The 72,089-nt window shown below is 39.8% G+C and overlaps 1 pseudogene across 1 annotated transcript; it reads left to right on the top strand.

The window, feature by feature from the left end:
* Positions 1 to 25,663: 25,663 nt before the first annotated feature.
* LOC307111656 (neurofilament light polypeptide-like) lies at positions 25,664 to 65,104 on the top strand (annotated as a pseudogene). The gene is made up of 2 exons: positions 25,664 to 25,876; positions 63,965 to 65,104. The product of its transcript is annotated as a neurofilament light polypeptide-like (transcript).
* Positions 65,105 to 72,089: the final 6,985 nt, after the last annotated feature.

The raw sequence follows: 72,089 nt of genomic DNA, 5'->3' as shown, positions 1-72,089 counted from the left end.
CATTCTGTCCATTTTTAAAAAATCATTGGCTTAGAGTACGTCCTGGAACTAAAATTACGGAATTATTGATCACACCACTTTTAAGACTTTTGGCGCTATTTGTGGTTCTCTCCCAGACATGCAAGAAATCTAGTCCTCTCATCTGCCCTGAGGAGCAGAAATGCTGGAATGCATAAAGTTGGTCCTGGAAGGGAATCATTTGGGAAATCTTGGAACTGAACCTTGAAGGAAATGACTTCTTTTTTCTTGATAAAGTTGTTATTGGATTTCTTTTTTATCACTGCTAAACTTTTCTGAAATAGTTTTTACTTGTTCATTTAAAATCTACTTTTAATTTCCAAATGAAAATTTAAAATCACTTATAACTTCACCAACCACTGTAAATTGTAATACATTTTTTCTATATACTACTTGTGTATATACATACACACACACACATATATACAAATATCTGACATAAAATGTATTATTTATATTATTTTGTAAATGTAGGCTCATAAATTTTTCATAAACATAAAGTGATGTTTTAAAGGGAGTTTTATAGTTATATCATTGCATATAAAAGCAACTATCTTTAAGACAGATACCCAGAGTAGCATTGCCAGAGTAAGTATATTTTAAAAAAATAAATAGGGTTTACCAAATTGATTCTGCCAATTAACCCTCCCTTATAGGATATAAGAGAACCCTCTTCTTTCTGCTGAGTACCACAATGAGTATTACTTTCAAACACTATCAATTTCATAAGTAAATATGGTATGACATTTAAATTTGAGCTTCTCTGCATGGCTAACTAGGCTAAATATATTTTCATGTATTAACATACCTTATATATTCCCCCTTCTATTAACTAATCATTCATATAATTTGTCCATTTTTTCTAGGTGGGTTGTTAAATTTCCATTTTAAAAAATTACAGAATGGCCTTAGAAAGGGCCTTTAAGGTTTAAATTTGACTTTTAATTGCAATACTAGTTAATTTTGCTAGCAGAACAATTATACATTTTATGGATACATTTAATACTTTTTAAAAGTATTTTTTCTACTTTTGTTCTGGGAATCCAAGCATGATATTTTCAAGTTACGCTATTCTTTTCTAGAAGCCTGAGAACCCCTGTATACCATAGGTCCTCTCTGAAAAGATCCTTAAACCCAATTGACCATTCTCAGTAAAATATGACTGGCTACATAATCTGTGGTATTCAGTGCAAACTAAAAAATGAACTAAGTCTTTAGTCAAAAAGTATTAAGAATTTCCAGACAATCAAAGCAGAACATTAAACTAAGTAGGGACCTTAGAAGCATGGGGCCATGTGTGACAGCACAGGTTACATACCCATGGAGTCAGCCCAGCCCCAGCTACAACTAACTGATCAGAGATTTTAGACCCAAAGACCAAGGCTGGCATGCCCCTATAAAGGCTGGTGTGAACACCTAATGCCGGTGGTCTTGATCCGGCATCTAGAAGGGTTCAGCAATCTGGAGAAGGGCTGTGTGTAAATTAAATAAGAGTCCAGAGATGAAACATAATTTTGGAAGGCATTATAGGGAGTCAGAGAAGACTTAGCTAAAGAAACTAAGTTCTTCTTGTCTCAGGACCCCTTGCTTTTTATTAACACAATTTGTTCCAAGGCAAGGTGGAGATATACACATCAAAGGGTAGGGTTAAGTACAGAATCCATTGTCAGATTGGAGAAAATTGCCTTAGGCTGTTCAAGTAGGAGGCATGTAGATTAAGATGCCCTGAGCTGTCTGGCAGCAAGCAATCATTTAATGCATCATTTTCAGGTTTGGAGAAATGCCATCAGCCATCTCCAGATGACTCAGTCCTGCTGACATGCTGGAATTGGCTTCCAGCAAACACCCTACTCAATAAGGTGCCCTATACTGAGTAACAACTGGTGAAATCATTCAGATTCACAGTTTTGGAGAATTTAAACTTGGAAAGAGTAGGAGAGAAAGAAAGAGAGACACAGAGCTAGTATGTTTAGCTACTTGACATACCACCATCACTGCAAAATCATCTTTCCCTCTACCCTCTGACCTTTAACACACACTAACTTCTTGCATATAAAGTATATATTTGTTTTCCAGGGTTGTTTTTTTTTAATATATTTTATTGATTTTTTACAGAGAGGAAGAGAGAGGGATAGAGAGTTAGAAACATCGATGAGAGAGAAACATCGATCAGCTGCCTCTTGCACACCCCCTACTGGGGATGTGCCCGCAACCAAGGTACACGCCCTTGACCGGAATCGAACCTGGGACCCTTGAGTCCGCAGGCTGATGCTCTATCCACTGAGCCAAACTGGTTTCGGCTGTTTTCCAGGGTTTTAAATTCTAACTGGGATGATAACAATTCTGCACTGATTTAAATTACCTTCATGAATTTTTTTGAATTCTCATATTTTCAAGAAAAAAGCCTCAACGTTTGGAGTGAGACACTCAGTGCATGGTGATACATCCATTGGGAAACAGATGAGAAGGAACAAAGGTCAAAGGCTCTATTTCAGTGACGTTATGTCTGAGATGTCTACTGGACATTCTAGCAGAGCTGCCAAGTGGGGAGCCAGCCAGGGACAGGTAAGGATCAGGAGATAATAGACTTAGGGTCATTCACATGTAAACAGTGTTTACAGCTGGGACTGGATAGAACTACCAGAGAAAAGTGAGGTGAGAGGCCATTGAAGGACCCAGGGATGATTCCTGGACACTCAGGATTGTGACTGGTGATTGCTGGGGCAGTGCGATTCTTTATAATTTTTATTTTCTGATTTAGGTTATTCCTATTCCATTTTCTTTTATCAAACAGGTATAATGCTTACAGCCATAAAAAAAAAAAGTAATTAAAAATTGAAAGTTTGCCCTGGCCAGTATGGTTCAGTTGGTATGGCGTCATCCCATGCACCAAAAGGTTGTTGGTTTGATTCCTGGTCAGGGCACAGGCCCAGGTTGCAGGCTCAATCCCTGGAGAGGGAAATGCAGGAGGCAGCTGATCGATGTTCTGCTTTCATATCCATGATTTTCTCTCTCCCTCTCCTTTCTTCTTTCTCTGAAAATCAATAAAAATACCTTTCTTTTAATTGAAGGTCATCTATTTTGTTTATGGTTCTGACAAAGACCTAACTTTCAAGCATTAAGTTAGTTGTTAATAAAAATGTGAATGGTAAATACTTAATACTTACATATTTTATTGTATATTAAATATACTTCAATAAAAATGCAAATATAAAAATCTATAGTGATGAAGGATTGTTGTTATATTTCTATAGTTTCTATTTCTTTGAGAACAGGACAGACTGTATTCAATATGAAAGCACTTGATAATTAATTTATAAGCTGATAGGACTTTCCATTGGTGGGGAGAGGAGGTGTTTTTCTTGCCAGGAAAAAAGAATTCCTAATAATGCTTTCTCTTCCATCTATTCTGAAGGAAAACACACAGAAAAAAATGAGTAAGCTAACAAAAATTTTACTTCAAACATCATTATCATAAATTTAAGTTCCTTAAGGAAACCAAACTGTGCCCTTTTTTTGGCAAATGTGAAAATGCATCCTTACATCACCACTTCATTTATTCAATAGTAATAAACAAAGCAGACACACTCTCTAATCTCTTCTGAGTTAAGTCTGTTGAAGGAGGCAGGTGTTAAACCGAAAAGTAACTGACATGAAATAAAGCGAGAGAGAGTTTAATTAAAGACACAACCTGAGGGGCACAGGAAGAAGACTGAGCACCAGTCCACCCTCTCTGGGGAAAGAGATAGAAACCAAGACCTGGAAGAGAAATAGTGTCCTAAGCTGAATAATGTCCCCTGAGTGTGTTCACATCCTAATGTCCAGAACCTGTGAATGTTACCTTAGATGATGAAGGGACTTTGCCGGGGAAACAGAAATAATTTTTAACAGTTGAATGATTTTTTTGAAAATCACCCTGACTTGTACATGAAAATTATAAATTATATGTGGTCAAGAGGGAAGACCAGTTTGAGACCATGGTGGGAAGGGGCAGTTAATTAGATATATAGTTTCAGAGGAGGGTTAGATGAAGTGGTAAAAGCTGGGCTGCTTGGGGTGGTAATAATGTTAATCATCCATAGGATATAAGAGATTTATTCTAGTAACAACAAAGACCTGATTGCCTAATTTATCTCACTGTTTCATTTTTTTATAGATATTCCAGTGGTTTAGGATGGCATTCTGTGGTTTATAAGCATAGAGTGGAGAGAAATAACTTGGCTTGTTTTAGAATCAACTTGATCACCAATCTATGGCCCCTGGGTTAAATCAGTCCACTGCCTCTTTGATTTTAGATCTTCCTTCTAACATACGCACTCAATGCTATAAATTTTCCTGTAAAGTATTGCTTTTGCTGCATCTCACAAATTTTGATAATTTGTATTTTCATTTTATTTTAATTCAAAATATTTTTAAATTTATCTTGAGATTTTTTTCTTTGACCCATGTGTTATTTAGAATTTGTTGTTTAATCTCCAAATATTTTGGCACTTTTTAGCTACCCATCTGTTATTGATTTCTGGTGTAATTCCACTGTGGTCTGAGAACATACTTTGTAGGATATCTATTCTTTTAAAATATGTTAAAATGTGTTTCATGGCCCAGAATGTGGTATATCTTGGTGAATTTTCCATGTGAATTTGGATAAAATAATCTATAAATATCAATTAGATCCAGTTGATTGATGGTGCTGTTCAGTTTAACTATGACATTACTGAATTTCTGCCTGTTGAACCTGTCAATTGCTGACAGAAACAGCTATAAGAGTGGATTTGTCTATCTCACCTTACAGTTCTATCAATGTTTGCCATGTATATTTTTAGGCCCTGTTTTTGTTATGTCTTTTTGGAGAACTAAGCTCTTTATAATTAATCCCTGATATTTTTTTCCTCTTCTGAAGTTGGCTTTGTTTAAAATTAATGTAGCTACTTTCATTTATTTTGATGAAATCTTAACTCAATATATCTATCTCTAGGCCTTTCACTTTTTCTCTGTGTATTTATGTGTAATGTAGGTTTCTTATAGACAATATATACTTGTGCCTCTAGTAATCTCTGTCTTTCAATTGGTCTATTTCATTGCCTGTTTTTATAAGTAAAATTTTGCTAGACTTGAAATACAATTATTTAAAGTTTAAGTATTGTCTACGGCTGCTTTCATGCTGCAATGGCAGAGTTGAACAGCTGCTTTACAGATTATATAGGCCATAAAGGTGAAAATATTACTCTCTGGCCCTTTACAAAAAAAATGTTTGCTGACACCTGAAAGATCACAGCCCTTTGTTGCCCATTTCTTGTCTTTTAAATTATTCTTGATGGTTTGGGCTTATGAATGAATTCTTTTACCCCCCAAATTGGAACCATTCATAAATCAATGGATGCAAAAATTTAACTTATCACTTAAAAAAAAAAAAAGAACATCAGCAATTCACATGGCCTAAGCCATCTCTGGAGGATGATGCACAATTAACCTTGGGTTGGGGAGGGAAGGCAAGAGGGTGTTAATAGAATTCATTAAATATGTTTTTAAAGTATGTGAAAGGAAGTTTCCATATAAATATAATGCAATAATAAAAATGAGTAATGTAAAAAAAGTACTTCTGGGTTCTGCATTACATTTTCTTCCCTACCCTCTGCCTCCATAGGTCTCTATGTAGGATTAAACCAGCTGAGAAATTCTGATGTCGCATAAATCATATGCTGACAATTTAAATGTATGGACTTTTCAAATGAATTCATGTTACTTTAGCAAGCCAAATGAAGAAGATAATTCTTCTGTGGTAGGCAATGACATGCTGACATCAGCTTTCCTGAAAGAGCTTATCCGGGCATCCATGCTCCTCCTAACCACAGCTGCGATTTAGCAGAGACCTAACATTGCTGCTCGATAATGGACTGTTGACCCACGAATATTGATGGCGATGGGACCAGCCATTATGCCACAATTAAAAGCTTCTTTCTAACGAGAAAAGAAAAATCTCTCCAAATATAGATTTTAAAATGCAGCATTAAATATTTATGAGAAATGCCCCCAAGATGCTGAATTTAGCAATTGCATAATGAAAGTGCCACGTGTTTGGAGACGGATTACTCCCCAGTGTTGCACAATCGAAGAATTTTTAAGTGACCTATGAGTGAAAGAAAAGAAACGGGAGTGGGGAAGGGTAATTACAAATTAATAAAGCATGTAGCACCATTTGATTACCAGCCACCGCAGTGTGAAATGAGTTGGTTTTAGTCCAGCTGTGCCGACTGATGGTTATCATTGTCTTCCTTCCATGAGCACCTGATGAGTCGGCCCCAACAGAAGTCTTGGGAAGACACGGAGGAGTGAGTGAGGACAAAGCAGGGCAGAGATCTCTGTGGGTCGGATAGAGGAGTTTCCATTCAGGCTCTGGTCCCCCTCCTTTGTGGCCCTGAAATACCGGCTGACCGCTCCTGAGAATGGCTATCAAATTACAAACACTTTCTGAGAATAAAGTGCACATTGAAAAACTGAAACTTCATTACATAGAATCAAATGACGTGGAGTTGTCAGTGGCCTGGGAAAGCATCTAATCAAGTGGTTCTCTGTGATGACACATCATCAAACTCATTAAGCACCTACATATTTTTAAACTTAGCCATAAACCTGCTGTTTCAGAACCTCAGGCAATGGAGCCCAAAAGTGCGATTAAAAATAAACTCCCAGTTTGAATGATGGAATGACCCTCTATCCACACTGTGTGTGTTTTTGTGGTTTTTTTTTAAGCATCACCTGAGGATACGCTTCTGTTGATTTTCCAGAGAGAGGAAGGGAGATTGAAAGAGAAACATTTAGAGAAGCATGGATCGGTTGCCTCCCATATGTGCTCTGACCAGGGATCAAACCCATAACCTCTATATGTACCCTGACCTAGAATTGAACCCGCAACATTTTGGTGTATGGTACAACTCTCTGCCCAAATGAGCAATGAGGCTAGCGCTCTGTTCACACTCTTCTTGTGACCTCATTGTGGACAGAATACACTGAGTGGCCAGATTATTATGACCTCTGAACGCATAATAATCTGGCCACTCAGTATATATCCTATATAATAAAAGACTAATATGCAAATTGTCCCCTCAACCAGGAGTTCGACCACCAGGCAGTCCAGCCAACTGCCCATGTCCCCTCCCCCTGGCCAGGTTGGCCGGATCCCACCCATGCATGAATTCATGCACCGGGCCTCTAATATATATACACTGAGTGGACAGATTATTATGCGTTCAGAGATCATAATAATCTGGCCACTCAGTGTATACTACCCCATTTGACTTTGGGCCAGTTCATATAACTTGCTTTGGACCATGACATGAAGGCAGGAGTAATATTGCCATTGTGTCTATTTCAAATGGAGGCCTTTAAGATACCTCACATGTTTATGCTTACACACTTGTGTCTGTACCATTGACACAGAGAGAGCTTCTATGGTCTCCTCAGAGTACCTGCAGAATGCATATATGTGGAAGAGAACCATCCCAGTGGTTTCAACACATCTGCAACAGAAGGCAGAACTGCCCCTGCTACTGCAACCCAGATCAGTAACCCCAGCTGAGCTGGACACATGGGAGGGAGCCCAGCTGAGACCTGCTGGACCAACTCAGTGGAGTCACAGACACATGATAAATAAATGTTTGTTGTGGAATGCAACTGAGATGTTTGCTTGCGACTATAGTCACAATATATTGTGATGCAAGGAAATATACTTGATACTATAATAGCAGCACCAGCTCAAAGTCATCCTATCCTGTTTGAGGAGATACTAAGTTGCTTTTCAGAGCCAATAAACAAAACCCACAAGTCATGTAGTCAAAGCATGCCCAGAGAAAAGAACTTTGACCCCCAGCTCTACCCAGAACCAAAGTTCTTCCCCCACCACACACACACTCATAGAATCAAAGAACCAGGACATAACCAGAAGGTAAACACTGGAATCCTTTCAGAATCAAAAGAGTCTATTGTTCAGGAAATTGGTGTTGACACCTATCCTATATAATAAAGATGTAATATGCAAATGGTCATTACACCGTGAAGCATAACGACCAACTGTGTAACGACCAGATCACGGATCAGCAGGAGGGTGGGGCAGAGAGCTACAAGTGGGCAGTGGAGAGCTACAGAAGGGGGCAGGGCAGCAAGCTATGGGGGGGGGGGGGGACAGGGAGAGCTACAAGAGGGTGAGGCAGCAGGCGGAGAGCTCATGGAGGGTGGCAGTGAGCTACTGAATTTGCAGTTTACCTTATCTATATCCTAAATGGCATCTCATTTATACACACACACACAAGAAAACAAAACAGTGAGAATAATACATATATATATATATATATATATATATATATATATATGGAAACTAAGGCTCAGAAGTGTGAATTTATTTTGTCCTAGGTTATATAAATGCTAGATACTAGACAGTTAAGCTACAGAAAATAAGGGAAAATGCAATTTATGAAGATAAATTGAGGCCCAGTAATTACACTGGTGTTTTAAGATAAAGGTAGTTGTGGTGAATGGTGTGGCTCACATGCTTCATGACTGAGGTATTCAAACCCCCAGGGCCTGGAAGTATTGACAGCTGACAATTCACAGCTCTTGGACCAAAAGCATCACCTCCACTGAGTTCACGTCCCCTTCCTTGGAGTAGCCCATGATGAGGGGTCGGGGAGGAAATATAAACGTCAAGGACCTTGCTTCAGGACAGGACAATTCAGAGGGCCACACAAGCTCTAAGGTTCCTGGTGGATTGCATGAAGCCTCTACTATGAGTGTTTCTCAACTCAATTGCTTCCCTCCCCCCTCAGGACACTGTTACCACGAGCACTCTCCAACAAACGCTCTGTGTGCAAATTTCTCCTCAGAGTCTGGTTCTCTGGGAACCCAACTCACAACATTTATCTAGTTTAAGTCTCAGAAAAGCAGTGTCTATGGACACTAACAGTTAACTTGAGAAAACTATATAAGAATCACATGAGCTTTAAAATTCCTCTAGTTTATAGCATCAATGAATTTTAAAACTATAAGTGAGTCCAGAAATAAACAGGCCAGTGTTCCCCACAGAAAAAAAATTAGTGAATGTTTATAATCTATCCTTCTTGAATCATACAATGATGACCAGATATTATTAACATCTTAATTTATTAAATACTCACAATGGGAATTAATATTAGTATAAGTTTCACATTTATGAAAGACTTAAATTTATTTTATCTCTTCATCTTCACAACCATCCTGTTGGAGTCAGAAATGTTTAAACCTATAGAGAATTTTTATGACTTTATTTGAGCCACACTGACAATAACTGCTGGAAAGCAAAAATCTTGACAGATTTTTGCAAAAATGTTCTGGAGAATGGCAGTTTTGCAGTTTATTTTACTCATTATAATAAAAGATAAAGATGTAAGGAAGGTTACATGGAATCCGTTGGTGGTAGATTAAGGAGTCAGGAGAAAGCAAAGCAGTGAAATATCTGAGACAGAATAAAAAGCAAAATGGAGAGAAATACACTTCTTTTACATTGGTGGGTATAGGATAGTAAACAATTACAGATGTTATGCGGGCAACAAGATAACAATGAGGGGTTCCATGATCTCATGCTCCAGTTGTGCCTTAAAGGGTCTGGAGCCCTGGCCCGTTTGGCTCAGTGGTAAGAGCGTCGGCCTGGGGGCTGAAAGGTCAAGAGCATGTATCTCAGGTGCAGGTTCCCCAGCTCCAATGGGGGTGAGTGCAGAAGGCAACCAATCGATATCTCTCTCACATAGATATTTCTCACTCTCCTTCTCCTCTGTCCCTTGTCTCTTCCACCCTCTCTAGAAATCAATGGGAACAATATGTATCCTCAAGTAAGGATGAAAGAAAGAAAAAGACAGAGAGAGAGAGAGAGAGAGAGAGAGGGGGGGGGGAAGGAAAGAAAGAGGAAGGAAGGAAGGAAGGAAGGAAGGAAGGAAGGAAGGAAGGAAGGAAGGAAGGAAGGAAGGAAGGAAGGAAAGGAGGGTCTAGAAAAGAATATTATTCTGACATTTCAAAGATATCTTAAATGCACAAAGACAACAGATAGGCTCACTTAAGGTAAAGACTGACCTTTGTCAAGAAAGCTATAGGATGTGACTATTCGCCATGACCCATTTCCAGTTGGGAAATTCTTTGTTCAGACCATCCTATGTGCCTATGTGATTACTTTCAATCTCTGAGTTTGATCTCCCCTGAGCTTGTCAGGTTTAGTATTGTTCCTGACCCCCATGGGTCAGTGATCCAAACTAAGGTTCTTCTGTCCAGTGTTACTCAAACCAATTGAAGGAAACTGTGTTCAGCAAAACAGAACTGAAACTGTATTCTTTGCTCAAGGAATGGAGAAAGGTGAGCTCATGCTCAAAAGGCGCCTTCTCCCTGGGTTGGGGAAATCAGGAGCCTTAAAGTGTTGGTGGGAGAGAGGCAGGTTAAGGGGTGGGGGGTTCCCGAAAAAGGGTGGGGAGTTCTTAGAATTGCAGGGAAGCATATGTAGTTTCCAAACATGCTTGGAACATGCCTGACCATATAGGGAACGCTTCATTTTAATGTTAAGCCTCCATTCCTGGGAGTGATTGTTTTAGTATATTAATGAAGGGAAGTTCATCAAAAGTTCTCTTGGGAAGGGGCTTCTAGCACCATCTTGGATCCTTCGGGTGCAGGCCTGTTTTTCAGTCTGGCTGTCAGAAGATTCTGTGGTCATTTCTCAGCAGACTGTCACATCATTGCCTGTAAAGAAGCATAGTTTAGCAGCTTAAATTAGTATTTGAAAGCGGAAGGGTCTCCTCAGCTGAAAACCTGGTGATGGTATCTGGCTCATATATTTTTTCTTCACAATGCTGTGTGTAAAACAACCATTAAGTCATTTATATTTAAACAATCCGGGAGCCCCACAGTGCCGCTGACCAGGTAGCCTGGGCCTCCCTCTGCGGGGGCTCCAAAGAGGTAGGCCCTGTCCACCCAGCCAGGGCTCCGCAATGGATCACCCCAAAGAGGTATGCCTGCCCACCTGGCCAGGGCTCAGTGATGGATCACCCCAAAGAGGGAGGCCCCACCCACCCGCCGCAGCCCGCCAGTAGGTAGCCTGGGCCTCCCTCTGCAGGGCGATCATGGGACGATGGTGCCCCCCCCCCCCCCCCCCCCCGCCAGCCCCCGACCAATCGCATCGCACCTGCCTTGGCTAGCCTGGTGCCAGTGGGTGTCATAGCGTGGTCATCCGATGGTCGTTCTGCTGTTTGGCCATTCAGTATTGGCATATTACGCTTTTATTATTATAGATTCTTCTACATTTTCATAACAAGAAGTACAAAAAAAAAAAACAATACTAGGAGAGTTAAAGGTTAGATATAAGCAACCAATCCATAAAATACTGGGGGAAATGTTGGTAAACATACATGTAAGTCTTTCTAAATATAGATGGAACCCCTCAAGAAAATTATCTTATTTGATAACATAAAATAGAAAACATCCACATCAATATCTACTTATATTTATATAAATAGATATATACATAGTATATAGTTTCAGAAAATATTTAATGACATGAGAAATTGTTCATAATGTGTTACTGAAACAGGAATTTTAAGGGGTGAAAAAGACAGGGTTTAGAAAGTTTTAGAAATTAAGGGGACCATGGAAGAAACACAGGACTGCAGAGCAGCAGAAGGTATATCTCCATAGAATAGGGGAGCTGAAAAGCTGCAACAGGTACATTTCCATAGAATGAGAGAGCTGGGAACATCAGAAGGTCTATATTTACAAAATAAAGAGAAGGAAGCCCTTCATCCAGAAGAAGAAGAAAGTCCAAAGGGAATAGGAAAACAATAAGGAAGGACGGGACATGTGAGGTTTGACCTTTGAGCTCAGAAGTTACTATAGTAACAAGTCCAAGGAAATAGTGACCAATCAGAGGGGGTATTAAGGCACCAAGATCTGCAGCCTTTATAAACCATGGAAACAGGGACTCAGTGGGACTTTTTTCCCCTCCCCACGTGGGGCTCTGTACTTGTTCTTTAATAAATTTCCACCTTTGCTATACCACCTTCTGTCCGTGGATTCATTCTTCGACTCCGGTTGACAAAGAACCTGGGACATCCTGCCCAGTCCAAAAATTCTGCTTCATTACTTTTAAACATATTATAAAACTAATACAGTATCATGCAAAATTTTATATGCTTGTATTTATTTGTTCCTTTTATTTATTGCTGGGCTACCACAGCAAACAACTCAGACAGAATCTGTTCCTCAGGTAGAGATATGTAATAAATAATCCATTATATCTAAAATGTTTATCTGCTATGAATAAGAAGCACAGAGAATTATGATAACATCTAATAGGAGACATAATCCAGTTGGATTGAGAAAAGGCCATAAGGAGGAGGAACGACTTAATTTTTTAGCTAACAACTCTGAGGGGTAACTGGAAACTAACTACAAAGAGGAAATAAACCTTAAATAAGAGTAATTTTCTCTTTTATGAAATGGCAGGTAAATTTTTATTTTATTCAACATACTTATCCATAATTTCAAATAGTATATTGAATTACTTTTATAATCTGAAAGGAAACATTACAAAAATAAAATACAAGAATGAACAACTAGAAAATTATTTTTCTTTCATATTATAACTTCTTTGTCAGTAATACAAATGCATGTTGTTTGAAAGACCTTCAATCCTCAAAATGAAAAGGTGATTTTATTTTCTTTAGTTTATCTTGGAAGGCTCTGATGTAATTAGAAAATTGTCAAATGAATCAGGACTTTTTGAAAATTGAAAACATAACTGCCTTTTAGCGCCAAGGCCTGGCAAAGTGACTTAATATATATGCATCTTGAAAAGAGGTGAAGGTGGCTGGTGTGGCACAATACACATTGTATATAGGTGGGTATTGATTTCTAAGTGTTGAGTAAGAAAACTGGAAATATAATTGCAGGGCAGAGTAAAGACAGAGGGAAAGTAAATAAAAGGGAAATGGACAGACCAGAAGAGAGGGACGGGGACAGGGAGGGAGGGGCGGGGAGGAAAGAAGGAAAACAGGTATCTATAGGTATCCCAGTGCACACATATGTAGTAAGCACACATATGTCTGGTCATATATACAGCTAAGATTTACATATTGCCATTGCATCAAAATAATGGAACAATATACAATATAAAGAAAATAAATTAATAAAAACAAAATAATTAAGACCTTCCTACTTTACTTATTTGGTTTTGCTAGCATTGCTCTTATTCATCAAAACAGTAAGAAACCAATGAGCACTGGATTTGCCAATATAACTCAAAGCACAGAGAGTTTTTAAGCTTCCGAGTCCTTCTAAGAAATGCAATTTCCTCATCATAATCTCCTGTGCAAGAAATGGAAAATATTTCATGTGTCAAGAATCATCTTTGGTGAAAAGGAAAATACAGCAAAAACATTTTTGTTAGAAATTTAAAATTTTTAAATTTCCTGTCACTTTAACATAATAGGTTGAGATTTATGCCAATTTTTGGTTTTACCAAGGACCATCATTTCTTTACCTGATGTAATGGAAGTCATAATAAGTAGGAGGACAGAATAAAAGGATACTTAATTTTAGAGTTAGATTGGTGTGACTGTTTCTATATTAATGAAAGTTACTCAGTCTTCCAGAGCATCTGTTTACATCAATAAAATTAGCTGTGTCAAAATGACATAACATATGTATGCAAAGTAAGCTTTTGGTAAACAGCAAGTATATAAACTGTTAAAGATAACCCATTCATGAATTAATAAACACTCAGATCAGTGCAAACACTTTTTTAAAATATTTTTATTGTTTTTTTAGGAAGAGGGAGAGAGAGAAACATCAATGTGAGAGTGAAATATCAATCGGCTGCCTCCTGCATGCCCCCCACCCCTCCAGGGATTGAGCCCACAACCCAGGCATGTGCCCTGACTGAAAATTGAACTGGCCTCCTCTGTGTGACAGAGCAACAAAAATATTTTTCAACCAAACTATTTTTGCTGTTTTATTATTCTATTCTTTGATTAAAACTCAAGAAATGGCATTGTATTTTCTGTGTTCAAAGTCTTATCTTTGTATTCTAAGGAGGTTTTCCTTATACTTCCATCCTTTATATTTTGATTTAAGATGACAGTGTATCTATGCAGAATTATTTAAAAAAATGGTCTTCAAGTGAAAAATAAGCTTAAGCTATGTGTCTGTCAAGTAAGTAGTACCTAAAACAAACAAACAAACACCCCACCAATCTATCTAAAACCAGGAAAAACTGAGATTTTTTTTTTGGTAGGCAATTTCTTTGCAATGAAATACCCTATGGTTGAATTACAGAACAGCCTGGGTGGAGAAAGGCATTACTATAAACCAAGGAAACCCAGACTGCATTTTACTCACAAGATTTAGGTTTGAACTGATTAAAGAGCACTTAATAAATCCACTTGGCCAAAGTTATGGCACTTGCGGGAGATTTGAAATAGGGCTATAATTGTGAAAAGTTCATGGGATGCCAATTCATACAAGCGACTATAATAAATGTGGCCAGAAGTAACAGGTCTGGGACTGTGGTTCAGATAAATTTTCCAAGGTAAAACAGCACTAAAAAGGTGTTCTACACGGAGAGAATTTTCTTTCATGATTCACAGCAGCAGAGGCTTTCAAGAGACAAAGAACCTGGCAACTCACTGGATAATAGCGTGTTTGCTGCTGGACAGCAGAGGAAATAAGAAGCTGGAGATAGGAGACTTGCAATAAACTAGATAGGCCTGAAGAGCTATGTGCTTTGATAATCACCAAGCAAAACAAGTTTAGACTGTGGATGGAGACCTGAGAGCTACAAAGATATCTTTTCTCTACTTCACTTGTTGGATTATGTAGAGCAGAACAGCCTTCTGCTTAAATGGTTTCCTGCACATTCATCCATTTGAGGGAAGAATGTGAACATTCTAAACTGAACAAATCCATCCTGTCTCAATTATGTGTCTGATGTAATATTTATAATCTATGACATGAATGCAACTTCCGTATCATTTGCCCACAATTTTCAAGTATTAGGCAAATCCTACACCCATGAGTCTCTTGACTCTCCCATTAGAGTCTTTCTCTATATTTAGGAACCACCTGGGACACTGTTAAAAATGAAGATTCCCATTCCCCACCCCGACCCCCATTCTGATTCAGTAAATTTGAAGTGGGGCATACTTAGGAAATACCGGAAGTGGCTCCAAAAGCCTGTAGCCCACAAGGTAAAGCCATATCCTAGATAATAAATTTTCGCCCATCCATTTTCTAAAAAGAACAATAAGAAATTTATTTGGAACTTTATTGTTCAAATTTGTTTCCTATTCCCCATATTTCAATCATATAATAAATTAAAAAGAAGATTTATCAGTGGATGCTAAACCAGTGGGCAAAAGTTTGATAAGGAACAATAAATTGTCATAATCTGAAAGTACCTCTCCAAGAAATATGCATTAATAATGGTACTTATTTAATAAGTAAAATATAATTTAAATTGACCTCAGAGCGATGAAATCTGGCAGATGCTATTTTAGCCAAGTGGTAAAAGTGAATATCAACAGTAGTGGGACAAATGAATTTCACATTAAATAGCATATCAAGTCTGCAATATTTCTGCCAAAATTTCATAACCTGAATTGAATCATGAGGAAATATTTCACAAGTATGTAATTAAATTAACTGGCCTTTACACTTTAAAAGTATTAAGTCATGAAAGCTAAGGAAGGACTGAAAAATTGTCCCCAAGTTAAGGAAACTAAGGAGACTTGACAACTAAATCCCATACATGATCCCAGATTAAATGCCGGTCCAGAAAGAAAAGAGAAAAAAAGAGAGGTGGGTTGTGTATGTTTGTTTGATTTTTCCTATAAATGACATTATTGGAATTGTGAAAAAAATTTTGAGCGAAGTTTGAAGGTAAGATGGTTGTATTGTACCCATGTTAATGTACTGGTTTTGATGGATTTTCTTTGGTTATGTAGGAGAGGATCCTTATTTTAGAAAAATATGCATTTAACAATTTAAAAATAATATGGGACTTGTTCTTAAATGGTAAAGAAAATATAGAGAAAGCTAGACAGTCAGACAAAAACAGAGAGAGAATGATAAAGCAAATGTGGTCAAATGCTTACAACAGTGGAATCTGAGTGAAGGTATGCAGGTGTTGTACTATTCTTGCAACTTTCCTGTGATTTTAAAATCACTTCAAAATGAAAAGTAAAAAGAGAGAGAACAATCTGAAATTCATCATTGTAAAGTGGCAACATCAATTCCTGGTGCAAGCAATAAGCAACAGGTTTTATATTTATCCCACTATATACCATTTATGAGGCATACATCTAATATATAAAGTCACAGAAGTGTTGAAAGTCAAAGATATGGCAAATATCAGCCAAAACAAAACTGGTCTAAGCATATTAAAAGAAAGCATTAGATAAGAAGCATTACAAAAAATAACAAGGACTGTAAAGATGCTTGGTTCATAAGTTCTAAATTTATATGTCTGTACCTAATTGCATGGCATCAAAATATAAGATGTAAAGTGAAAATGGACAAAACCATAAGCAGAAATTAGAGATGTTAACATATTACTCTAACACCAATAGATGAAGCAGACAGAAGTCAGTAGGCACAGGGAAACTTGAACATTAGCAAACTTTATCTGTGAGTTTACATAGAATACTGCACTTCAAATCTGCAGAATACATATTATTTTTTATTTATCTTTATTGTTGAAAGTATTACAGATGTTCCCTTTTATTTCCCCATTGACCCTCTGCACCCTGCCCTTACCCCCCTCCCCCAACTCAGGCCTTCAGCACATTAGTCTGTGACCATGGGTTACATATATATCCATATACGTGTTTGGTTAATCTCTCTCCACACACACCCCCACATATAGAATACTTACAAAAATTCCCCAGATATTGCACCACACATATAACATATCTCATCACATTTTAGAGGATTGGTATCGTACAGACTTTAAAACCTTTTGCAGTTGGTGAGCTTATTAAAAAAAAAAAAAGTGTCTTCAGAATGCACCAGAAATTATGTGCATTAAGTAGAAATAATCAATTGCAAAAATACTGTAGTTCAATATATCGTAGACTTGACTAAGCACTTATGGGACAAAATGCATGAAAAAGTTAAATCTTTTGTGGCATATTCTATTGCAGCTGATGAAAGCACAGCTATAAATATCACCACACAGTGAGCTATATTTATTCATGCTGTCAAGAGGAATTTTGATGTGACCAAAGGACTTTTGGGCAGAATGCCCATTACAGAAATAACATCAGGAAATGACTTTTTGTGTATGTTAGGAAAATGTTCAAGTTGGACAAATTCAAAATTAGTACTGTAGTCAAGATGACAGACAGTGGTCCTATCACAAGTTTAATTCAAGTAGCAACGTGTTCCTAGGTGACAGAACATTGTATCATTTACCAGGGAGATCTTTACACTAAAAGTTAAAAATGAGACTCATTGTCAAAGTAGCCATTATCACACAGACTGTTTGAATCTCAGACAACCCAGTATTTGGACTGATGAATTAAATACTGTACAGCTTGAAAGGATCTGGCTTAGTGGTGACATGGAGCTGAGGACAATTTTTAAACTTTTCCAAAAAATTGACTTGCTTGTTTCATCCATGGAAAGCACCCAGACTAGTTTACTGGTCAAAACTGTAGCAGATTTGAACTTTGGGGTTGGCATTACAGTCAATTTAACCCCAACTATTTCTGTGAATGCGTGTTCATAGATCCTTACATAAAAATAGATGATTCCTTTCACTTATTCCTAGAAAAAGTGTAGCTTTGGGAAGCTCTTGGGCAAGGAATAATAACTATCTCACCTCCCTACCCTGAAATTGGTTTCTAGGAATGAAAGTATTGCTTCAATTACATTCTCAAAATTGTGTAGTTGAGAACTGAATTTCAAAAAAAATATTATCTGACTTTACATTTTATATTAACGACCTAATATTTTGCAATTAACCTTCCTCTGTGAATAAGGAACAAAAAAAAAAGTACAACAAAGAACTAAAAGCCAAAAATGATATTAAAATATCAGAATTCCACAAGTGTTTCAAATGGAATTATACTAGATTAAAAACAACTGTACCAAATTACTATCTGTATTCAGAAATACTTGTATTAGTTTTCCAGTTATAAAAATTAATAAAACTAAACATTTCCCCTACTTAATAAATTACATTTGAATGTTTATTGTACATTGAAATTCAAAATGCAAGACTATTATATCTTCATCTTATTTTAAAAAGCTTTAAGAGTTTGTATTCCAAATCAAAGAAATAATAAATTATTGAATATAATAAATAATTATTGTGTTGTATTTTTCATTTTTAAATTAAAAAATCTCTAGTACCCTTGGTTGCAGGCTCCTCCCTGGCTCGAGCCCTGGTCAGGGCTGGTGTAGGAGGCAACTATTCGATGTGTTTCTCTCACATCAATGTTTTGATCTGTCTTTTCCTCTCTCTTCCACTCTCTCTAAAAATCAGTGGGAAAATATCCTTGGGTGAAGATTTAAAAAAATTTTCTAGTATATGCATTTTTATGTTATGAATTTGCACCCTTTAATCTTATTTATGTTACCTACCTGACCTCTTTCACTTTATATGTAGTCTCAGTCTACATTTTTTACTACCTACTAGGCACCAATGTTTTTAGGTATCCATGGCACATCAAACTCAACTAAACTTAGAAGACTTGCCCCAGGAATTCAGGTTCATTAGACAGCACCGTTAAAGCCATTTGCACGGATTTCAATCTGCATTTCACCTAAACTACCTCCTTCTCCATCACTCAATGCAGTCAATTTTCTTCACAATAGCATTCATATTTATCTCCTCTTTCCTGGTCACATTGCCATGATTTAGATCTTGGTCACTCTCAAGTTGAGTGTTTACAGTGTCCTCTTTGAAAGACTTCCTGCCTTATATTCTCCAACTTCAATCCATCCTGTATAACATTTCAGAGTAAACATGTATAATACACTAATGATCAGGTCCTTATTCTGCTCACACACTATTATTGACCTTGCACTGCTTTTGACCACTCACAGTATAAAGGTTGCGCTCATTAGCCTGGCAAAAAATTCCTGTGGTCTGCTCCCATGCTAATTCTCACAGCCCTGATAATGCCCATGACCCCCTCCCCATCTATATTATCAAGTATTGTACATATTATATGATTATATAACTCACTGCAATGGTATTTACCTTTTTCTGCAAATTCTTAGCTCATGACTAGCTTGTCCTTCTACTTCATTTCCACTAGTTGAAATGTTAGCCTCCTTCAAGATTCATCTCAAAAGCCCTCCTCCATTGAACTTCCCAATGATGTCATTTACTTAAGGTTGGTGTCTAAATCTTACAACTAAGAATATTTCCTAATATACCATGTATATTTATTTTCCAGGGAGGGATTTGTAGATATTAATCAATCCTCAAAAAGGATATAGCAGTTCTTCAAACAACATTGTTTCATTCAAGGTTGTTTCATTATAATATTGATGACATGTTAGGAACTTAACTATTGTTTATATCAATTAGCCATGGTAATATTGGTTTCTTTATATGTCTTTCCGCTAAAAGTTGCAGAACCTGTCAATGACATCGAGTACTCACTATATATGATTCCCTTCAAATATCAAGAACTATTATGTTAAAGTTCCCAGGTTGTAGATTGTAAAGAAAGAATCTGATGATGTTATGATTTTATGCACATGGAAGCTATGCAGTAATTAATTTTTTATCATAACCTAAGTACTCATTAGGGAAGCTTTTGGAAAACTGTCAGTAACATCCAAAAAAATAAAGATGATTTTAAATAAAATAATTTCTCTATTTCTCAATTTTTTAATGGACTAATTCTTCCTTTAAAAAATAAGTAGAAATTGCTGCTAACTCTACCTGATGACCTGGAGCAGCAATCCTATATAATAAAAGGTTAATATGCAAATCGACCGAAAGGCAGAACGACCGGTTGCTATGACGTGCACTGACCACCAGGGGGCAGGAGCTTCCCCTGGTGGTCAGTGCACTCTCACAGGGGGAGCGCTGCTCAGCTAGAAGCCCTGAGCCAGGCTCATGGCTGGCAAGTGCAGCTGCGATGGCAGGAGCCTCTCCCGCCTCCTTGGCAGCACTTAGCCATCAGTCGGACATACCCTAAGGGCCCCCAGACTGCAATAAGGCGCAGGCCTGGCTGAAGGACCGCCCCCCCGAGTGCACGAATTTCATGCACCGGGCCTCTAGTGACATATAAAAGCACCAGTGTCTTTCCCTAATTTGTCCCTTTTCCCTGTGTTGATGGCCATAAAAGGGAAGTAAATAAACCATCCTTTAAAACAGAATATTTTTGGTTTATTTTTTAATTTCTTATTTATCACATATCTTGTCATGCTATAACATCAAGTCTAACTATTAGGACGTTAAGTTCAAGGTGAATTCTGCAAGGTCTATGTGAGCTTAAAATCCCACTATTTTAACATATTTTTTATTTCAGGTTTAAGAAATATTATATCTAACTCATTTAAAGTTTTTTAATATCTCTTTTTGTCAAGAGAAAAAAATATGTGTTTAAAAACTATTTCATAAACTGAATTTCACAGTTGTAAAACATGTTTGACAGAGCCTAAAAGTTTTTATTTCTTTTAGGTTTTAGGAGATTCTTGTTTTTCTCACAATGGACATAAAATTTTCACTGAATATAATTTGTTTCTCAGACCTGTAATACAGAGTCTTTTTGCCAAAGTGTAACACAAGATGGAGACTGGGCGCTTTTAAGTAATCAATACATGACTGATTAATTGACCTATTGACATCTTAACTGTGATGTGAAGGTCCTGTGTTTCTGGCTTGAGGAAAGCCGTGTAAAGGACCTGATATTTATTCACAGTTGTGATAAAATGAAAGAGGGTACCGAGTTGCACCTTCCATATTTTCAACCAGGTAATTTCTACACCCTATCTTGTACCTAGAACAGGAGATGATAACCTTTATTTAGCTCATGGCTAAATTGGCCTGCCATCTACTTTTGTAAATAAAGTTTTATTGGAACACAGCCACACTCACTCACTTAGATATTATCTACAACTACTTTTGCCCTAAAATGACAGTTGAGTAGTTGTGACAAAGACCATGTGATCCAAAAAGTTAAAAATATGCATTATTTGATCCTTTACAGAAAAATCTTCTTGTACTTTGCCTGAAACATTGTCTCTCCATATGAATGGTATACACAATGGAATGTTATTCAGCTTTTAGAAAGAAAGAAATTGTGCCATTTTAGATAATGTGAATAACCCAGAGGACATTATTTATGTTACGTGAAATAAACTAAACACAAAAGGATAAATACTACATGATCTCACTTATACTAATACTAGAGGCCTGGTGCACGAAATTTGTACATGGAGGGGGAGGGTGTTTCTCACAATCCAGGACTGCTGGCTCCCAACTGCTCACCTGCCTGCTTTCCTGATTGCCCCTAACTGCTTCTGCCTGCCAGCCTGATCACCCCCTAATCACTCCCCTGCCAGCCTGATGGATGCATAAATGCTCCCCTGCCAGCCTGATTGCCCCTAACTGCCCTCCCCTGCAGGCATGGTCACCCCTAATTGCCCTCCCCTGCAGGCCTGGTCCACCCCCAACTGCCCTCCCCTGCTGACCTGGTCCCCCCAACTGCTCTCCCCTGCAGGCCTGGGTCCCCCCCAACTGCCCTTCCCTGCAGGCCTGGTCACCCCTAACTGCCCTCCCCTGCAGGCTTGATCGCCCCCAACTGCCCTCCCTTGCAGGCCTGGTCCCTCCCAACTGCCCTTCCCTGCTGGCCATCTTGTGGCAGCCATCTTGTGTCCACATGGGGGCGGCCATCTTGTGTGTTAGAGTGATGGTCAATTTGCATATTACTCTTTTATTAGATAGGATATAGAGTATAAGAAAGTCGAACTCATAGTAACAGAAAGTAGAATGGTAGTCACCAGGGGCTTGGGGAGGTGAGAGAAATGAGGAGATATTGATCAAAGGGTACAAACTTTTGATTATAAGTTCTGGAGATTTAATGTACAGGGTGGGGCAAAAGTAGGTTTATAGTCATTCATACAAAAAAATAATACAATAATTAATACAGCAGAGAGGAAGCACGGGTAAAGTATTTTCCTGGAGAATGGTAGCGTTTAGATTCGGGCACTAGCAGGAAGGCAGTTTTTCTAAAGTAGTCCCCTGGCTGCTTTCAGTCAGGTCCTCAAAAAATAATACAATAATTAATACAGGAGATCCGTTCCTACTGTGGTAAGTCAGAACTCTCCTACATAAGCACCTATGTCACTCACATGGAGCACATACACAGCAGTAATGAAGTGACACAGTAAAAAAATTTAAAAGAAAGAAAATTCCTGACCTTTACTTGTGGTAAATACAGTAAATAATAAAAAACATAAAGCACATATGTACATACGTCGAAATTACGAAACTTTTTTTTTTTATAAATAAATGGGAGATGGCGACGTAAGCACGAAATAACGTACGTCAAGTCTGATGTAATCTGAGGATTGTCTGTAAATAATAATACAAGAATAAACTCACAACTGTAAGCCTACTTTCACCCCACACTGTGTGACATGCTGACTATAGTTAGTAATGTATTATACCCTTGAGATTTGCTAAGACAGTACCAGGTAAACTCAAGTGTTCTCACCACACCCAACCCCCCACTCCCCCCACCCCCACCCCCGACAAAAAAGGTAGAACTATGTGAAGTAATGGGTGCTTAACAAGTTTGATTGTGGTACTCACTTCACAATATCAAACATCACATTATACACCTGAAATATACAAAAATTTTATTTGTTAAAAAAAAAAGTGTTTCTCATCACTAGAATATAAGCAGCAGATGGATTTCTGGGTCAGTTTAGTTTGTCGATGCATACGCAGCATCATGACCTGTAATAGCGCTCAATATTTGTTCAATGAACAACAACAGCAAAAACAGAACGATGTGCAGAAGACCTCCTTGGCTAGCCAAATGCTACCTGATAATCTGAAGAAGACCTTTTATTAGCCCAACAAACATTTACTGGGTTCCAGTGATGATTCAGGAGTTATGCTAGACACTGAGTGTATACGGTGGGAAAAACAAAAATGCTAACATGACCTTTACCCTCATGGAGCTTACAGTCTACTGTGGAATCACTGAACCAACAACCAAACCAAAATTACAGGCGCACCACGCTGTTCAGAGCACACAAGGCCTTCCAAGGTCATTTCTACAGGCAGCTGATCTCTGTGGGTCTGCAGTGAGCCCCACCACGGAGGTGAAAGGGTGAAGAAGGCTGGGACAGACCCAGCCGGCACCTGTTCTTCTTCCCTCAGAATTACGTTAGTGGGTTGGCAGCAGCGAGGAGGCACGGGTAAAGTATTTTCCTGGAGAATGGTAGCGTTTAGATTCAGGCACTAGCAGGAAGGCAGTTTTTCTAAAGTAGTCCCCTGGCTGCTTTCAGTCAGGTCCTCATTAGCCTTGATGTGGGTTTCCCTTGATGGTGCCCTTTACCCTGACTTGGGGAGACTGCAGCTTTTAAAGAGGCAGTTCAGTCCCCACTGTGGCTCAGTCCTTGGCCTAATTTAGGTAGTACAATAATGCTCTCCCACTGTGAGCACGATGAGATGGTTTTTCTGTGATTTCTTGTGTGAGAATAGCTGACCAAAATCTACAAGGAAACCACCCAGCCCATGAGTCTTTTGGACTCTGCTGCGGCGAAGCTGATGTCCTGTTGATATAACAGGCTCATAATGGAGCTAGTCCAGAAGCGAAATGTCCCTGTCGCTCCCATAATTACCTGTGTCAGATAATCACAGCCTTTAGTATTCAAGAGGTCCTGATAGATTATCTGACCTAGTCCCAGCCCTGAAAAAAAATTTTAGAAAACAGAGACCTTAAAAGTCTAAGTTGTTCCTGTTTGACAATTTAGGGGATGAAAACACCTGGGATCTCAATGCAACCTGATTCATTAATGGTAAAACTTGTTTAAAAAATTCAGGATCCTTCTTACATAAAGAGGGATATTTTAAGGTAGGCCGAAGAGTACCTCCTGAGGTGTATGTAATCTTTCATGGCCTTAATCCCATGTGGATCATGGCATTACACACCACCTCATAAATATCCTTTTTACCCAGGCAAAGAGTTCCTTACCCATGGCCCTGGCCACCTGTCTGGGCTGTCTCTTTGAGAGCACACACTTGCAAAACTTTCCTACTGAATACCATGATGAAGAAACACCAAAAAAAAAAAAATCCATCTTGATGTCAGGTCAATACTGCCACCTTAACAATGAGGCTATTGCAGGCTAACACATCCAAAGAATTGTTCCCCTCCTTGAACTTTAAGTATGCCTTTTGAAAACGTAATATAATGAAAATCGTGTATAGTCATTGTCCTTTGTTCCTCAAAAAATGTCTACAGAAAAAAAAATGAATAAAAAATAAGTTTCTGACATTCTATCATTAGCAGAAATGGGAGACAGAGATTGGAGCACAATCAACATGAAAGTTATACTTAATGCCTTAACACTGGTCAAGTTCACCTAACCTGTTGATAAAGTAAATTCTATTGTTAAGTGAAACCATAAGTTGTTTTTATATTAGTTCTAGTGGATTTTGCATACATATATTCATATCCCCTCTAACTGTTTATTGAGATCATGGATTAACAATCATAAATCAATTCTCCAGGGTTAAAAGTGTTATTGAGGCCATTATACCAGAGCAAAGTTACTGGTGGAATATTCCTGTGAAACCTGTTATGTGGGCTTTATTGTCATTGCCCTCTAGCCAACTGGCAATGCTAACCACAGGCAAATTATCTGAGGGAAATGTTTGTCCTCTTTAGCTTTTCAATATTTGGCACCCAGCAGAAGAATAATTGTTACTAAATAGAATGTTCAAATAAGTAGAGACCGAAAAATACATTGATTTCTGAACTTATAGGGGACACTACTTGTTAAAGAAGCGACATGATTTCCAATGAAGCATAAATGCTTTCCAAACTTTGACCCCAAGACCTAGAATTGCTTTACTCTATTTTAAATCTTGACTGACTGCTTTAAATTACAGTTGACATTTCAGTGAGAACAAGAAACAGAGCTGGACCCCTGCAGACTAAGCTGAACTACAGAGGGGTACAGGTTTACAGTAGGCATGAAACATCTTTATTAGCAGACATGCCACATTTTAACTCTGACTGCCTTGACTCTTATCTTGGAGGCTTTACCCATTACAGCAATGTTTGTGATTCAGAGCAAAAGGAAGCTGTGAATTCATCTTGAGGCTCGAGAGGACCTATAAGTAACAATTTGTCTTTTATCTCAAAATAGGTAACCAACTGAGAGATAGAAGCAGGAATGGGTAGAGAGGTCAGAGGTTACTGTAGAAATTCTACCTACCATACTTAAACATGAGGCAAGTAGTGATATGTGCTTTTACAATGATAAGGAAAAAGCAGTAAACATAGAGGCTGCAATAAAAAGCATACAGGTAATAAAGAATGTCCTGAAAAGTTCAAAGTAGCCCTGAAGATGGAAGGCTCCAATGTGAAGTACATACGACATGGATAGGAAATATGAAAATGTGATACAGATAATCACCAAAACTGGCCAACAAGGTTGTGTCCTGTGTACTCCAAGGAGTATAATTCACATGGAATCGGATGTCAGTGGCACACCTGGAGTTATGAATATGAATATAGGTATGGATATTTCACAAGAATATCCTGAAGATATGACACCTCCAAAGAAGGAGCACTTAGTTCTTCCTAGAGAGGTTAAATAATTACTCATAGAGAAGGTAAAGTTTGCACTGATTCTTGAGGATGAATAGTTGTTTTCTTAGAGAAAAAGAAAAGAAAAGGCTGAGAGCTCCCAGGAAGAAGGCCTGGGATAAACAAAGTGGAGAGGCATGAGAGCGCATTCGGTTTATTGGCACTAAGCCATCATTTTCCGAAGTTCCAGAGGTGTTTGAGATGGATATAATAAAGGTACAAAAACATAAAATGAATTATAGATAGAAAGTGAGGTTCTAGTTCACAAGGGACCTGTGTGTGATATACCAATTACGCAAGCTGTCTCGTAAGAGCAAGGAGCCATGATGAATGGATTTTAACCACGTGAACTGAAAGACCCCACAAGCAGGATACCTTAGTTCAAATTAGCCTATTAACCAAGGAAGGAAAGGCCTCTGTTATTAAACATTTAGGCCTGTCTCGTGGCTAAGCCTGCATCCCACATCATGCTAAAAGTACCAAAATATCATGGGGTACATGGAGCCTTAAAGTCATCCCAACCCAATGCTGAAAACTAAAACATATGTACACAAATGAAAAAAAAAATTAACATTAATTCTTTAGAGTTAATTAAGGTTTTTGTGTTGTTGTTTTCTTCCACATAATTGTCACTTTTTTTATAATCTTGGGGGAAAAAAATGGACATGTGGAAAAGACAGTTGCTAGGCATAAGTATGTGAGGGAGACAAGAATTTTCTCCCGCCCTAACCGGTTTGGCTCAGTGGATAGAGCATCAGCCTGCAGACTCAAGGGTGCCAGGTTCAATTCCGGTCAAGAGCATGTACCTTGGTTGCGGGCACATCCCCAGTAAGGAGTGTGCAGGAGGCAGCTGATCGATGTTTCTCTCTCATCGATGTTTTTAATCTCTATCCCTCTCCCTTCCTCTCTGTAAAAAATCAAATATATATATATATATATATATATATATATATATATATATATAAAGAATTTTCTCCCAACCAACCTGGTCTGTGCAGGCTTCCTGCATGAGATAGGATTTGTGAAGATTTATGAATGAGGCCAAAAAGGTGGCTTGCACGATAAAGGGATGAGAATAGTCGCAGGCCGATCACTCACCGCAGAACAGAAATGGAGTACAAATGCCTTGCTTTATCACCTTAATATTTTCAAAAGTGATTTGACCTACATAATATTATTGGACCCTTAAATTAACTTTAAATAAACCTTTTTTTTCTTTATTCATTATTTAATGAATATTTGTAGAGCGATTGCAATGCTCAGGAAATGAGCCAGGCCCCCCGGGAGGAAATAGTATGAGGATAAACATGTTCCTGCCTCAGGTAACATAGACACCAGAGGGGGAAGGATATCCAAAACAGATAAAGGGACCAAGAAACAATTATAAAACCATCATCGGAATTCCCATGAAGAGAAAAGGAAATGCTGAGATAGAGATGAGGACAGAAATATGTCAATTAAATGTAGCAACAGGAAGTTGTGAATTAAATGATTCAACAGAGAAGAAAAAGGAACAATTTGCTTTCAAGAGGAGGAGGAGGCAAAGAGAAGATGGAAACTTTCCTTAATTTAGGAAGGTTTGTAGGGTTCCTGGTGGGAAAATATGAGTTTGTTTCTTAAGACCACTTTCTCCATAAAATTTGAGGCAAGCTTTCTGCTGAATGAGGGAGAAAGAAATAGGTTTTGGAGTTTTGAACAGATAGATATGCCTTGTGGAGTAGAAAAATGAACCTATTGGAGAAACATAGTTGGATTCGGAGGCTATATTAGGTGCCAAATTGAGACTTGAGATGATTAAGGTATAGTGAAGCGTTAACCATGTGATTTTCTCCAGCAATGTTCAATTCACCTAGGTGTAGACATGAAGAAGATATATAGCAGCATTTATCCAAGGTTTGAGGTTTTCCTCAAAAAGTAAAATAGAGGGGGAAAGATATGAGAATTATGATTATCTGAAAGGAAAAGATTCTAATAGCACAGTGCATTTGATCTGAGCAAGGAGAAGAATATATCAGGAGAGAATGGTAAACAGTGGTGTGATCGGAGAATTGGGGAGCTGGCAGATTACGGAGGGAATTAAGAGGGGAGTTTGGAACACAGAATGGGAAGATTGGGGAAGGTAAAGAGCAGCACTCGAATGAGGGCCAGAATGATGCTGGGTGACAGGGGAGGCCTGGGCCCTGATAGTGACTGACTAGGGTAAGCACAGATGTGACACATGGCAGGGTTAATCCTCTTTTCTCTTTAAGAAACCCCATAACCATACATATCATCAGGGATGGAATGCTTCTGTGGTGATGCACAGACAATAAACAGCTACTCGGCAAAGCCTGGTGAGGGCATATAGGACACAAGGATCAATAAGAAGATGAGTCTTGAAGGAGCCCCATGACTTGGCCAAGGTTGCATGGCCAAGTTCATGATAGAACCAGGACTAATTTGAAAGTTATCTAATCCTCATCAGCTGTTTTCTCCACCATCTTAAACTTTACTGAGTGAAGTGCAGCCAGCCCCAGACTGGAAAGTGAGATAAAGGAAGTGAAACGTGTATAGGTTTTCTTAATAAGAATAATAATACATTTAGGCTTTAAGTGGAAAAGAGCCTGTTCACATTAATGTTGTTTTTTGGGTTTTTTTGGTTTTTTTGAAATTTCGTTGTTAAAAACTCACTTAGCCTTAAGGGAAACTGAGGCATAGAACATAAAATAATTTGCTCTCTATTGTTCAGCAATTTAATTTTAGAGACAGGAATAATGATTTCTTCTTAGCCCTACATCATAAGCACTTACTCCCAAATCAAATGGGCCAAATAAAAGGCAAGGAAAATTAGTTCTGCTCTCTGTACCCTTGCCTGGTAATGAAATATTCAATTAAAAGAAATTATGAGCCTTTAAGGATGATTGCTCTTGCACAAAGTGAACCGGAATGGAAATGCATAACTACGATTCCATAGCCATCATATCAGACAATTAATTGGAACAATTTTCATAAAAGCTCAGGTTGAACAATCTCATTAAGAAGGCATACCTTGTGAAGCAATCCTCGGCTTCGAGTTTGGACCACGTTCCAGGGTTTCCTGCCTTTTGAGCCACCGATTCTGAATTGCTTCAGAGATGTCACTGTAGCGGTGTTTAGTGCCCTGACAGCTGAGAGCTTGCCGAGGTCTTGTGAGATAATATTTCCATGGTTTTGCCTTATAAACACAACATTTTTCAAAGGCTTCAAAGATGGAAATTTGATGATGTGCATGTACTTTATTTATGTAGAGGTTATTTTTTGGAGGAACATTTTATTTATATATAAGTACATTATTAGGGGGGGGGGGGTAATAGAAGTCCATACCCAATTATCTAAAGTTTAAGTAAATCTTGAATTTCTGACCTAGGAAGTCCTCTTAATAGCATACCCATAAATATTTTTGAATTAAAGTTTGATAACATAAATGTATTCACAAATATGTCACAAAATTTCATTTGGCAGCTCTACTATTTTTCTTCAATTCAGTTAATACTCAATCACTGCTTTTGGCAAACGCATTAGGGTATTCGGAGTAGGAGGGAGTTCTTAAGCTCACTGAATACAGACTGACATTTAGGTTTTATTCTTTAGTATTTCCTGTATACCATTTCCACACAGAAATATTTTTTTGATAATTAATCATTTCTTCAGACCATTATGTATTCTGCCAGGATTTTGATGTACTCTCATACAGCCACTGTTAACAAAGAACAGTATGGATTTAGTGGAATCTGTATCTGCTGGGTTTGGCTCCTGTTTAGAACTATATTTCAGTATTTTCATCCTAAAAATTCAAATGAATGGCTACAAGGAAGGAAGAAAATGTTAATATCCACCTTTGGCAACAATCAGAGAATATGACTGTAGCAAGTTATTATTATTACTAGAGGCCCGGTGCATGGATTCATGCACCGGTGGGGTCCCTTGGCCTGGCTTGCAGTGATCAGGCCAAAACATGCTCTCCGACATCTCCTGAGGGGTCCCGGATTGTGAGAGGGCAGTTTTCGGGTACTACACCCCAGAATTGGGCTCCCTTCTCTCTGGTTCTGGGTGCATCACCCAAAAACCACAGCTGCCAAGTCACCTCAGCTTGGCATCTCCTGCATTGAGCGTCTGCCCCCTGGTTGTCATTGAGCAACATAGCTACCGGTTGAATGGTCAGATGGCCTCTTAGGCTTTTATATATATAGGTTATAGTTAATGTTTGTTGAGCACTTAATATATTCCAGGCTCTCTTCTTTGCTCATTCTCCCCAACTGTTCCATAACAATGCCATCTTTCCTAACAATAGAGAAACATGTAAATTGACCGTACCTCCGTTACACCCACAGCCAATCAGGGTGAGTATGCAAATTAACCCAACAAAGATGGAGGTTAATTTGCATACATACCTGGGTCCCGGGAATCTCCTCGGCACCCAAGTCACTCCCAGACGGCCATCGGAGGCAGGGGCCCACTTCCCAAGCCTAAAGCCTGGGGCTTGGGAAGGGGCCAAGCCTGCGACCAAAGCAGACCATCCAGAAGTCAGCGCTGGGTTGCCCAGCTGCAGCCTGGTGACCCAACACTGACTGCCCAGATAGCTGAGACCCAGAAAGTGAGTCAGGGTCTGATCTTCAGCCTCAGTGGAAGCTGTTGATCAGCGTACTTACCTCTCTCTTTCTCTCCCTCTTTCTTTCTGATCTTCACCAGCAGCCAGGCTTTTCTTTTTCTCCCGGCCTCTGCAGGGCCTGCTGTTAAGCCCCGCCTCTTTGATCAGGCCCAGAGATAGGCCTGGAGATGCTGACTGGCATAGTAACCAAAGGTGGGTGCTGTGGGGAACCAATGACTGCCTAGGAGGTGGAGCTTCTGACGCTGACTAGCATAGGAACTGACCAATGAGAACCAAAGGTGGGTGTTGTGGGGAGCCAATGGCTGCCTAGGAGGCGGAGCTTTTGATGCTGACTGACATAAGAACCGACCAATCAGAACCAAAAGTGGGTGCTGTGGGGAACCAATGGCTGTCTAGGAGACAGAGCTTTTGACGCTGACTGGCATAGGAACTGACCAATGAGAACCAAAGGTGGGTGCTGTGGGGAGCCAATGGCTGCCTGAGAGGTGAAGCTTTTGATGCCTGCATAGGAACCGACCAATCAGAACCAAATTGGCAAGCAGAGGAGGGCAGTTGGGGGTGACATCAGGCCTGCAGGAGAGGGCAGTTAGGGGTGATCAGTCTGGCAGGCAGAAGCAGTTAGGGGCAATCAGGCAGGCAGGCAGGTGAGCAGTTTGGAGCCAGTGGTCCCAGATTGTGAGAGGGATGTCTGACTGCCGGTTTAGGCCCAATCCCTGGGATCAGGCCTAAAATGGCAGTCGGACATCCCGCAAAGGGTCCCCAATTGGAGAGGGTGCAGGCTGAGTTGAGGGAATCACCCCTCCATGCACGAATTTCATGCACCAGGCCTCTAGTATTCTTATAATACTCTTAGGCAACCCAACAAACTCCATAATAGTTTCTTGTACCCATTAAACCAATAGGAAAATTATTGTAGAACTGGTCAGTCCTATGTACAAATATTATTATATGAGCTTGAGTTTGTAGGTTGAAACTAGCACTGTGCAGGCAACTGCTAACCCCAATTGTAGGTATTAAAAGAGTGGTTGTATTTTTGCTCCAGAGACCATTGAGTTAAGACAAGGAAATTCGCTACTATGATATTATGTAACAACCAACCTTAAGATGACCCAACATGCTTGCTAAATAATTACAGTGCAATGGGATGTGATAAAGACCAGGAAGTCTGTATGCATCAAGGAACCAGTCCCGGGGGCCTCATTAGGATAAATGTAGACTTAGGTTTGGGTAAAATGACTTCTCCTCTGGATTGTATCTACATAATTTTCTATGACATTATTACCAGCTATAGTTTACTAATTCTGAGTCCAGTAGCCACTTCAAAGTCAGAACCAATAACTTGGCCTCACAAACAGAATGGGGTACCCTATAGCATATCCCCTAAGAGAGTGATTCCTGAGAATGTAATCACATTCAATTCACTGGGCCTAGAGTTGGTCATAGAAAAGCACAGATTGCAAATCTAAAAACAAGAACAGAGGTAGAAAGCACTGGGAAGCTCTGAGACTGGGTAGTGCTGTTTTTTTGGTCTCTTCGTGGAAAGAACATGTACTAGTAAGTCCCAGTGAGGGGCCCTGGATGAGACGCTCAGAGTGAGTGGGAGGATCTTTACAGACTGTGGAGTGAGGAGAATTGTACAAGCAAATGTTATGAAGCCAAGTGGAAAGAAATGATCCCTCAGACCATAATGAGTGAGAGAGAAACTGCTCCCACAGTGGGCACTTGTGGGTTACCATTGAGGCTTGGTGCCTCATAAAGATGGTGGTTTAAAACAGAGATTCACTACAGAGAAATAATGTTGTCAAGTACTGTGAAGTCGAATGACACCACAGTAGCAAAGGCAGTATCCAGTTTAGAAATTTGATTTGACTCATGCAATTTTCAAAATCAAGCTGCCAAAAAAATTTCTACCAGACCCAGGTACTCTTTACTTCTCTGTAGATTCCTGACTCAGCTTGTGATTGGTTTAAGGATTATCCCCAAATTAGGCAGGAAGCTGTCCTTGGACCTGAAAAGAGGAAGATAAATACAAAAAGTTGTACATTGGTACTGTTTAGAATTTTAAATGTCTACAATTTCCTTCATAATTATCTTTTGGTATAACTGGTGTTTCCCTCATTTACCCAAAAGGACAGAAAAAGCCTTCCTACAAATGTTAAGAGATGATCAGAATGAAACCCCAATTGATATAAATCCTTCAACAGCAAGAGTGTGAGAGTTGAGATGGAGGCTGCAGCATGGGTGGACTGACTACCCAGCAGAGATCTAAATTGAAGGGGAAAAGAGAATTCTAAATTTCTCAAAGCCATAACTAAAGTAAATTGTCAGAACGTAATAGGTGGTTTGAGACCTAGCTATTTCCTGGGATTTTCTCTGTTCTTAGCATAGAACAAAAAAATAGCAATCTACTTTCTTTGACCTGTTTGCCCAGTGAGTGGGTGTTTCTTTCCTAGCAGGCCAAGACGGTAGAGAAATGGCATCAAAAAGTCACAAGGAGGAGGATGCTTCTTTAAAGCACAGTAAAAGCTGAAATTGCATGTTGGAAATGGAAGGCTAATTGTTTCATACTTTTCGAGTGGCTGTTTAAGATTGGCGCTGCTCTATGTTGTAGAAAAACATATATATCCAACAATAGATAGAATCGTGCAATAAAATGGGGAGATTTAAATTAGAGAACATTTTCAGAGTTTCTCTTTTTTGTCCTTTTAGGGATTTTCTTGTTGATGTTCATTAAGAAGTAGAGAAGTTTTTATCCACAAATCTATGTTCATAGGGGAAGGCATGCAGTTACCTTAGAATCTAAGGCTTGTGATGTCGGCACAGCACGCTAACCATATCCTACATGCGCATAGACTGCAATGAACTTGATTAAGAAATGCTAAATAATGGCTGGGCTGCAATTTTGGCATTTGATTCTGCTTGGCCAATATTTCTGGGATTTTGCCAAGCTTGACGAGGAGCTATTCACTGCAGTCTTGGGTGATGTCTAAATGTAATGTGAGTTTGATTCAGGAGGGCAGATATGCGGCACAAACACACCCCCTCCGGTCTGGATTGCAGTGGTATCTGTGATCTTCTTGAAGGACAAGGTTTCCAGGCTAGGTTTTAGCTAATTATGGGGCTTTGGATCCTTAGTGATATGGATGATAGGATTTAAAACTGCATGGATTTGTAAAAATTGCCCAACTTACTCTGGTTCGGTGCATTAAATATCTACTCGTGGTTGTTGTTTTTTTAAATATTTGACTTGGTTACTGTTTTGGTTTATTGTCCATGGATAACTACCACAAAACTTGCAGTGTTTAACGCAGACTTTTTATTGGGGGTCACAATTTTGCAGTTCAGAAAAACTCAGGAGTGACTCAGCTGGAGTTCATCTTGGATCCATGTGGCATTAATTGGGCCAACTGGGCATGGAAGATGCTCTTTCAACCTAACTTTTTCACTCACGTGTTTTTGGTTTCAGCACTCCTTGGCCACTCTGTCTCCATGTGCTGTCTCATCCTTTAGGGCCTCTCCACTTGCCTCTGGCTTCTCACAGCCTTGTGGTCTCAGAGAGTGACCTTCGCTCAGAACACCTGGCCTCCAGGATGCCAGGACAGAACTGTAAGGCTTCTTCAAACCCAGCCTCAGAAACCCCAGAACAGCATTCCTGTCATGGTCTATTGCTCAGGCAAGTCACTGAGGCCAGCCCACATCCCAGGGGAAGGAAATTTGACTCCTCATCTCAAAGGGAAGGAGTAGCAAAGAATTTGCAGCCATCTTTAATCTACCAAAGTTACATTTTGCAATACTTACCACTTTAGCTCTCAAAGTATTTATAAGAGAGCTAAATGGAGACAGGGGTGTTTTTCCTCCAAGCCCGCTAAGAAATTGGAATCATGGTAGAAATTTGTCTATAGACACTTAATATCCACAGCAAAGTCCTCTGTCCTTCGTCCTCTGATCTGCACTGTTGGTTCATTCCAAAGAGGAAACATTTTGAGGATTTCTCAGGGTGTTTTCTGAATAGTACCCTTTGCAACCAATTCTGATTCTTAAAAACTTCTGCCAGGGAGTGGGGAGGAACTGGTCTATATGTTTCTGAGATAAGGATTTTAACTTTTACAGGATTCATTCCTTCTAAGGAAAAAGAAAATAATATTTAATCCCAAAACATAGGGGGGCGGAAATACTATGTCCAGGAATAGTTTAGCTCTACTAACTGCAGTTTCCTTTAAAAACAGACCCGGAGACAGGGAAGCATCTATCAGACTGTCAAACCTCAGAGGGAAGGTAGGGGAGGATGGGGGTAAGGGGGAGAGATCAACTAAAGGACTTGTATGCATGCATATAAGCCTAACCAGTGGTCACAGACAACAGGGGGGTGGGGGCATGCGTGGGGAGGGGTTTGGGATGGGAATGGGGGGATGAGGACAAATATGTAATAGTTTAATCAATAAAGAAAATTTTAAATAAATACAAATAAATAAAAATAAAACAAGAATTCAATGAGCAACATTCAAAGACTCTCTAAGAAGGTGTCCAAAGGAGAGATGGGGACAGTAGCAGAACATCCTATGACAGAAAGAGTGAGAAATGCCACTCCACTCATGAAGGAAAAAACAAGCAATAGAAGGCAACTCCAGGGTCCCGGCAGGAGGGCTTACTGTTTACATCTCCTGGGCCATCTGGGAAAGAGTAAGGTAGGATTTTGGCAAATCCCCAAAGCTAACATTTTCCTCTAGGTTATATCGCAGGGTTCTTTGTGTCCTTGGAAACGTAATGCGATCTTTGGGGAAAGGCCCTTTGTGTGTGTGTTTCTAACTTTGTGAAGTGCTGTTTTATGCTGTTATGTTTGCTGAATGCTACATTCACACCAATTGAGTTAATCCTGAGACACTTGCAAGTTTTGTTTGTTTGTTTGTTTAATACACTGGGGGGTGGATCAAAGTCCAGAGGCCTGGGAAAGAGAGTGAAAATTAACCAAAGTTTGGTTACATGCATTTTGTTCTTTTTTTTAAATTGAATTTATTGGGATGACATTGGTTAAGAAAATTATATAGGTTTTGGGTGTACAAGTCTATAACACATCATCTGTATATTGTATTGTGTGTTCACCACCCCACATCAAATCTCCTTCCATCACCATTTATCCCCCTTCTACCCTCTTCTACCTCCACCCACCTCCCCTTTTCCTCTGGTAATCACCATACTGATGTCTGTGTCTATAAGTTTTTGGGAGTTTTTTGCTTAATCCCTTCCTCTTTTTCACCCAGCTCCACAACCCTGCATCTCCTCTGACAGCTGTCAGTCTGTTTTCTATCTATAAGTCTGTTTCTATCTTGTTTGTTAGAGTTTTTTGTTCATTCCCCTCTGATGCAGATGTTACACTTCACGCTGTCTCAAAGATCCCTTAAACAATCCTCATTTTTAAAAAACTACTTTCTGTCTTTGCTGCACTGGTTGTGGGTTTTTATCTACCTTGTCTTCCAAATCACTGATTTGATCCTCTGCTTCATCTAACCGACTGTTTACTCTTCACTGTGTATTCTTCATTTCAGGTATTATATTCTTTGTTTCTGACTGTTTTTTATGGTTTCCATGTCCTTTTTTATGCTGTTGTGGTTCTCAAAAAGTTCCTTCAACATCCTTTTAACCATTTTTCTGAACTCTCTACCTGATAAGTTACTTCCATTTCATTTAGCTTTTTTTCTGGAGATTTTTCCTGTTCTTTATGTAGGATATGTTTCTTTGTCTCCCCTTTTTAGCTGCCTCTTCGTGTTTGTGTCTATGTATTAGGTAGATCTGCTATGACTCCCAGTCTTGATAAGATGGTGTTATGTAGTAGGTGTGATCCAGTGGCACCTGCACTGGGTGCTCCAGAAATGTCCCTTGTGTGGGTGATGTGGCCTCTCCTGTTGTGACTGAGTCTTGACTGCCATTGGCCTGTTCATGCATGGGATCAACCTTCAGGCTGGCTGACTGTGAGTCTCAATTCTTTTTTTTTCCCCCTTTAATATGTTTTTATTGATTTCAGAGAGAAAGGGAGAGGGAGAGAGAGATAGAAACATCACTGATGAGAGAGAATCATTGATTGGCTTTCTCCTGTATGTCTCCCACTGGAGAGTGAGCCTGCAAACTGGGCATGTGCCCTAACCAGGAATCGACCTCCTGGTTCATAGGTTGATGCTCAACCACTGACTCAGGCTGGCCAGGCAAGACTCAGTTCTGATCGTGCTGTGTGAACTGCTGTGTGGGTGCTGACCACATGACACCAAATTTGCCTCAGCAGGGTCTGGTGCCTGCTGAGATCTCCCTTTGGATATGCCTCTTGTGGAGCTTACTGTTTCCTGCTCTTGTGTAGTCTGAAGCTGGCCACTGCGTGCGTTGTTTCTGAGCTTCTGAGATTGGCTGTCATGCAGGTCAATGTCAGATGCTTCCTGTGACTAGCCCTGGGCAACCTGTTTGGAGCTACAAAGTGATCTACAGTTTGTGGCTTCCTCTGCTGGGCATGGGAAGGACAAAGCTGTGCACTAAGGCCAGCTGTTACCAACACTGGGCCTGGTGACAGGTCAGCAAAAGTCCTCAGGCACCCCATGATCTGCCTCTGTCTGCCCCTGCCTGCCAGCAGTCTGTTAGGCTCAGTTACTGATTGAGCCTCTGGCAGTATTCAAGTTACATGAGGTAGGTTTATAGTGAGTCATCAGGTAGAGGTGAGTGATATTCAACAGGTTAATAAAGGTTCTAACTCAGCCCTAGCTGGGTTGGCTCAGTGGATAGAGTGTTGGCCTGCGGACTGAAGGGTCCCAGGTTCGATTCCAGTCAAGGGCATATACCCAGGTTGCAGGCTCAATCCCCAGTGGGGAGCGTGTAAGAGGCAGCCAATCAATGATTCTCTCTCATCATTGATGTTTCTATCTCTTTCCCTCTCCCTTCTTCTCTGGAATCAATAATAAATACATATTTTTTTAAAATGTTAAAACCCTGTGTCAGTGCTGGGTCTGAGGCCACTCAGTAAATGTCCCAGGGTATACCAAATCTAGCTGCTACCCCCTGGGTGCTCACACACTTTTGTGGTGGGGTAAGGTCTCAGGGAGTTGTTAGGGTGAAGCCAATATAGTTCATCAGGCCCAAGCAGCCTAAGATTTGGCTATGTGAAGGGAGGGCTCTGCACTGCTTGGGTACTTGAGGAGGGAAATGGCCCTTGTCCTAGAGCCACACAACTCAGTCTGTCCCAGATTCTGCTGGGACGATTTACAAGGTTTATTTAAAATTCATTGATAATTGTCTGACAATACCCCTATTCAAGATATACCCTAGGATTCATTTGTACATTAATTCTCATCTGTAAACCACATCAGTCCTTTCTGAAGGCAAAAATAGATTTGATAATTTAATGTGTTTATAATTTGATGGACTTTAATGTAAAGAGAAATTGGCTAAATGTCTGTAGCAAGTCAGAGTGCACCTTCTCAGAGAGGAGAAAGAAATGGAAAATTAGGATAATGCTGACTCTAAATCCTATAGAGACTTATAATCACAGTAGAGTAATAAGGTGACAGGCGGTATGGTCATCTAGAGTGGAGCTAACTCTCAAAAAATAACAATTCTGTACGTCCATGTGTTTCGCTAGGCTTCTGTACAAATGTATGTGGTAGAAGACACACACCGAATTTAAAAATGGAAATACCACATACAGAGGGTTTGTGAGTAAATCAATGAATACGCTAGGTGCCCATCTAAAAGCATAACGAACAGCAACAGATGGCGGAGTACATAGCTGCTCCAATTCCATGAATCACCACATTCATGAGGACTTTACTACCATGACTTAACCACATGAGTGTGGGAGGAAGCTATTTGGTATCAGATTGGAAGGATCCATGAATATACAACATAATAAACAAGAAGTTGAACTGTGATCAAATATTAGGAAATCTGTGTATGCATTTGAAGACAGGGCCTTGGAAGATTTGAGGAAACAAAAGTGGACTTGGACTTGAATCTTCAGAATGGACTTTGTGGTAGTGTATAGGCTCTCAGAAAGACATTTAGGTTGAACTCAGTGCATTTGGATATGAAAAGAAATGTTACCTAAGGGTTCCATTTGAGATCCCCATGCATTTTATGTATTATGAAATTACTAATTATTTGCTTACAAATGAAAATGGTATTTGAGAGGCAGGTTTAGTTCATCTTATTGAAGATGATGATGTGAGCTTTAAGTTTAACTCCCCCCAAAATATAGAGACAAAGAGAAATAAAAATAGAAAATAATCTGTATTGACCTTGGAAACTAGAAAAAGGCCCATACATACTCAATAACTTTAAATTTTAAAATTTTCTATAAAAATAAAAGGAACTAAAGTGATAAAATAAATGGTCAAATCATAATTCAATTCAGGAGAAAAACATCTACATGAAGACCAAGTTCAAGTGACTTCCCATAAGGAAATGAAAGGGAGAAAATATTTGGTGGCCTTTGCTAGGTGGTCAAACTCAATTACATCTACATGTAGTGATGTTTTGGATTAGATCCTGAAATAATACAAGGACAATAGTGGGAAAAATAATAAAGTGCAAATAAAATCTGTAGTTCAGTTATTAGTATTATACCAATGTCAATGTCTTCACCATGACAAATGTATTTTGGTTGTATAAAATGTTAGTATTAAGAAAAATATATGTGAAGAGTATACAGAAACTCACTACTATTTTTGCAACTTTTATAAATTTAAAGATATCCCAAAATTAAAAGTATATATATATATATATATATATATATATATATATATATATATGGAGAGAGAGAGAGAGAGAGAGAGAGTATATATATATATTTAAAAACATAAGTCACATAAGCACATCTAAGAAGAGTTAGTTTCAAAACAACATGAGATCAGGATCCATCCTTGATACTTACTACTGACTACAACGTACCCAGGAAGCAGAGGAAGGTCGTGTGGAGGAACACCGATGATGCATGCTTGCCACAGTTCTCTCTGTGAAGGCTTCAGCTGAGCAAATGAAAAATAGCACATGGGACAGGGACCCTATCCTGGCAGAGCAATTTTTCACAGTTAATGGGGACAATAGGGAGTGGGAGAATGCTCAGAACTATTGTGAGGATATGCCACTCACTGGATAGAAAAGGGGCACTGACCTGTTCATAGATGCTCCTGCAACAAACATGGAGAGGAAGTTGTCAACAAAGAGGCAATTCCCTGCTTCAGCTTCCTCTAGCTGTAGTTCCCTCCCCGGTGCTCGTCAGCTATCAGCTGCCTTTCCTTGGCAAGGGAAATCATACTAAACAAAGCTTGCCCATTCTTCCTTCTTATGGACCAAGATAATTTAATATGAAATCAGCCCAAATCTGACACAACCGTGTCTCAGTTACCAACGTGAGACAAAAATACTTTCTTCAGCAATGGTGAACAAATGGAGGAGAATAGAAACTGGTGAGGATTTAGCAGTTGAAAAATGGATACCCATCAGAGTCAGCATCTTCCTATGAAGCAGAATTCCTATGGGAAATACAATGCCACTATGGAAAATGGTGAATTTGCATCATCCATGACTGCAAGGAGAATTTAGCATATGTTAAAGCAGATAATGCCATCAGGACAAAGAAAGAAAAATACAGAAAGATTATTTGGACCCCACAAGCCACCTTCACAGTGGTGTCAATTCCCTTTTGCTTAGGACACGATAATAGTTTCCACCCAGGGTAGGACACATAAATGGCAAATCACTGCATTGACTGAAGAAGTCACCTTCTTCGTCTCTACCTAGATTTACTGTATTTCCTCTTCCCACATATTGCAAAAAAGACTTTTCATGTCCAAAATGAGAATAAAAACCTTACGTCGTTTCTAGCAACATTAATGTCCCAGATACAGATGACCAGTGGAAAGAGTCTGATTCACTTCTTGGAAAGTATTCACATTATTTGCATGTCACAGTACTAACAATACCAATGGATTCATTTCCTAGGGCTACCTTAACAAAGTACCACAGACTGGATGGCTTAAGCAAACACAAATTTATTTTTTCTTCCAGTTCTGGAGGCTAGCAGTCCAAAATCAAGGGGTCAGCAAGACCATGATTTCTCTCAAGTCTCCGGGGAATGATTCTTTGTTGTGTCTCCTAGTTTCCGGTGGTTGGTGGCTATTGTTCGCATTCCTTGGCTTGTCCTATTTCTACCTCTCGCATCATGTGTCTGTCCACTTTATATCTTTGCATGGTACACTCCTTGTGAGTCTGTGTGTCCAAATTTTCTTCTCTTATAAGGACAGCAATCATTAGATTAAGGCCCCTCTAATTTACTAAGACCTCATCTTAAATTAAGTATATCTTCAAAGACCCCATGTTTCAATCAGGTCATGTTCAGAGGGACTGGGGATTAGGACATCCACATATCTTTTTGGGATACACAACAGCTACCCAGCAGTCTGGTAGTCATCTGACAAGTCATTTCATTTTTTCCTCAGCTTCTGTTCTGCTAGGTTCAGGGGGATAATTGTCATCCCAAAATATTCCCTACACACAACCTGTCAAAATACATTTCTAGCCTATATCATTTTAAATCACCTCCTAATTCTCTCTCAGATTTACAGGGATATAACCACAACAAAACCATTGTTTATTTTCAGTATTGAGGTGGTAAAAAATAGTCATGAAATTTGTACTTCTGTCTTTCATAAATGTCAGTGTTGCCAATGTTTAGGTTTCTAATGGCTTGATGATGATTCCAGGTGTAGTGACCACTATATTTTGCATAATATGCATTGTGATTTATTCTTGGATCTTCTGAAACCTCAACCCATCACAGAGCACATCCACTGGTACCCACCTATTTTCAGCACTTTGTGTAGCAAATAACCTCCTGCAATAAAATATGAGTGTCTGACAGCAGATAGATTTTAATTTCTTTCTCTCTGAAGGATGCAGTAGGGCTGTTTTTCTAAATTGATTAGAAAGGATTAAGTTTTTCTCTACGGCCTGCATGTCAACAGCTATGGGTCAGTAAATGCCAGAGATTTCTTCCATCTTAGAAGCTATCTTGATACGCTGCTAGACATAAATTAGGATCAACTTCCTTTGGGCAATAAAACATTAGCTATTTTATTGTGTGTTTTATTGCTATAGAACAGGTGAAATGTCTTGAGGAGACCAGCTAATCCCAGGGTGAAGAAATCGGTGTACCCATTCAGTTGCATTACACCAGTCCATCATGCTGTCATTGCAACAAGATTCCCATCACCTACCTGTAGTTGGAAAATATATTTATTTTGAGGCCTGACTCACAGGCCTTACCCACTAAAAATTCAGTCACCTACTGTGGGGGAGGAGAAAAAATTTTACCCTTATAGGTTCTTTTAGCTAGTATAAAAATTACGTCAACATGAGACAGATTGACAGGAAAAAAAGTGATCAAATTTAATTACATACATGTGTATGGTAACCCCACATACATGGGAGAATCAGAGACTTCACATACATTGCAAGTTAAGAGGCAGAAAGATAAAATGGGGGTCATATGACATCCTGAGCCAAGGAATATGGTAAGGTTCCTGGGGCTTTGGAGGGGAAGAGGGTTGCTCACAGGATGATAAGAAGAAGAAAATGTTTAGTAACTAGAAGGTTGCCCTGCCACATGGATATCTCATAAAAAGTTATTTTTGGTAATAACTCTTATGGACAAGGCTCCCAATTTAAATTCTTTAAGAAAGAAATAGAAGTTTCTCTTGCAATCACAGGGTCTCATTTGCATTCAGCTCACACTAATTCACATGCCACAGTAGCACATCTGGGGAGTCCTGAGCTGAAACCCCTCACCACTGAAGAATAAAGTCTATTAAAATAAGCCAAGGGTTTCAATTCTGCATCTTGTTGAAGATGCCCATAGTCAATGCTAACCTCAACTCTGATAGGAATTATTCCCCACTAAACCTCCACAGTCCTTCTGGAACAGGATAATATCCCTTTACACATCCCCTTTGCATGACAATTTCACTTGTCTGGAATTCCCATAGGTGTAGTTCCTCACTGTGCCAGGGCCTCAGTTCTGAGATGACAAGGGAGAAGAGCTAAGGGTCCTGGAACACACAAGAGGGAAGCTAAGAGATAATTTTCAATGAAAGGAAAATCGTGATTCTCATAGAGACATAAAATAACACAAGTTAAAAATTTATTTCACTCATAATTAATAAATAAATCAAGTAGATGCTAAAACTGGTTCAAAAGAGAATCCAAAGAACAGAAAAATATAGATCTGGAATACTGACATGAATGTATAAATGTAGGCAAAACTGGATTTCCCATTGGAAAGGGCTGTAAAGATGAACGAATTGAAGAAAAGAGATAGTGAAGATTTAGCATATAAAAAGGATGCTCATCTGAGACAGTGTTAATAGACAGAACAGAATTTACATGTACATAGACAAGAATTAATTTACCTTGCTATCAGTTATCCTCCGTTTGCAGAGTTGTAAAGTAGCTTTTATAGAATCACTGTCAGATAACCCAGAGTTTAGACAATGCAGTTTTCCCTAGTGGCAAAAATTAGCTAAATCCAGGTTTAGAATTCTTTCTGGGGTTATTGGTATATAAGTTTATAACATTACAAACAATATTCTCTGCTGTTGTGGAAAAATTATGAAATCTGAGGAGAGATGATCGATGTTTTTATATGACTCTGGGGTGTACGTACTATGGGCAGAAAGAGAAGGCAGATAATAGTGAGAGAATGGAGAAAAAGAAATGGAGATGAGAGAGAGAGAGAGAGAGAGAGAGAGAGAGAGAGAGAGAGAGAGAGAGAATATGAATCAGGAGGGACAAACTGCACTTGCTTGACAGGTGCTGGTACTAGACTATCAAGGACCAGCGCAAACCATCACAGTGTATAGTACACCCACCCGTGAGTAAACTGTCTCAAAGCTCCTCTCTAAACTGTGAGGCTCTGTAAACTTTCCCATGTATGCAAATATCTTCTCGGGAAGAAGATAGGGAGAAGAAACCTTCCTGAAGGAAGACAAACAGCCCTGATAAGGAGATTAATTTTTAATTGAATAGTTCTCAAAAGTGATTGAGGTAGAAGAAGTATATACAGTAGACTAGAAGAGAGCAAACTTCTTTAAATTACCAAACTTATTTCTTATGTCATCATCAGGAGTGAGGTTTCAAGAGCAAGATGAGATTAGTTCCACCCTGGCCAGGTGCCTTAGGTGGTTGGAGTGACATCCAGTACACCCAACATTTGTGGGTTCGATCACCAGTTGGGGCATATGTGGGAGGCAACCAATCGATGTTTATTTCTCTCCCTCTCCCTCTAAAATCAAGAAACATATCCTGGTGTGAGGATTTTAAAAAGATAAGATTAGTTCTAATTAATATGAGATGCCATTAAAAAGACATTTTACACATAGTGTTCACAACTTTGATCCACTCAATGCACACTCTGGAGACATAAAAGTACGTCTCTCTCATTTTTCATATTTTTTCCAGCTGTAAGCCTACTTTTGACCCACCTTTTTTATACCATCCTGAACATACTTATTGGTTTTAATATTTGTCCAGCGATTCTTAACCTTTTGCACTCGGATGTCGAGTGTGACTCGACACGGTTAGCATCGGTAGCAGGAATCGAGAAAAAAGCAAGCGAGTGCAAAGGGTTAAATATTCAAGGTAGACTGTCACAGTTGCAAACAATGCTTTTTTTTTTGTTTGTCAATAATATGCCTATTATTCCTTACCTTAAATCCCAGAACAATGTTGAAGAATAGTGTATTTAGGTCAACTTTTTTGTTTGTTTGTTTCTTTTGGACTTCCATAGAAAAAGTCATGGGTTTTACCTTTACTAGTAAATATAAAATTAGTTGATTTTTAAAATATTGATATTATTCAGCAGATTATAAATTGATTCTTTCACTTATAATTATCTAAAGCTTTATAAAAAATCAGAAGGGAATATTGACTTTTTCTCCTGACTTATTAAAATAACTAGAGGCTCAGTGCATGGATTTGTGCACCGGTGGGGTCCCTCAGCCTGGCCTATGGGGATGGGGCCAAAAAATGGCTCTCTGACATCCTCCAAGGAGTCCCAGATTGCGAGAGGGCGGTTCTCTGGTAACACACCCCAGAATCGGGCTCCCTCCTCCCTAGTTCCAGGTAAGTCACTGGAGGATCCCAGCTGCCAAGCCACCACAGCTCAGCAGCTCCTGCATTGAGTGTCTGCCCCCTGGTGTCATAGCTACTGGTCAGACAGTCAGATGGTTGGATGGTAGAACAGTTACTTAGGCTTTCATATATATAGATGGTTTATAATATTGAAGCATTTATACTTCTGAAACTAAACCCTTTTGGTCAAAATGTATTGTTTCTTAATAGACTGCCATATTCAATCTACTACTTTTATTTCTTTGTCATTTATGTTTTACTAGAGGCCCGATGCACAAAATTCATGCTCAGGGCCAGGAGGGTGTCCCTCAGCCCAACCTGAACGCTCTCCAATCTGGGACCCCTTGGGGGATGTCTGACTGCTGGCTTAGGCCTGATCCCTGTGGGATGGGCCTATACTGGCAGTCGGACATCCCTCTCACAATCCAGGACTGCTGGCTCCCAACCGCTTGCCTGCCTGCCAGCCTGATCACCCCCTAACCACTCCCCTGCCAGCCTGATTGACGCCTAACTGCTTCCCTGCCAATCTGGTCACCCCTTAGTGCCCCTAATGGCCTCTGCCTTGGCCCCCACCACCATGGCTTTGTCCAGAAGGATGTCCAGATGGATGTCCAAAAGATGTCTGGTCTAATTAGCATATTACCCTTTTATTAGTATAGATAACATATATGCCCCAAAAAAGTTAAATTATGCCCTAACCGGCATAATTTTATTGTAAAAAACAATAAAATATATTTTTTAAAAAGTTATATTATTTTACATGCTTTAAATTATACAGTACATATTCAAACTCTTTTACCCTGTGTTTTTTTTTCTAAATATATCTTATTTATTTTTTTTCATGGAGAGGAAGGGAGATAAATAGAGAATTATAAACATCGATGAGAGAGAAACATCAATCAGCTGCCTCCTGCACACCCCCTACTGGGTATGTGCCCGCAACCAAGGTACATGCCCTTGAACCGGAATCGAACCTGGGACCCTTCAGTCTGCAGGCCGATGCTCTATCCACTGAGCCAAACTGGTTAGGGCCCCTCCACTTCTTTTTTTTTTTCTTTTTAGATTGTCCACATTTGTAGATATGGCATTAATTCATTTTTCCATTGATTTTTAGAGAGAGTGGAAGGGAGAGGGATAGAGAGAGAGAAACATCAATGTAAAGAAACATCCCTTCAATTGCCTTCCTTAGGAGCCCTGACCAGGGATCCAACTTGAAACCCAGGTATGTGCCAGGTATGTTCTCTGACCTGGAGTCGAACCTGCAGCCTTTCCATGCACAGGACCACGCTCACGCTCAACCAACCTATCCACTTCAGCCTGGCTGTTATACAATTTCTGGAATTTTATTTCAATTAATTCTCACAAAGTCTGTGGTTTAGGTAATATTCACATTTTGCTGATGAGAAAAAAAAAAAACAACCTCTTCGTTTTGAGACATTATTTTTCCCTCATTGCTGGGTTTTCCTGCCAGCCCTAGAAAGGCTCTTGACAGAGGTTTCACTGGGTATCCAGAGTCAGAAGCATTCTCCTCACCACTACCCTCTCCAAAGCCTCCTCTGCTCTGGTACTAAGGCTGTCCTGGAGGGCACAGAGGCTAGGTAACAGAGACAACAACAGGATTTGGACCACTGGAGCCACCGTATCCACCTCTCCTCTCTCAGCCTTTCTCCACCATGCTGGAGAAGGCAGGGCCAGCAACTTCCAGCAGCAATGAGCTTCTGGATAGGCCAAGGTTTGCTGCGCTAGCTCTTTGGACACCGGAAGTACTGGAGTCTCTCCCTCTCCAGAGCCGCTGTTGCCCCCAAGGTTATAGGGCTGCCCTGGAAGTCCTCTGCGTGCCTCTCGTCCATGGCAAACATGGCAGTGGACCCCGCGATGGAACTGCTATTTTTAGATACTTTTAAATACCCCAGCACTGAGGTAAGACTTCGCTTCTTGATTCTGACTCTGCTTCTTGACTGTGGGACATGTACAAAAAATCCTTAGGCATGCTTCAACTTTCCCTCCTGCTGGTGGCCTTAAATTCTGCACGTACACACCCCCTTCCCCCAACTGGGTGTGGGCACCACATCTGTGGGAGAGCATCGGTGGCCAGGACATTTCTCTGCGTTATCTTAGGCTCCTGTGTCTTTGGTTGAGTTGGATGTTCTGCTTGCTTTGCTCCCTTGCCCCCTCACCCCCGTCAACTTTGGGCCTTGAAAATATCTTGGTTCTCAGGTTTAGCTCAGGTGGTGTTTGGGAGGGTCTCAGACTGCCTGTGTTTGACAGCAGTTCCGGATACCGAGCAGGTCACAATGGCTTTGTGATTCCTAAATCCCTCCTCCCAGGTCCTTTTTCTAATGAGAGTTAGGTTGCCCAGATGTGACACTCATTCGGTTTAGGATTCACCCATTAGGACATGACATATTTGCATGGAAGGCTTTTGCGTGGAGGATACCTGTGAGGAGGGGAATCAGCGGTGAAAGGAACCAATGGCGGATTTGGAACCCCCAGATGGGGAACCTCCCGCACTCCTCGCATGTCTCCCCACTGCAATCCCTGCATGTCTCCCTCAGCGGCCTGCCTGGGTGTGTAGGAGGCTTGGCTTCTTTCATCACCCAGCGATGAAGGAAGCCAAGCCTCCCTCCTGCTCTACCGGCTCTGTGGCTCCAGCCAACGCTTCCATCTTTGTGGCTATGGGTGCCACCATCTTTGTTGCAGAGTGATGGTTAATTTGCATATTACCCTATTATTAGATAGGATTGCATCTATGTCAACAAATATAGACTGTACAATTTCTATGCTTTGGAATATATTGAGATTTGCTTTATGACTGAATTTATGAGCTATTTTTTTCACTTTTTAAAAAATTTGGATTGAATTTATTGGGGTGACACTGGTTTATAAAATTATATTGGTTTCAGGTGTACAATTTTACAATACATCATGTGTATTGTGTGTTTACCACCCCAAGTCAAGTCTCCTTCCATCTTCTACCTCCCACCATCCCCGTTTCCCTCTAGTAAGCACCATACTGTTGTTTGTGTCTATGATGTTTTCTGTTGTTGTTAATTTGATGATATTTTATCACTGATAACCTGTTTTATTTCTCATACATTCATAGGATTTCTCAATATATTTTTGAAATTTAATTTTTGTTAGAATATACATTTCTTGCAGCTTGGTTATTGTTTTTCCTCTACTGGAGATAGAGTTAGAAATAGACACAAACAGAAATAAAGAGATAAACACACTGAAAAAATGTATCTCTAGATAGACTGATGATGATAGATCGATAGGTTGATAGGTAAGATAGATAATGATAGATATCCAATTTGTATGCATATATTATTATAAAAATAAATATATAAATTGTTAAATCTTAAGAATATGTAGATAAGCAGCAATTAAATATTTTTTACCCAGTAATTCAGTTCTAGAAATTTATCATATGAAAATAAGGATATTTATTGTGACTTTAACAATGACAAAAATTTAAAAACCAATTAAAGCATCCAAAAATGGAGTATTTATTATTCATATTATGGTCCATTCATCTGATTGAATACTATGCAACCATTAAAAAGGATTTAGTGTATACATGACATAAAAATGTGTTTACAGACTGACCGGTGTGGCTCAGTGGCTGAGCATCGACCTATGAACCAGGAGGTCATGGTTCATTTCCCAGTCATGGTACATGCCTGTGTTGTGGGCTCTATCCCCAGTCTGGGGACATACAGGTGGCAGCCAATCAATGATTCTCTCTCATCATTGATGTTTCTATCTCCTTCTCCCTCTCCCTTCCTCTCTGAAATCAATAAAAAAATATTTTTAAAAAAGCATTTACAACATATTTCACAAAACAGATTGTGAAACAGCTTAAATATAATAATTATTTTCATTTTATGGTATTTGTATATGTAAATTATGCATATATATGTGCATAAAATAACATTAAAATATAGAACATACTTATCTCTAAGAAGTTGGGCTAGATATGTTTGTATTTTTCTTTTATCTGTATTTTCTAATTCACTGCAACACATATATGTATATGTTTATTAAAAACACTAGGGCCTCAGTGCACAGATTCATGCACATTGAAAGGAAATTAACTAGAAGAAATATTTTAATATCGCTATTCATCCTTTCTCTATAATAGAAGCGTCAGGTTGTGCCCATAGTTGGTCTTCAGACATATTCTGTCGATGACAACACTTTCTTTCAGCTTCAGAATGTCAACAAAACAACCAAATTCACGATCAATAATGATAGATCGAAACACACGTGTGCAATTGACACCAGCAAGAGCTTTATATGTGTCATGCATGTGCGAGTCAATGTTTATTTTTAAATTGCCAGTGCGCATCTTATGTACTGGTCAGTCGGTCAGTCAGACGGTCGGATGGTCGCTTAGCCTTTTATATATATAGATATGTGTGTGCTTTCCATGATAAAATAATATTTCAGAAAATAGCATCTGCAGAAGGACAGAATCTCTAGAATCCTGCCGTGTTTTGGTTATTATAGGCAGATCCTTCTTACCTAAACATAGGGGGGAGAGTTGGACAATTTATATGTCCTTTCCAAAGTGTACCTTTTTATTTTCTATTTGACATAGGAAATTAAGTATTATGTTTCTGTCTGGGAGTAAGCAAATATTTTTATCCTTACCATTTCATCTTTTCTTTGCATTTTGGGATTCATATGAACATTTAGGAACTGGCTGCGTGCCATATTTTCCCTCCAAGCTTGACTATTCAGATCATATCCAACAGAGCATCTCAAAGGAGCCTCATCTAATTTAAAACCCTTATGTGAATAAAATGTCAACACAGTTTTTCTATAAGCTCTCAGCAAACTAGTGTCAAACATGTTGGCGCTGCTGGATAGAGAGTAAATGATTTTTACACATTGTGCGCTTTTATCCTTTAACAAAGGCTGGGAGAGGAAATTGTTTTCTGCTTCTCCCCTCTTCCCTTCCCAGACATTTTTCTCTTTCGTCTGCTTCCAGTGCCCTTGAAGGCTGTATTGAATCTGACAAAGGATCAAGTAGCAGGGAGTGGGAGAAATGAAAGATACCAAGAGGCTCCAACTGCCTGTCGAAAATCTGTTTATACAGCACTTGGGTCACTATCATCTGATAGGCTTTTCTCTATGGGTTATTGTGTCTATGTCAGGGGTAAAAATGCCAGTTCCCTCGTTGCTGAGCTCTGCTCTATAGAATTCCGCCGCCTTCATCTTCCGCTTAGTAGCTCATTTTGTTTGAAAGAGGCTGCCTTTCCAGCTTCATCTGTGATCACCAACAACACACAATCTCCCCTTTGTTCAGAGTGACCTTTATATTTGACTAAGGGTGAAACGTGTTTTGAAACCTAAGCCACTTTTGGCAAAGTGGTCTTTAAAAAAAAATTGTAACTGAAACTGCCCTGCACAGAAATAAATGCTTCTGGTTTCATTGTTATTCATCTAGTGTTTCTCTGTGCATTTTGTTTGGGAATTTCCAAGTACAATGCCAGTGTTCAGAAATGAATGCGACATCACAGACAGGAGCTTCCCTGGGGTGTGGTGAACTGGTGGCAACCCAAGCACTGCAGCGTTATTTTTACTTCTTGGGAGGGCGGCGGGTTGAGGGGGAGTCCCACACTCCTGCCAAAATCAAGTGGCTTCAAGAATCAGGCAGCTGGGCAGCCACCAGGGAAGGCAGAGATGGGGAGAATGTTGGCACTGAGACTTGATACAAGAGATAATATGAAGCTTATATGCATATCCTATCACTCGCTCCGAAACCCCAATAACCTCTGTTACCTAGGAACATCAAACAGAATTGTCTCTTGCATCTGTACTCTGCCTGGCAGGGATGTATTTTGGAGCAGAACAAGCACCAAAGAGTGAAAACAGGGCCTTCCTAAGCAAGCCAGTTTCTCTTTCCTTCCTGGGCACCTCCCTGCCCTCCCCCTACACCTTGCATGTTTGTTTGTATGCTGTAAGATCCAGGTAAAAACAAACACCACTTTGAGGATAATAAATGGTCAAAGAGGGGCCCTTTCAATAAAACGTGAAAGGACAGGCACACAAAGTTTAATTTGCCCTCAATCCATGCTTCTATCAGCGAAGGTCTTGGACTTCACACGTTCCCTGGACTTACTGACAGATGCTGCCTTTCTTCTCAGGAGCATAGCAATGCAGCTTGGTAGGTAACTAAAAAGTCATAACCAAATATTGACCTGTAGAGAATAAAAACTTGCATTGAGATACCCATTCAAAGAAAAATCAAGATGGCTCTATGTTAAAACACTCAAGTGTATAATAGATGAATATTCTGAATAATGTCAGGACAGATACACTGAGTGGCCAGATTATTATGATCTCTGAATGCATAATAATCTGGTCACTCAGTGTATATCCTATATAATAAAAGGCTAATATGCAAATTGTCCCCTCGACCGGGAGTTCAACCAGCAGGCAGGCCGGCCAACCACCCATGTCCCCTCCCCATGGCCAGGCTGGCCGGACCCCACCCATGCATGAATTCACACACACACACACACACACACACACACACACACACACACACACTGAGTGGCCAGATTATTATGCGTTCAGAGATCATAATAATCTGGCCACTCAGTGTATTACTAAATTTCTACTTTGTAAATTATACCCCATGAGGAAAAATAAACCTGAATAGTATAAATATATTTTTTGCTTAAATTCTACCACTACTTATGAATAAATATAGAACCATGTAGTGTTAAAAAAGGTTAAGAAAGGTTTAGTTGATATAATAGAGAAATCCCCAAATTTCACATGTAACAGAAGTCATAAGGCCAAGAGCAGCACTTAGGACTTCCTGTGTTGCATTCAGAGGCCCACGCTGACATCGTCCATCATCAATGCATGGCTCCTAAAGGCACCTGCGGCATCGACATCTGACCCACAGATGGGAGAAGAGAATGTGAAGTGTCGCGGGGGGGAGAGGTGTTGGTTATAGAGCAGGCCTGGTAGTTATACACATCCCGCTCACCCTATAAAGCATTGCCCTGAACCCTACCTAGATGTGCAAGGAGCTGAGAAGAGGAGTCCATGGCTGAGGAGCCGTGCCTGAGCAACAACACTACATTATCGAAGGGGAACCCAAAGCAGAGCCAGCTGTCTCTGCCACCGCAACTCAGAGACCATCTGTCTCAGTGCTTTTCAAAAGGAATTCCTCAAAGTCCTGAAACTCATGCTCCCAACTCTCATTTCATCTAGAGAACCTGATTCTTGGATGAGGGCACATGCCTGGATTGCAGGCTGGACTGCCAGTAGGGGGCGTGTAAGAGGCAGCAGATCAATGTTTCTCTCTCATCAATGTTTCTCTCTCCCTCTCCCTCTCTATCTAAAAAGTCAATAAAGCATATTTAAAATTAAATTAAAACTAAAAATGAAGGCTAAAAATCATATGATCATCTCAATAGAGGCAAAAAAGCATTTAACAAAATTCAACATTAATTTATGATAAAAACTCTCCACAAAGTGGGTATAGAGGGAACATGTTTTAAAATAAGAAAGGCCATCTATGACAAACCCAAAGATTACACTATAGTTTTAAAAACTACATTTTTTTCCATTAAAGTCATGGCCCAAAGGATGAAAAATCATATCCAAAATGACACAAAAATAAATAGAAAACTCTAGATTTAACCAAAAAGGATAGCAATATTCAATTTTTTTCTTTTCATTAGACAAATCCTACCTGTACATGCGAGTCAAAGTGGAATATTCAGACACACAAAAAAAGGAAATACAATTTAGCTATAATCTCATAACCCAGTGATAACCACAATTATCACTATGCATATTTGCTTGCTCACATCTTTATTCAAACAATAACAGATGCATACTGCTTTGTAAATCCCTTTATTCATGTACCATTTCCTGTAAATGAATGTTTTTTAAGCTATGATTTTTACTGGCACACAGTCCACTACATAAATGCACTATAATTTAATTAATTAATATTTTACTATGAAACATGTAAGTATATTCCAATATTTCACACTTATAAGTAAAATATTGTGATTCTTTCAATCCATTCATTTATTCATTGAATAAATATTTTGTTTATTCTTGGTGCTAGAGATACTACAGTGACTAAACCAGGGGAAAAATGATTAAAAACACCTGTTCTTGAGGTGCCAGTGAAAGACAGACTATAAATAAGATAAATGAATAAAATATATATACATTCAATGGCGCTAAGAAAAACAATGGAAAAGGCAAGGAAATGAAATAAGAAAAAAAAACTTGAATAGGAAAAGAAAGGTTAGAAAAGGTCTCACTGAGAAAGCAGCATTTTTTTTAAATTTTATGTTTCAATTATAGCTTGCATTCAATGTTATTTTTATTGGTTTCAGGTGTACAGCATAGCACTTAGACAGTCACATACTTTACAGAGTGTTCCCCCAAATAATTCAAGTACCCACCTGGCCCCAAACATAGTTATTACAATATGATTGACTGTATTCCTTAAGCTGTACTTTACATCCCCATGACTATTTTATAACTACCAATTAGTACTTCTTAATCCCTTCACATTTTCACCCATCCCCATATGGTAGCAATCTGTCAGTTGTTGATAACTTCAAGTCTGTTTCAATTTTGTTTATTTACTTTGTTCTTTAGATTCCACATGTAAATGAAATCGTATGCTATTTGGTTTTTCTCTGTCTGGCTTATTTTGCTTAGCATAATACCTTTTAGGTCCATCCATGCTGTCCCAAATGGTAAGATTTCATTCTTTTTATGGCCAAGTAATATTCCATTGTACCACAGCTTTTTTATCCACTTGTCTATTGATGAGCACCGGGGTTGCTTTCATATCTTGGCTATTGTAACATTTTTAAAAGCCCTGAAGGAAGTAAAAAAACAATCTGTGAATATTTCAGGAAAGAGCGTTCTAGAAAGAATGGACTGCAAGTGCAAAGGCCCTAAGGCAGAGCATGCCTGGCAGGCTGAGAGAGTTGGAATGACTGCCACTGAATGAACAAGAGAAGAGTAGTAGAAGATGAAGGCAGAAGGGGAACAAGGTAATGCGTCAGTTAGCTCGGTTTTCCTGGCATGATTTTGGGTAGTGCTCCACTTTCATTCTTAAACATGTTTTAATTGGGGAGATAAGTTACAGAGTTGCCTTTCTTAAAACCATTATAGTCTGAGATCACTTTCTTTGTTGGGTTAAGAATAAAGGAAGGGGGAAGTATGAAAGCAAGAAAAACTATTAGGAAGTTATTGCATTAGCCACGCTAAAAATGATGACTTTGACTTAGGTGGAGAAGTAGAGAATGGATAAGATTCTTGTACATAAGGAATGTACAACCTACAAGACTTGCTGACAAATTGGATATAAGATGGGAAAAGATAAAGGAGAACAACTCCATTTTTTTTTATCCTGAAAACTGGTTTTGCCACGTACTGAGTTGGACAAAACTACAAGTAGAGCAGGTTTAGGAAATTAGATGTTGGAAGTACAGTTGGGACAAGTTAAGTGTGAAGTGCCTATCAGACATCTGGATTAGTCAGTTCAGATGTACCGTAGACTGGTTGGCTTAAAGAACAAACATTCTATTTATCCCAATACTGGAGGCTGGGAAGTTCAAGATCAAGGTGATAGAGATCAGATGTTTGGTAAAATCCCACTCTCTGCTATGCAGACTTTTGACATAAGGAGATTATCCTGAACTATGCCTCAGCCAGGGATCAGCCATAATGTTAATATTTCCTTGTTTCTTAACTAAAGTCAGCTTGGTCACTGTTTATTATTACTTTATGAATTTCATTTTTCAATATTTTACTAGGACTTTCACATTTATAGCTGAGATTTATGGGCAGTTTTCTATTTTGCATTATCATCTTTAAGTTTTTAACTGAAATGTTACCTTCAGAAAATGATTTAGGAAGTTTCTACCTTCTTCAATGTAAACATGTTTTATTCATTTTCTTCTCTCAAGTTATTTTTTATCTTTATCACATAATGCATGTGTGTTATTAAAATATAGAAAAAAGTTACTAAAAGGCTTCTAATTAAATAAAGCAATCTTCTCACCAACCATTTTGCTTAGTTCCATTCCTACTTTCTTAGCTGTTTTTTCTATTTATCTCTACATTTCTATGTAATTGTTTATACTGTTGTTTCTTGATTTACCAAAATGTGGACACTATTCATAAACTTGTAGTTATAAGAATCATGTTTTACACACCCTTCAAATTTCCTTTTTCTTAAACTCTCAACATAATGTTATTTAAATTCATTGTTTATATAAATAATTTATGGTGCATGTTATTTATCGCTCAGACAGAATGGTCTATGATCATGCTTATCTCCTAATACAATTTTTCCTAGTATCAGTAACTGTTTTATTTTAATTTATATAGTTTTTGCTGTGCTTTTCTCTAACTTTTAAAAATATACCCAGCCCCAGCCGGTTTGGGTCAGTGGATAGAGCATCAGCCCACGGACTGAAGGGTCCTGGGTTTGCTTCCAGTCAAGGGCAAGTACCTTGGTTGCAAACTCACAATCAATAGATGTCTCTCTCTGTTGCTCCTCTTCTCTTCTACTCTCTCTAAAAATCAATGGGAAGATATCCTCAGGTGAGGATTAACCAAAATAAATAAATAAATAAATAAATAAATAAATAAATAAATAAATAATAAAATATACCTATTGATCTATCAATAATTTTTCCAAATGCTTAAAAACAGACCTATGACTGACTCACTTCTTTATAGGCCTGGTGCACGGTTGTCATCTGAGGACTTCATTACTCCTCTGTGATTAAAGCCCTATTTCTTATCTTGTGTCTTCCTCCCTCTCGCTTTTCCCCATCACTTTGCTAAAGTAAAATTCAATGGCTTCTGAAAAAAGAGTACATGAAAGAGAAACTTTTTCAGTACCCTCAAGTTATACTATGGGATTAGTAGGTTGTCTGGGTATATACAATTAGCAACTAAAAATACTTTTCACTCAAATATTAACATGTTGTTCAACAGCTTTTTAGCATCTGGTTATATTTTTAAGAATTCCAGGAACATCTAATGATCACCATTTACTCATAGATGACTTTTTTCTTTTCAGAAGAAGCCTAAAATTTTGCTCTTTACTGCTGTGAAGGCCTGGGGGCAGGGATGAGGTGGAGGGGTTCAATGGGGGAAGAAGGAGGACATCTGTATGTAATACTTTCAACAATAAAGATAGATGTAATAAATACATGCATACATACAAACATAAATAAATAAATAAATAAATAAATAAATAGTGTCCCAATGGCACAGCCATAGGGTGAGCTTTTTTCATTCATTGAACTAGACACAAGGGACCTTACTGTCTGAAGACTTGAACCCTTCACTGCTGGGATTTTTCCTCATATTATTTCTTCTCTGTTTTCTCAGCTGTCTCTTCTTAAACTGTCTATTATTTGGATGTTGGACTTTAGGCATTGATTCACAAATGTTATCTTTTCAACTTTATTGTAAACTTCTTTGTATTCTAATTTCTAAGATAGTTCTTCATTTTATCTTTCAAACATTCATTTAAATTCATGTGGTTGCTTTATTTGAAATTTCTAAGACTTCCCTATGTTCTAATGGTCCTTTTTATATAACATCTTCCATTTGCTCATGAATGCAGTGTTTTGCCACATAACTTTTTCTCCTATCTCTCCGCACATACTAAAAACTATTTTATATTTTGAGAGGCAGCATAGTTTTCTTGTGCTCCCTGATTTGTTTTTAATTTTCCCCAAGGCCATTTTCCCTAATTGATCTTTTATTTTGTTTTGTTTTGTTTTGTTCTCTATCTTTAATATTAAAATCACTCCTCAAATATCTGGTATTATTTGGCCTTCTCTTCATCTATGAATGAGTCAATAAAAACTTGACTGAAAATGCAGTGGGCACGGGGCAGGCTTATTGAGTGGTGGCCACTATAATGCAATGAGGCAACATTCCAGATCTTTTGAGAGACTCTCAGGCCTTTTCTTGGGGGCTGTTCAGTGTCTCCACAGGATAATCTCCCACTCTCCTGCGTGAGGAGCAAAGGACAGCTTTGACCCCTGTTGTGTACATTCTGGAGACTGGGGTCAAGAGGGAAGGGTCGGGAGCAGAGGAAAGGGAGGTGGCAGAACTCACCAATGCACACCTGTTTTGCTTTTAGTATACATCTATCTTCCATTCTTCGCCGTTTGCAGTGTTCTTGAGTATGAGGGTCTCTGGTTCTATTTCTCCTTAGAACAAGATATATTGTCTTAAGGTAGTAATCAGGTAATTAGAGTGGCTATTATGTGAAACCACTCTAATTAATCTTTGGCAGCAAATTTCAACCAGCCTGCCTTGGGACATTGATGTACTGCAAGAATTTTTAAAACATGCTATACCTGACTATTTAGTCAGGAACACCGACCTCTTTCCCCTTAGACTGTCAAATAAAAAAATGACAACAGCCAACACAATAGCTGTCTGGTGTGCATGAATCAAAATTATACCTATTTATTTAGTCAGATTGGCAAAAAATATAGTTTTTTGGCTTTCCTCAGAATCTTAGTAATTAGTTTATGTGTGTCATGAGATTGAAAAGATTGAAAACCGCAGTTCTATGGGCTTTCAGCCAATCAGTAAGTATTCAGCACTAAATCTTCTACATCTTGCAGGACTCTGAGCCTTTCTTGAGTTTTGCTGGGCGAATCTCTGGGCACCTCTTCATTGTCCTCTTTTGCCAAGTATTAATATTTCAACTTCCCTCTGCTCTGCCCAGTTTACTCTCTGTAGCTGCGTTCCACCTTCTAAACACAATATGACATTTTTCTTCCATTCTGCTACTGTCTTTTCTCCAATTCTCTTCATCCTCATAGGTTTTTTTATCTTCTTTATTTTTATTATTTTTCCTTAATAACTTTTGTTGGAATTGGAAAAAGTAAAGATACAAATGGTTGTGTTGAACTACTTATTTTAATCTGAAATCTCCTGAAACATACTTAAATAACTTTTCATTGAATATGTGCCAAAAAATTTCCATTATGTCACTAGACAAATGCCTTTATGGGGGCTACATATACTGACAATTTTTTCACTCTATGCCATTTACAAATTTAAATTTTATGCTTTTGCTTCAATTTTGTTCATTAATATTTGCCTAGAAAGTTTTCCATTTCTTCAATAATTTTGAATCTTATAGCCCTATATATAGCCCTGTGTTACAGTTTTTGAAATTTCACTCTTCTTGCATATTATACTCCTGTTTTATATTCCTAGTGTACATTTATCTGCCATTCTTAATTAGCTATCAGAAGACTATATTTTTATTGAATGTTTTAAATAACTAAGTCTTATATTAAATATATATAAATATTTATTTTTGTCTTTTTATTATTTTGTAGTTATAGTTAGCTTAAATCAATTTATTTTTCCTATAATTTTTAAGGTTACTATATTTTATTACCATTTGATAACTTCTTTAATAAAATGCCTGTTGTTTTAATTTTCATTTTATCTTATTCTATCTAATAAAGAGGGAATATGCTAATTGACCCTCACGCCATTGCAAAAGATGGTGGTGCCTACAGCCAATAAGGAGGGAATATGCTAATTGACTGTGATGCTCTCAAAGATGGCAGTGCCCACAGATAATAAGGAGGGAATATGTTAATTGACTGCCAAGCCCTCAAAGATGGCAGCGCCCACAGCCACAAGATGGCGGTGCCCAGTCCCCTTAGCCCTGCTGGGGCGGGCCTGGCTGCTTCGCACGCCTGCCTCCAGAGTCCCCCAGTCCTCTCAGCCCCCCAGCCACCCAGGACCAGCCCAAAGTGCAGACAAGTCTCAGATGGTGGCTGCCCAGCTGATGCCCAAGGTGCAGACAAGCCTCGGATGGTGGCTTCCCAGCCGCCCAAGGCCGCCTGAGGCTCAAGTAACCAGGGCTGGCCAAGGCTTGTGCTGCCAGTAGTGGCAGCAGCAGAGGTGTGATAGGGGTGTTGCTTACCCCTGATCTCCAGGTCACCTCTTGCCCCTGAGGGCTCCCGGACTGTGACAGGGAGAGGGGGCAGGCCTGGCTGAGGGACCCCCCCCCTTCCAGTGCATGAATTTTCATGCACCAAGCCTCTAGTCCTCTCTAATAAAATGGTAATATGCAAATTAACCATCACTCTGCTACATAAGCCACGCCCACCAGCCAAGCCACGCCCACCAGCCAATCAGGGCGAGTATGCAAATTAACCCAATCCAAGATGGCTACAGCCACAGAGAGCAAGGTTTCCCAGGTAACAGAGCAAGCCAAGCTTTCCATAGCCGTTGCAGGCCTAAGCCTCCACTCAAGCTACAAAGTTTCAATTATAGAAGGTAAACAAATTCAAACAAATGGCAGCAGAATGGAGCTTGAGAGAGCAGGCCAGGGTTGCCGGCGGCAACAGGGGAAGCAAAGCTTTCCTCACACCCTGGCCGGGCCCACCCGCTTAAGGCTACAAAGTTTCAATTGTAGAAGGTGAATTAACTGCCACAGAAATGGCTGCCGGCCCGTGGAGGGAGCAGCAGGCTTGGCTCCGCTCCAGGCTACAAAGTTTCAATTGTAGAAGGAAAATAAATTCCAGATACCAGGGCCTCCGCTTGGGTTGCCAGGAGGTGTGGCTGGCCTGCAAACCACCACAGGCCCCTCTCTCAAGCTGCCCCATGCCCCAAGGGAACCCCCACCCTGATCTGGGACACCCTTCAGGGCAAACCAGCTGGCCCCCACCCATGCACCAGGCCTCTATCCTACCTAATAAAAGAGTAATATGCAGATTGACCATCACTCCAACACACAATATAGCTGCCCCCATGTGGTCAAAGATCCTGCCCCCATGTGGACACAAGATGGCCACCACAAGATGGCCAGCAGGAGAGGGCAGTTAGGAGGCACCTGGCCTGCAAGGGAGGGCAGTTGAGAGGGACCAGGCCTGCAAGGGAGGGCAGTTGGAGGTGATCAACCCTGCAGGAGAGGGCAGTTAGGGGTGACCAGGCTGGCAGAGGAGGGAAGTTGGGGGCAAACAGGCTGGCAGGGGAGCAGTTAAGCATCAACCAAGCTGGCAGCGGAGTGGTTAGGGGGTGATCAGGCTGGCAGGCAGAAGCGGTTAGGGGCAATCAGGAAGGCAGGCAGGCAAGCAGTTGGGAGCCAGCAGTCCTGGATTGTGAGAGGGATGTCCTATATTGGATAGGGTACAGGCTGGGCTGAGGGACAACCCCCCTCCGTGCACAAATTTCGTGCACTGGGCTTCTAGTTTAATAATAAAAGCATATAAGGTTACATGTGCTATTTGAGTCCTTTACTTCTAAATAGTCTGTAAAGTTTGATTTTTCCCTTTGACCAGAGAGGTGTTTATGAAATTTTTTGTTTTTATTTTAAATTTCAAAAGTGTTAAAATTCTTTAGTTGACACTTCATTAATTACTTGTAATTTTACTTATGGTATGATCAGAAAATGTGGATTTTCTAATTTATAATTTGGAAATATTTTTAAGACTTTCTTTGTGATCACAGTATTTATAGAATTTTTATTCATAATTGCTCCAAAGGTCCATCAACTGGTAAACAGATGAATATACTAGTACAAAACCACTTCTCAGCACACACACACACACACACAAAAAAAAAAACAAAAAAAAAAAACTGTGATACATCATCAACGTGGATGAATCTCAAAAGCATCATGCTAAGTGAAAGAAGACAGACACAAGGCTATATAGTGCACACTTCCCTTCACATGCTGTTCTAGAAAATGAGAACTATAGGGACAGAGTAAAATCAGTATTCGGCAGACCCTGGGAGTATGGGAAGGGATTAACTATTCAGGGACATGAAGAAACTTTTTAAGAAAATGGACATCTCTATTTCTTGATGATGGTGGTGTTGACATAATATTCATTTGCTGATTCATAGAACTATACATTTTAAGTTGCATTGTATGTAAATTATACCTCAATAAATATGATATAATAATTGTGAGGAAAAGAGGGGTTTTAAATATTATCTGAATAATATTAATTTTAGCCAAGTATTTATTCTCTTTTTTGACCATCCAAACAGGAAATACCTGACATGTCAGACTCCATAAATAAGCCACTTCCAGTCCTGGCTGAATAAGAATGCTGCCATTTTGCCGAAACCGGTTTGGCTCAGTGGATAGAGCGTCAGCCTGCGGACTGAAGGGTCCCAGGTTCGATTCTGGTCAGGGGCATGTGCCTTGGTTGCGGGCACATCCCCAGTGGGGGGTGTGCAGGAGGCAGCTGATCGATGTTTCTCTCTCTTCAATGTTTCTAACTCTCTATCTCTCTCCTTTCCTCTCTGTAAAAAATCAATAATAAAAAAAATAAATAAATAAAAAGAATGTTGCCATTTTAACCCCTGGAAATCATTATAAATAAGAAAACCACATTATGTAGGTAGAAAGCTGCAGAGCAGAGGTAAGGAGGTGTGGTGAATGAGGTCATAGAAGGCATCTCCCTTGAAAGAGGAGAATTCATGGTGAAGTTCCCTGAGGAGGTTAGCTGAAGAATCCCCACAAATATGCCCCACAAAACTAAAAAACCTTGAGGGCACTATGCTAAGTGAAATAAATCAGACAGAGAAAAAAATTAAACTCATAGAAACAGATTGCTGTTACCAGAGGTGAGGGACTAGAGTGGGGGAAATGAGTAAAGGTGATCAAAAGATACAACTTCCACTGATAAATAATTCATAGGGATGCATGTACAGCATGGTGACTATAGTTAACAATACTGTGTTGCTAAGAGAGTAAATCTTAAAAGTTTTTATCAGAAGGAAAAACACTTTAACTGTGAGGTAATAGGTGTTAACTAAATTCAGTGTGGTAATCATTTCACAATATATACATATATCAAATTATTATGCTGTACACCTAAAACCAATACAATGTTATATAGCAATTATATTTCAATAAAACTGGGGGAAAAGAAATCAAAACAAACAAACTAAGGAGCCTGCATTTGGGCACTGGATCTGATAAAGGAACGCCATTTCCAGATTCCAACAACACTTGTCATGTGAAAATTTGCCTCTCAAATGAGTAAAACACAAAGCAATATATAGGAGACAAAGATATATAGCCAAGTTGTAAAGGAATGCCTGAGAATTCTAAACTAATTCTGGAGAGTAGACATCTCTGGCAGCAGCAAAGGCAATGGTGATCAGGAAGGGATTCCGAGGGTGTGCGTTCATTATGTAGATCGCCTGCCCCGGCTGTCATTGTGAAATTCCAAAACTCATTAGGAGGATCAAGAGAATTTTACCTCATTTAGGCTAAATAGCCAAACATTTAGGTTGTAGATATATGAATGTATTTAACTAGAGGTATGGCCCCAGCCCTCACTGGAAGTGTTATGTAATACATGAACTATACACAGCATTAGCCTTTCCAAAATTTGAACTATTCTGAAATTTAAAACACAACTTGGGTTTCAAATAAGGATTTGTGGGTCTATACTGGAAATGCTATATTTCTTAAGCTGGGTAGTTGGTACGTAAGTGTTGTATTTTCTTCATGCTTTTTAAATCATATAATAAATAGCTAAAACATTACACTATTTGCCCATTTACCTAAAGTTCCTTTTCTTCTCTCTCTCTCTCTCTCTCTCTCTCTCTCTCTCTCTCTCTCTCTCTCTCTCCTCTTTTTACCCTATGGATATCCAAATGTAATAGCATCATTTGTTTTGTTTTATTTTTATTTTTTTGATTCACATTCATTCACTTATTTTCTCTCTCTTTCTCTTCCTCCCTCCCTCTCCCTCCCTCTGTCTCCAGGATGTGAGGAAGTATTATTTCAGGGTAACCGAAGTTGGTACCAGACAAAGAGAGGAAATGTTTGAGTGGTGAAGCCCTGCTAGGCCTTGATTTGACAAGTGTATTTCTGATGTCTCCAGGAGTTCCTCTAAAACAACCTTCATCAGTCAGGTCTGTCTTGTGGAAGGAACTGGAAAGGCCAAAGAGACAACACCTAGAAGAAAAGGTTAGGGAGAGTGGAAAAAAGAAAGATTTATAGAACAAAGTAATCACGAAGCGGTACAAGTGATGTGGTGAGTGGCAGGTACAGAAATGAAAGTGCTGGATCAGGACCCAAGAGACCTGTCTGCCCACCTACTTTGTGGCCCTGTGGTTTGGGAAAGTTATTCCCTTGGGACAGCCTTTCTTCATCTTGGTTGTTGTGATTGTTTTCATCACCATTTATCTCCTCTATGCTCCCCTATACCCTACCTTGGAGAAGGTAGAAGGAGAAATAACTAATAAGAATAAAACCAACCAAACTTTCCTCCAGGCCTACCCCCCACCATCACCACCACCTCAAGTTCCCAAGGTGACAGATTGGGTCAAGCTGAGATGAATGTTTGAACTGGATGTGAACTGGACTTTTTATGCCCATAGTAGCGACTGAGATTTCTACTGGAGATTCTGTCCAGTGGTTGAGAAGGGAAATTTATCAGAGAATATCTGAAGGCGGAGGTGGGAAAAAAATAAAACTGATTCCTGGTTATTTCTCCACTGACTTCAGCCCATCTACCCTAATAAAAGAGAAAGATGCTAATTGACCATACCTCCACTACACCCACAGCCAATCAGGAGTGATATGCAAATAAACCCAACAAAGATGGTGGGTAAATTTGCATATGCAGGTGGGGCAGGTAGTGCCTGATGCCCCCCGTGGAGTCCAGGCAGCAATCGGGACCGGTCAGTTCCAGCAGGCAGAGCCTGATGCTGCCCGTGGGGTCCAGGCGGCAATCGGAAACAGGCAGGCGGCATGGATAGCACCTGATGCTGTCCATGGGCTACCGGACAGGCGGCATGGACAGCACCTGATGCTGTCCACGGGGTCCTGGAGGCAATTGGGATTGGGCAGGCAGCATGGACAGCGCCTGATGCTGCCCGCGGGTTCCAGGCCGTGATCGGGGGCAGGCAGGTGGCATGGACAGCACCTGACATCGCCCTGGGGTCCAGGTGGCAATCAGGACTGGTCAGTTCCAACAGGCAGCACCTACCACTGCCTGCAGGGTCCAGGCGGCAATCGGAAACAGGCAGGCGGCATGGACAGTGCCTGATGCTGCTCACAGGGTACTGGGCAGGTGGCATGGACAGCGCCTGAGACTGCCCGTGGAGTCCAGGCGGCGATCGGGACAGGGCAGGTGGGGGCAGGCGGGGGTGGCCAGAGTCTCCAGGATCACTGTCTGCCCTCGGGCTGCCTGCGGACACCGGTGGAGAAGGCCTGGGTTGAACATTTTAATGAAAATGGGATGCCTGTGCCCCGTCCCTGGAGAGGAGAGGAAAATGGGCAGTTAGGAGGCACAGGGGCTCTGAAGTGGCTGGGAGCAACCTGCAGGCGTGCTACCAGGAAGAGGTGCTGAACCATGAGGATGCAGAGGGCTGGCTGATGGAGGCGCGCAAAGGTGCAGATGAGGCGGCTCTCGCTGGCGCTGAGCTGGAAAAGTGCATCAAAAGCCTGATGGACAAAATCGCCTTTCTGAAGAAGGTACATGAAGAGATCACCGAGCTGCAGGCACAGATCCAGTATGCTCAGATCTCCGTGGAGATCCGACCTCTCCACTATGCTCAAGGACATCATGCCCAGTAAGAGAAGCTGGCTGCCAAGAACATGCAGAATGCCGAAGAATGGTGCAAGAGCCACTTCACCTTGCTGATCGAGAGTGCTGCCAAGAACACCTACGAGGTGCGCGCTGCCAAGGAAGAGGTGTCCGAGAGCCGCTGACTACTCAAGGCCAAGACCCTGGAGATAGAAGCAAACCGGGGCATGAACGAAGTGCTGGGAAAGCAGCTGCAAGAGCTGGAGGATAAGCAGAACACGAACGTTAGTGCTAGGCAGGACACAATCAAGAAATTAGAAAATGAGTTGAGAACTACAAAGAGTGAAATGGCACGATATTTAAAAGAATACCAGAACCTCCTCAATGTGAAGATGGCTCTGGACATTGACATTGCAGCTTATAGGAAACTCTTGGAAGGTGAGGACACCTGGCTCAGTTTCACCAGCATGGGAAGCATAGCCAGCGGCTACTCCCAGGGTTCCCAGGTCTTTGGTCGATCTGCCTACGGTGGTTTACAGACCAGATCCTACTTGATGTCCACTGGCTCCTTCCCTTCTTAATACACCAGCCACGTCCAGGAGGAGCAGATCGAAGTGAAGGAGACCATTGAGGCTGCAAAAGCCGAGGAAGCTAAGGATGAACCCCCTTCTGAAGGAGAAGCTGAAGAGGAGGAGAAGAAGGAAGAGGCTGAGGAAGAGGAAGGAGAGGAAGAGGAAGAAGGTGCCAAGGAAGAATTTGAGGACCCAAAGGAGGAAGAAGGAGGTGAAGGTGAAGGAGAAGATACCCAAGAAGCTGAGGATGAGAAGAAAGATGAAGGTGCTTGGGAGGAGAAAGCAACCAAGAAGAAAGATTGAGCCCCCCTTTCCTTAATTATTTCAGGAATAATCCTCCTGAAACCAGGTCAACCCTGTCACCAACCAAGCAGTTGAGTTCCCAATACTATATGAATTAAGAAGTCAATATATATAACATTCTGAGGTGACTCAGGTTGGTCATTAAATGTTATGCTATGACTTTTCTCCTTATGCAGAGTATCAGTTTGCTTGCAGAGTGGCTTTCTGGCTTGCTGCCAGCCTGTGCATGGTCCACGCTTATGAGTTCAGGATCTATGACAATGTGAATAATTCAGATGTTTACAATAAAAACACATGCATACACGAATTCACTAATGTTAATGTTAAACTTCATGGAAAAAATAGTCCTTTGAATCTTTGGTGGTTAGAAATTAAAGACCTCAAATCATGTGCAATAAACAGTAAATAAAGTTACACTGAATGACAAAAAAAATACATTAGGGGCCAGGAAATGTTCAAAGAACTGGGGAACCATTCCCAAATCAGGAAGGGAAGTCACAGGGTGTATATTATTGCTACAAATACAGTATTTCCTACTACTTACAACATATACAATGTAATGTATTAGATGCCTTCCTATCGCATGAAGTACATATTCTCATGGAGTAACACTGGTAGATATGTTATACTTATGGCAGTATGTCATATCCTATCTATATTAATAAAAGGCTAATATGCTAATTAGACCATGAGACCTTCCAGATGTCCTTCCAGAAAAAGCCATGGTGGCAGGGCCGAGGCAGAGGTGGTTAGAGGTGATCAGGCCAGAAGGGGAGGGCAGTTGGGGGTGATCATCTGGCGGGAGGGTGCAGTTGGGGGCAAGCAGGCCAGCAGGCAGAGTGGTTAGGGGAGATCAAGCAGGCAGGCAGGTGAGCGGTTAGGAGCCAGTAGTCCCGGATTGCAAGGGGGTTGTCCGACTGCCGATTTAGGCCTGATCCCACAGGGGTCCCAGATTGGAGAGGATGCAGGCCAGGCTGAAGGACACCCCATCCCCCCAACCCCCAGGCACAAATTTCATGCACCGGGCCACTAGTTTAATAAAATGGTATGCTCAGAGTCAAAGCAAATGCACTTTTTGATAATCTTGTCAATAGTTGCAGCATTGTGGCTGATTTCATTATTGAGTGATGATCATTAAATGCAAGCATAAATTTATGGACTTCTGAGACTGGTTTCTGTAGACAATACTGTGGTCATGGCTTTTCTCTGTCACTCAAGTGAATAAAACCCACCTGCTTTGTTAAACTTGCTGAATTCCCTTCTCCTGTCCCTTTGCTAACTGATTAAGAAGATATTTCTGACACAGTCAGAATATAGTATCTTTTTAGAAAATGATATTCATTTATTCTTATTTGTATTGATTAATGTGGCTGGAAGCCATCAACATAGTGGGACAGCTGTGGGGGATGGCAATGTCCTCTGGGGCACTGGTCCCCAAACCTGGCTGGGTATGAGAATCCCTGAATGCATTAAATTTAAAGTAAAAACACACACAAAAAATGGCATTCTGATTCACTAGGTCTGTGTTTTTTAAAATCTCTCCAGGTGTTTCTAATGTGGAGCCAGGTTTAAAGACCAGTACTCTGGAGAACTTGTGTTTTTTAACAATGACCTTGATGTAGCAGGCCAAGAAAAGGAAAACAATGTCTTATTTACTATACTGATTCATTCTTGTTCACTCAGCTAAGGCTTTCAGCGCAGGTGCTATGTATGTTGTCACTTTGCTTGATGAAATTCTTAAGATATCAGCCGATCAATAAAAATTAAATGACCTCTTCCACTAGGTTTTTTTCTCCCTTGTTATTATTGGCAACATATATGGTAAAACTATCCAGCACCCAGGCAACCTTAAGCTAATATATAACAGTGTGTGTTCAGAAAAAGCAGTCCATCCAGGCCTCTTAAAATACATTATTAAAAAGTGTACACATTTTGCTGGTAGAGAGTAAAAGTGCCAATTTGTATAAAAATGAAACACTACATGAGAAAATTGTATGCTATGCCCCAGGGACCTGTGTCTTATAAAAATCACCAAATCCCTCACAACTCTGTAACTTTTCATCTTCCACTCCTTTTGTTTGGAAATTGCTTCTTCACTTTCTTTGTCCAATACCCCACTACTTCTTAAACAAAAACAAAACAAAACAAAACAGAAAAACCCTCTTAGAATAAAACATAAATGTAAACCTTTGTGCCTGAGATTAGACAATGGTTTCTTCGATATGACACTGAAAGCATAAGCAATGAAAGGAAAAAAAATAGATAAATGTAACTTTATCAAAATTAAGATCTTTTGTGCTTCAAAGAACACTATCTAGAAAGTGAAAAGACAACCCACAGAGGAGAGAAACATTGCAAATCATATATCTGATAAGAGGCTAGTAATAAGAATATATAAAGAATTATTACAACCTAACAATTTAAAGACAAATAACCCAATTTAAAAATTGGCAAAGAATCTGAGTAGATATTTCTCCAACAATGATATAAAAATGGCCAATAAGCGCATGAAAAGTTCAACATCTGTCCTAACAGGTTTGGCTCAGTAGATAGAGCGTTGGCCTGCGGACTCAAGGGTCTCAGGTTCAATTCCAATCAAGGGCATGTACCTTGGTTGCGGGCACATACCCAAGTAGGGAGTGTGCAGCAGGCAGCTGATCGATGTTTCTCTCTCATCGATGTTTCTAACTCTCTATCCCTCTCCCTTCTTCTCTGTAAAAACAATCAATAAAATATATATTCAAAAAAAGCTCAACATCCTATTCCTGATGGAAAATGCAAATTAAACCCCAACAGGGTACCACTTATATCCAATAAGATGCAATAATAAAAAAGAAATGCAAAATGTGCAGCCATTTTGGAAAACAGGTAGGCAATTCCTCCAAAAGTTGAACATAAAGTTAGCATGTGATCCAAAACTTCCACTTGTAGGTATTAATATATATCCAAGAGAATTAAAAACAAATGTGCACCCAAGAACTTGCACATAAATGTTCATAGCAGCAATATTCGTAACAGCAAACAAGTAAACAGCCCAAATGTCCATCAGTTAATGAGTGAATTTTAAAAAATTAATGGAATATTATTCAGGCATCCAAAAACCACTAAAACATACTACACCATGAATAAAACTTGAAAACATGCTAAGTGAAAGAAGCCTAGCACAAAAGAACACATATTAAAGGATTTTGTTGTTGGTTCACAACCTCCTGAGCTTCCTGACTGAAATCTGAAAACGGCCTCCATACACAGAGAACAAAGAGAGATGGCAAAAAGAAGCAGACCACTCCAGATTGTAGGTGGCAGGTTTAATAAGGGAACTTATTTACAAGGCTTGTCTTGGGTGACACAAGATAAGTAGATCTCCGCACCCACCTGCCAGAATCTTAAAAGTTTATATAGAGGACTTTACTGGGTCCAGTCATGTATACAGTCCAGATGGTCTCAGTAACACATTACTGCTCTAGGGTCTCCTCAAAGCTGCTTCTAGAGAGGGGAAGACAAGCAGAACACACATCCCAAGGACAAGGGTGGGGATGAGGAACCTCAGATTGCTTGGGTCCAGCTGGTAGGTCAGCCAGCAGTCCTGCCTTCTGATGATCTCCTCCAACATACATTTATCTGAAATGTGCAGGACAGATAAATCCATGGAGACAGAAAGTGGACTAATGGTTGACAGGGTTTGGCAGGAGTACAGAATGGAGAGGGACAGCTAACGGGTATGGAATTTCTTTGGGGTTAAAGAAAATGCTCTGGAGTTAGACAGCAGTGATGGTTGTGCAACGATTTGAACAATCTATAAATACTGACTTACAGACTTTAAAAAACTAGATTTATGTCACATTAATTATATCTTGGTTTTAAAAATTAGATAGAAATTAATCGAATATCTACAACATTTTTCAGACATGGTTACAGGCAAATTCTGCAATCCCCTTTACTACTCTTCATGTATCTTGTAAAAAAGTTGAATTCTCATGATTTTCATATGATTTTTCTTTGAAACCATATAAGGCAACACTCCCACAGGTAGTTGGGGAGTTCCCTTCAAGGGAGGAGACAAAGCCTGAAGCAGAAAACCAAAAATCTGTAGAGCACACTTGGGATGAAAGGAAATGAAACTTCTATTTCTTTAACAAGTGTCTTGCTGTTGCCATCTTGGCCTGGTACTTCATGAAATCTAGGCAGGTTTGAAGGCACTCCCATGCAGGGAAGAAAGAGCGGCTGCTAACCTGCTGTGGAGCGCTGAGAGTCAGGTAGAATGGCACCTTGTAGCTAGGCAAGACAGCACCCTTCCAGGGATATGGTGAGAATGAGTCAGGATTCAAGTACATCAGAAAGCCAGAACTTTTTTATTTGTATCTTTCTTTCTACTTTGAATCTCTCATTTTATTTTTCTATGACCTAAATAAAGACTTCATTAAACATTAAACCATGGTCTTCTCAACTATTCAGAAAAAAATCAGGGAAGCATTTATGCATACACTTGCCCAGAATGGGGAAAAGGAAGTTAGCCACTCCCTGAAATCAACTTCATGGAGAGAAATTCCCCAAGAGGGACAAGGATCAGCTGTCCAATTACCTTTGCCCATAAGGAGATTCTCCCATCATTACAAAAACTCGAGATTTGGACTATTGTTTTACTAAACTTGCCAGTGGTTTTCCCTAAAGAATCCATCAATAGAAAGAAAGCTGGAGGGGGGGGAAGGGGGAAAGGGAAGAGGGTAATGGGGGACATCTGTAATACTATCCTATTTAATAAAAGCCTAATATGCTAAGTGTCTGTTTGACCGTTCAACCAATCAAAGCGTAATATGCTAATGATATCCTAAGGCCGCTCAACCACTCGCTATGACATGCACTGACCACCAGGGGGTAGACACTCTGACCGGTAGGTTAGTTTGCTACTGGGGTCTGGTCAATCAGGACAAAGGGAGATGGGCCGGACACCCCTGGAGCTCTCCCACGGTACCTCTCTGCATCTCTCTCCGGCCAACCTCCTGCATCTCTCTCCGGCTCCAATCGTGCACCAGTGGGGTCCCTGGGCCTGGCCTGTGCCCTCTCACAATCCGGGACCCCTCGGGGGATGTCAGAGAGCCAGTTTTAGCCCTATCCTGCAGGCCAGGCCGAGGGACCCCCACTGGTGCCCAAATTCATGCACCGGGCCTCTAATAAACAATTTTTTTTGAAAAAGAAAGAAATCTACGAGTTAAGGTAAATGCTAATCTCAGAAAGTATTTCCATTTCTCTAGCCCTCTAGATTTCACTCATCTCACCCCATAAACACTATCTTTTTTCCCTACATTCCTAATATCTAACTCATGACAAGAAATCAATAAATATTAGTGGGATAACTGAGTAAATTGCTGAAGGAGAAATCATATTTTTATAAACATATTAAGTTGCTTTTCTTTGACTTTTCCTGATCTGTAACATTCCCCTTGTTATGCCAAAAGCCCCAGGGAGATTATGATTATCACAGCAGGAGTCTGAAGAAAAATAAAGTAGGTTTCCATTTTGACACATAGAATAAGATTATTTTTAAACTCAGGATATGTTGCAAGGGAGAGCATTTGCTCTAATGAAAGGGTGCTAGCCCAAACTTCCAGACCAGGAGACATAGAAAGGATAAAGGAAAATGGCAGAGAATTGTGATCAACTACAAACCCTCATGGTATTTATCCCTAAGAGGCTAGAGAGGGCTATGATCCAAACACTGAAATAAGTATGGGGAAATCAGGAACAGCGGCTCACTTCTCTGGGTAGCGTTTGAGATGGCTTCAAGCCTTCAGCAGAGGCACTGTATGCAGTTTGTTGCCCCAACCCAATGCGTAGGTAAAAAAAACGGGGCTGACTTAGATCGCTGAGACAACTTTCTGATTCCCCATGGTTTTTAAGTGGCCTGCAATTTATCCAGAAGTTCCCATATGCCCCAGTGCAGGGACACAAAGTGCTGAGAGGGCTGTGGGAGTTGGGCAAAGATGCTTCCGTAGTAAGAGGTAAATGACTGAGAACAATGAGCTTTATTCAATAACTGGTGTTCTACATAGACCAAGTAATACCTGCAAAGACCAGATGGTAACAGTGAAACTCAGAAACACCTCAAAAGAGGAACAAGGACAGACCCGCCTCCGCTGTGAAGATGGCAGCCCCTAAAGGATCCTGCACACAACTCCGAGGCTCCCTGTCCCAGGCGTCTAAGCTCCCATAAGTCCTTTCTCCACCTTCCCTAAAATCTAGATACTTTACTGGTGAGACCAGGGAAAGGAGGAAGAGATGTAAAAAGTTTCAATATTGACCTAAAATAAATTGGGGTTATTTTAAAAGACTAAACCAGAAGAAGAACCAAAATAACATCAAATAACATCAAATCTCAACTTTATTATTATGCCACGTAATGGAATTAATTACATGGTTACCTCAAGTAAGAGGTTTGGTCACCATACTTCATCTATTCTAGAAATTCAGCAGCATTTGATCTCAATAATGGCCTCTAGTCCAACCACCATGGGAAATATAGCAAATCCTAGAGTGTGTTTGAGGTAGAACAGCATAAAACTCAGTGTAAATAATACAGTGATTATCTAGATGCCAGACAAGTGATAAAGTGAATTGTTTTAATATATGTCCTACAAATGCTTCCTACATAATGAACAGTACTTTGGATCAAAAATGTAATTTTACCTCATGTGAATTATCAAATTTTCTCTCAAAAAAAAAAAGTTGGTCATTGTTCACCATAATATCCAAATGAGCTTAAGGAAGGAAGAATGACAAGAGCAAGAGAGAGAGGGACAGAGAGAAAGAATAAGAATATGAACTCATTCTAGAAAGAGTCTTTGAAATATTGAAATGGAGATCTACAGAAATACATTCAGAGGCATAAAGGACAAAATTCTCCTCAGAAAATGAAATGAGAGCACACACCTTCCATTAGCATGCCACTAACCATCTGCTCTGCTATAGAGTATGTCAGCATGTCTTT

This window comes from Cnephaeus nilssonii (assembly GCF_951640355.1).
Source record: "Cnephaeus nilssonii genome assembly, chromosome: 15".
In the NCBI taxonomy this organism is placed as follows: Eukaryota; Metazoa; Chordata; class Mammalia; order Chiroptera; family Vespertilionidae; genus Cnephaeus; species Cnephaeus nilssonii.
This window is presented reverse-complemented; position numbering and strand designations above follow the sequence as displayed.